The sequence below is a fragment of the Cibotium barometz genome, chromosome 11 (assembly GCF_041138505.1).
Source record: "Cibotium barometz isolate CiBa-2024 chromosome 11, ASM4113850v1, whole genome shotgun sequence".
NCBI lineage: Eukaryota > Viridiplantae > Streptophyta > Polypodiopsida > Cyatheales > Cibotiaceae > Cibotium > Cibotium barometz.
The window spans coordinates 47460118-47532206 of NC_141056.1; the positions used below are offsets into that span (position 1 = coordinate 47460118).

A 72089-nucleotide genomic window follows, 5' to 3' on the forward strand; every position below is an offset into this window, starting at 1 on the left:
CTCGGTAGCTCATGCATATCTTGGTTGAGCAAGAAGCAACCTACTGTGGCCACTTCTAGTTGTGAAGCTAAGTACAGGGCAGCTTTCACAGCTACGGTTGAGTGTGTGTGGCTCAGACGGCTTATGGCTGACTTGGGTGTTGGATAGGAGTCTGCCACCTCTATCTTCACTGACAGTCAGAGCGCATTGGCAGTTGCGAGAAACCCAGTTTTTCATGCTCGCACAAAGCACATTGAGGTGCATTATCACTATGTCAGGGAGAGACTCTCAGCAGGAGAGATCAGCTTGGCCTATGTGCTAACACAGGACAACCTCGCCGATCTTTTCACAAAGGCGCTTCCTCGTGAGAAGTTCGAAGCCTTCCGCAAAGCTTTGGGCTTGCTCCCCTTTGTGGACTGATCTACTTCGGGCATGGCACTCCCCTATACATGAGTGCCAGCTCTCGTTCACACCATCACTCCCAGGGGGGATTTGTTGCCATATATCTATATAGGCAGTGATGTGTATGAACACACTTAGGACCGCCGGGGCACTTTTTCCCTCTTTAGGAGTTTTTCTCCCCCGGCTTATATATACGCCCATCCTTCTAGGGATAACTTATCTTTTGTACATTGACACAATCTAATACACTTTGTGTTGTGTGTATTCTTGCTCCTTCTTCTCCAAGCTTTGTGTGCTTTCCTGCAACCCTAATTCCAAAAACAATGTGATGGTGTTGTCTACCCTTGCACTCTCAAGTAGAGTTTAGATGGTGATCTAGATAGACTCTGGATGGAGGAGGTACTAAGTGTAGAGGGTCTGGATACTTACAAGCATTGGATGCCTTAGCTTGTAATAACTATGTCCATATATAGTGTTGCACACGTATACAACATGGTCAGTTACATTGTATGGATGCCGTCATTGCCTGCATATCAAGAACATGGCCAATAGTCCACCATCCACTAATAATGAACTTAGGTATCCTAGGGAATATTCCAATAATATTTTCCATACTGTTAGGCCAGGGCTTGCACCCCTAAACTCCCATGCCCCAGCTAATAACGCTTGCACCCCTGACCATCTCCTAACCATTAATGATCGCAAAACAACAGCCCCATTGGCATTTAAGATGAGGTTCCCACCAAAGACGTGCATTGATGGCTTCTCCTTATAATGAGGGCCTTTATTTATTTACGAATGTGTGCCAAACATAGATGTCAAATACATGCTAAGAGGTGGGTATATCTTTCTTTTTAAAAATTTTCCCAATGAGCTAGAGTTTAAAAAAAGCTCATAAAATTTTAAAAAATCTTGCACACAGAAGCTCGCAAAAAAATATTATCCATATGGGAACACATTAGCATACTCACTAATCCATTCTAATTTGTATCCCTCTGAGTGAATTTTGGATTTGTTAATTGATTCAATACTCAATCTTTCTTATAAACCCTTGATTATCCTAGAAACATGGAAATCTTTACTACTTATAAAGGTGAATGACACTATCTTCTTCGAAGTAGAACTTTGCTGGGTGAATTATTCGCTACTTGTAAATCTTCACTACTTGTAAAGGTGAATGACCCTATCTTCTTTAAAGTAGAACCTTGTTAGATGAATTATTCGTAAAAGGTATAATTACCTGACTATAGATGATATTAGCTTGCTTTGCTCTACTAAAAGCTAGTACATCCCCAATTTTCCATCCTACCCTAAACTTCTTTAGAAGTCTCACTTCTAGTAGCAAAAGGGTAGGCAGTTCAGAAGATAGAGGAAGAAGTTTAGAGAATGAAACAATTTAGAGGAGAGGATAAAGGAAGCAGTTAGAGAAGCGGACACATAAGGGAGTTATGATGAGGAGATGAAAGAGGATGCAGTTCACACGATAGAGGAAGAGGGAAGTTAGTTGAGAAGAGAGGACAGAGGGAAGGAGAGGAAGAAGCTCAAAGGAAAGGATAGAGGAGAGGAGAAAAATGTTTATAGGAGAGGATAGAGGAGTGTAGGAGAATTCATGTGTGATAAATGTTTATAGGAGAGGATAGAGGAGTGTAGGAGAATTCATGTGTGATAAATGTTTATAGGAAAGGATAGAGGAGAGGAGAAAAATGTTTATAGGAGAGGATAGAGGAGTGTAGGAGAATTCATGTGTGATAAATTCTTAGGCTCAAGGAAAGGGGAATCCAGTCACACTTTACATCAAAATGGTGTCATAGAGCATAAGAATCACGCTATTATAAGCAATATCCTTAATAGAGACAAGTTCTCTAAATCCTTTTGGGTTGAGGTAGTTAACAAGGCTTCGTACATTCTTAATAAGAGTGCAATAGATACCATCAAAAGGATGACTCCGTTACAATCCATGTGTTTCATGTTCGAATATTCGAATATGCGACAACATATTATTGAGATTTAGTATCACTTTGTGCGCACAAGGTTTAGAGGATTCGACATGATGTGGTGTGGTGTAGAAGCAACCTACATGTAATGTTGCAAAGTGATAATTATTGTTGCATGGCTATCTCAATAATATGCGACAACATATTATTGAGATTTAGTATCACTTTGTGCGCACAAGGTTTAGAGGATTCGACATGATGTGGTGTGGTGTAGAAGCAACCTACATGTAATGTTGCAAAGTGATAATTATTGTTGCATGGCTATCTCAAAATCACGGGTTTCATGTTCGCATGTGAACACATTATTGAGATTTAGTATCATTTTGTGCACAAGCTCATCATGTTCAAGGAGGTTGAGATGGCTAAATCATAGAAAATTGTGCAAATATTTTCAAAAATATTCTTAGTAGGAGGCGGTGTCTTCATTAACTTGGCATTAATCACAAAGGTAGTTCACCTTTAGGAGGAAATTAAAGGGGGGGGGTGTTAGATATCAATGCTCCACCTCACCTCATATTGTATTATCTAGGCACCAATAGATAAGAATATAGCACAACGGAAAGATAGAAAAACAAAGTGCAGTAGACAATGCAATAGATAGAGAATGGAGAGAATTTAAAATTTTGAAATAGGTACGATGTGATGGTACTATTCACATGTGCGCACTTAATAGAGCTTTGATGGAAATAGGTATAATGTGATGGTACTATTCACCTGTGTGCTCTTAAGTAGAGCTCTGATGGAAATCTAGATAGACTTTGGATGGAGGAAGTACTAAGTGTAGAGGGCGTGGATATACTCACAAGCATTGGATACCTTAGTTTATGATAACTATTCCAATATATAGTGATGTAGGTGGTGTGGTAGGTGTGTATACACAACGTGGTTGGTTACATGGCATAGACACGGTCACTACCCTGCAAATACATCTAATTGACCACCACCCACTAATAATGAACCCATAAAATGGTCACAATAACCCCATCGGCATCCAAGTCGGGATTCCCACCAAAGACATGTGCACCAATGGCTTCTCCTCATGATGGGGGCCTTTACAAATGTGCAGCATACATAGACGTGAGATACATACTAAGAGGCTGGCATTGAGTGTATACTAACACCACCCCCTCAATGTCTACCCTCGAAGATAGATTATGTTCTTGGCCCAATGTCAAGTCGATGAAGATGCCAAGTGAGATGATCCTTCCCAAGAGCCTTGCTGAAGATTTCAATGCAATTCTAGTCTATACAATAGTACTCGAACTCCACTATCTCATCCTCAATCAACTCTCACACATAATGATACTGAATCTCAATGTGCTTCATTTGAGCATAAAAAATAGGGCTCTAGACAATAGCCATGCAACTTTGGTTGTTCCATTTTTGCAAGGTTGTATCCCCACTAATATGAACTCCCATGTCCACTAAAATCCTCCTTGGCCATACTACTTCACAAGAAGAAAAACAAGCTGCCTTACACTCACAGCTTCTGTAGAAGAAAGTGCCACTATAGGCTACTTCTTTGCTGGTCTAAGAGAAAGCACCAGAACCAAGTGAAAAATAATATCCAAAAACTGATTTCCTAGAATCACAATCTCCTGCCCAATATGAATCACAGTAACCCATAAGAGTATCACCTACACTGTCAGTGATGCTCTTGGATTAAGAGTACCTCTGATGTATCTTGATAAAAGACTGATAATGAGAGAGAGCACACACACACAAGAGCAAACGCTAATAGATTGATGTAACCCTGACCATAGAGGGAAGCCATATCCACTCTCATACAATGCATAATAGACTCAGAAGACTACACACCACTCACTACATGTGTTGTGTTTACACACCAAATAACCCTATCTAATGTCCACACACTGTGGCCAGCTGGACGCGGCCATTTATTATCACACACATGCTATTGTCTACCATGCCAGCACATATCGTGCCTGACTCAAGCTGTCATCGAGCTTGTAATCTCAAATGCCCCTCTCAAGCTCATGATGTACAACCATAGATGAAGATGAGCTTGGGCTATCAACACTCCCCCTCAAGCTCATCGCATGTACTCCCAACATGGTACGGAAGTACTCAAACTTATCTCTCCCAAGCGGCTTCGTAACTATGTCAGAAACCTTCTCTTCAAATACATAGACTTCACGTCACCATTATGCATCACCAATGGCACACTCCCAACATGAGTGATAACATGCTGAGTGTCATCACCTATCTCCACATATCCTTTTTCATCCATTGGTTGCATGTGCTCAAACCACTCACCATGGCAAGTCATGTGATTTGATGCTCCTGAATCCATATACCATGTATCATCATTGTCTCCATGTGTCATCATAGAACCCACTACATGCTTCATTGTTGCAAACAAATGATTTACACTACCATCATGACTGTTGGATGCAAAATTACCACCATGTGCAAAATTACCACCATGTACTCTACCCCCTCTCAAATCATGCAGTTTGTAGCCATGTGACCAAATTTTCCACAATTGTGATAATCCACATGCTGCATAGATGATTGTTGGCCTTGCCAAAGACCTCTTCCACGAGCATTACCTCGACCTCTTTGAGGTGCATAACCATGACCACCTCTAGCACCGAATGATGGCTGAAAATTTTGTTGTTGAGACTGTGGTGACCTATCCTTCCAACCATGTCCACCTGTACATCCTCTTGGACTGAATCTCCCCTTGCCTCTAGCACCTCGATAAGAATAAAATGCTTGATTCCTTGCATTTTCATTTGTGCTATATGAGGCACCTAAACCAAGTTTTATCTCTTCCAATAAGCAATGAAATCAGCTCATCAAAATCTGGGGAGTCTCCGCCTCTAACCCTAATAGAGGTTTCAAACAAATGCCTTGTATTCCTTACCCAAGCCATTCAATGTAATGGCTACCAAATCATCATAGCTACCGTTCTCTTTTTCTACATCTCCTTCAGCACTATAAATTTGATATGACTAAATTTCTTGTACCAAATCCTACTTATAATCTTATCTGGTGCAGTCTCGTTTGAAGGGGACTCAGCTTTTGTATAGATTGTTGCGCCTTCTTACTCCTCTGCCAACTAACTTCTCAATAGCATTTAGATTTTTTGCTTTAGTTTTCTTGAAGTGTACTTCAAGCCCATGATCTATCATTTAACATCAGATTTCTCTCGATTTGAGGTACATAGAGCAAACATCTTCTTCTCACTTGTAGAGCTATCATAAAAGAGATGGTTCTAGACCCTTCGATGATTAGACATTTAGTATTATTCCCAAACAACAAGACTGATGAGTTTGTGTAGAGGCTTCCAAGAACTATACTAGCCCTTTTTACTGGTCATGTGTCGAGATGCTCCACTATCCAAAATCCATGAATCATCATTAACCATAGCCTTCAACTACAGCCTGAGTAGATGAGCATACCTCTTCAATGGCAGCCCAAAGTGCACTGTTAAACTGACTCCTTTCCCTTGCATGAAGACTTTAGGGTGTCGTTCTTCTCATCATCAGCCTACTTCTTTCTACAGTCTTTAATAGTATGACCCTTCTTATCTCATAGTAATAACAACTCCCTTGAAACTGGGTAGTTTGATCTACATGACCATTACAAGGCCAAACTTGAGCTATGTTGTTGGACTTGTGAGTCAGTTTATGCAGGCCCCTAGGAAGCCACACTTGGATGCGGCTAGATGGATGCTCAGGTACATAAAGTCCACAGTTGATTATGGGCTTTTCTGTGAGGTTAGTATAGAGATACAGTTGCATGGGTACACATATGCTGATTGGGTTGGTAGTATTGCAGACATGAGATCTACTAGTGGTTTTATGTTCTCATTTGGGAGTGCTATTGTGAGTTGTAGTAAGAAGCAGCCAATAGTTGCCTTGTCGAGTACAAAGGCAAAGTACAGGGGTGCTGCTATGGCAGGTTGTGAGGTAACTTGGTTTCAGAAGCTACTTGGTAACATGGGAGAGCCCGTGGTGGATAGGACAGTTGTCATATATTGTGACAACATGAGCAGCATACAATTGGCTAGTAACCCAATATATCATGCTAGAATGAAGCACATTGAGGTGCATTATCGCTTTGTGAGGGAGAAGGTTCTAGTAGCATGAGATGTAGATCTGGTATATGTTAGCAGAGAGGATTAGGTAGCTAACATCTTCACAAAGGCATTGGGCACAAAGAAGCTCCATAGGTTTAGGAGCTTACTTCTTGGAGTGCAATGTGTGGAGTTGAGCTCGAGGGAGAGTGCTCCTTTTTCTTCTTGCCATCAGAAGATGCCGCACCTTTGCCTTTAGCATTAGCTAAAAATTTAGCATGACCAGCATCGCAAGTCTTCAGCCAACAAATAGCAACATAGCACTAAATTCTTCAAATGATAGAGGTAGTACTCTAACCTAAGTGTTTAGTATCGTAACCAAGCCATCGTATTTTTGTGGAAGAATTCGAATACACCTCCAGGCTAGTTTCTCACTTGTCTTTATAATCCCCACCAGAACCATTTTATCTCGCAGATTTTTGATCCATGTTATAAATGTTTCAACAGCTTCTCCTTCAACAAACTTCTCAACAGTAAGCTAATTCTCTAGATTCCAAATCTTGGTGTTATTTTGGGCCTCATACTGTTAAAACCCTAAGAATTCTCTAGATAATTGCTATGCATAAACATGCATAAATCAGGCAAAAACTCATCCACCCGACCACCCCCGAGCCCAAGGGATGCACACATTAAATATAATGAAATACATCATACCTTTACCTTGATGTCCCATACCATCAAGAGGTATAACTCCAATCCAATAGCATGTAGCTATAGTGTGAAATGGTAGGTGAGTAGATATGATCCTGTACACAAGAGACCATAGCCTAAGCCTCCAAGCCTCCAAGCCTCCAAGCCCCCCTTGAGTGTGCCCCATGCCCCTATTATATAGGAGGGCCCTCAAGTGACTCTTGACTCTCCATTTCCCATGTGTGACCCTTGAATGCATGACCCTAACCTTAACCCTTAAGGTTAGTCCTAACCCATGCTCCACTAGAGCTTGTTCCCATGCTCCCATGCTCACAAGCCTAATGTGGGTTAGCCTCCTAGCATATGCACACATAATGTGCATATAACATACTTCCCCTCTCTCAAAACATTGCACTCTTGCAATGAAAAGAAGGAGAACTGCGTTGAACAATGTCAACTGACTCCCAAGTCGAATCCTCTATTTCCCTATCTTTCCACCTAATTTTAACCTCAGGGATTAGTCAACTACAAAGTTTCCTTTCCCTGAATTCAAGTACCTTATCAGATTCATGTGGAACATAGGATAATTCTTTGACTTCAATGAGTTCTTGAGGAGTAACTATGTTATCCTCACCTCCCAGTTTCCCTTTCAATCTATTGATATGAAAGACTGGATGAACTCTAACAATTGGAGGTAGTTTTAGTTCATACACAACTGTGCCAATCCGATGAAATTCCATTTAAGGAGACTAACATTTTCGAAATAAAAATCAATCTTTTATGCATCTTCCTATGCATAAATTCATTTTAAATGAAACTTTTAAATAAACCAATGCTCCTGGTTCAAAAGACCAATTGAGCATCTTCTGTCAGTAGCATAGAACCATGCCCTATCTTGAGCACTCCTGATAGAATCCCAAGCTTTGGTCAACATTTCCTGCATCACACAAGAAATCCCTCGATGCATCAAGCTCAATGTCCTTAAAACCAACATCAATAGGTGCCCTGGTTTAATATCCATACATAAGCATGAACGGACTAAAACCAATAGCCATATGTTTAAAACTGTTATAGGCAAATTCCATCATTGGAAGATATTTTTTTCAATTTGATGCTTTTCTAGAGAGACATATGCACGAAGCATATCCTCTACAATCTCATTCATATGCCCTGTTTGCCCATTAGACTGCGGATGATCATAAGAATTCATATTCAAAGTAATTTTCTCGTTGTTGTAAACCATTCGGAATAAAGTAGGAAAACATGGCACTATAACGGCAAAAAACCAGGGATTCATCGGTGCCCCGACATACCCACATCTGCACATGGAAGAATTGACATCCTGAGTTACCTATATCAACATCATAGAGAGTCATCATCGTCTCGATGAGTCACGTATGTCCATCCGTAAACCATCAGGTTGACTGTATAAATCACCTAAAGTACGGAACAAGAGAAAGAAATGCCAACAAGGGAAGAATCCAAATTTCTTTAATCCGAACACAATAAGATAAACTCATTGAACTCTAAAGAAAGAGATTTCAACAAGTGAAAATGCCAAGGAGATTACACTCATCAATACATGCAGGCTATAGATAAAAGAAGTTTATCTAGAGAGAATGCTTACACTATAACTTCTAGTGAATTCAAAAAATGAGATTGTCTTTGAATGTTGAGGTCAACATGCCAAGTGATGTAAGCAAAGTAACAATCCTGAGCCCAAATTATCCCATAAGATAATTTATGTGAGGGATCGCTGGCGCTCCCCCATACCACCATGATACCACCCATACATACTTTAACAATTTGAAACTCCCTAGTATGCCATCTAGGAAATATGAATAAAATCCTGTATAAAAGGAATAAAATGGTCTTATCCTAGACTTTCACATACTAAAACCTGTCTCTATATACCTGAGACTACATCAAGGAATAACTCTTTTCGAGTACATCATTAGAAAAGAATTTAAATTATTGGCGCCTTTCTAATGATAACTACCCAATAAACACAATAAAGCTAGGGTAGAAAAATAACTCACCTAGATACATAAGCAACTAGGTATCCGAGTTGGAATATATACAAAAGTACAAGTAATATACTCCAAAATTATGTGTAAAAAACGAAGGCAAATGCTACCCTCAAAGCATAAGAAATTATCCAAAAGATCAAAAGATCCTTATAAAACCATGGATAAAAGCATAGAAGCTCCTCGAATCCATGAAAACCATAGTTGATCATAAAAATCAATGCATACCATCTAATGGACATTAATCATGCCAAAAGAAGCATTAAAATTGGTGGCCAACTCATCAATCCAGAGTATATGAACATGGTGTCGTTCAAGCAAAACTCCAAAGTAAGCAAGTGAAACACATGTGTGTAGCACTCAATAAAAATCCCCTAGACACAAGTGATCTAGGCAGGACCTGATGAGTCCATATAAAACTTGGAAAATATCCAATAAAATTCACCAAAACAAACCGATTAACTAACCCATGATAGAATTTATCTTAGGCTTAAGAAATTAAGCACAAACCACACTTAAATAAGTGCAAAATAAATTATCATGAAAAAGTGTCAAAGGTGAAACACACTTTGAACTTAATTCTAGCCATCATTGAAGAAAGTAAGGAACATGTTCAAAAAGAATGGCTAAACAATGGTAAAAAATCATGAAAACGTCATTTAGAATTAATCCAAACAGAAATAACTATTAATACGAGGTATAATCGTATTAATAATATGCAAATAACCTGCATCTATCTAATGTCAGCACGAGAAAACGTACTTTAACATTAAATAACCCTCGAAAATATTAAATTCTCGAGAAAAAGAATTATCATGGTTTTTTTTTCTAATTTTTTCTAATTTTATAGGGCCTTAAAATACGATAATTTTGAATTCCTCCGAACCTATCTTATGGCATTCCAAACCTATATTTTTTCAAAAAAAATTTAGCAAATAGATTTGCCAAAATACCATTGATATTCAAAAAAATACCAATTTCTAGGATTTCTAAAAATAATTTTTAGAATATTCCTAATTTCTCTTGAGAATCCTATCGTTCACGAAATTTCCAATTCCGCCTGACAATTCTCAAATCTAATGAAAATTTTTGATTTTAATGGATTTTTTAATTTTCTGGGTCAAAAAATATATTTTAAAAGGAATTTGAATGGTCACAGGCGCCCGAATGGACACACCACATGCCAAACACTAACCCCACATTTTCTCAAAATTTAAAATAACCTTTGTCAAATTTTCCACTAATTTCTTGGAATTTTTAAAAAATTTTAATTTACCCTGAATGCATTTAGAATACGAACGGTCAAAAAATTTCGAAATCCCAACGGTTTTCCCGAAATACAGAAAGCCAACAGTTTCGGGAAAATGAAAAAACAAAAAAAAAATCAGAATGGGAATTCCTCTTTCATCATAAATTAAATCTATCTAAAATTCCTCTTTAAATTAAATAAAAATATTCAATATTCCAATACAAAAATAAAAACTTAAAGAAAATAAATTATTTATTCTTATAAATACATTTTTGTTTTCATCTTGAACAAGTCATTAGAGGGCCCTTATGCCACGGGAAAAGTGCAATGAATGAACAAATGTCCTGGAGCTTTGCCTAATCGCACTTGGGAGCAAAAACATCTAAACCAAGAAGCCAATTTACCATGCCTAATGCACAAAATGCAAACCAGGGTGTGTCACTCACCTCGTTGAATGTTGGTTGCTTGGATTCTCGTGGTATCATCTTTGTAGGAGCACCTGAGAGCTCTAGTCCACTGCTGCCCGCATTTTGGAATCCGAAAGGTCAAAAGATTTTTCGGAATTCGGAATGCCAAAAGGTTTTGGGAAAGCAGAAAGCCAAAAGGTTTCCCAGAAGATGAAAAGCCAAAAGGTTTTAAGAGAAAAAAAATTCAGAAATTTCCAGAGATTTTTTTCTCAAATGTCAAATTTCCTCTTTTAAGGCTTTTTTCTAAGCTTTTTTTTGGGAAAAAATTTCAAAAGTTTTTTTTAAAATAAAAAAACTCATTAAAAAAAACAAAGCTTAATAAGCTTTAATAGAAGCTTATAATTTAAAAAAAGGGGGGGGGGGGATCTTGGCCCAGCGGGCTGCCTCCCCCCCCCCCCCCCGCCCCCCCCCCCCCCCGCGGCGCGCAGCGTGCACGCATCAATGTGGGAGAGAGAGAGAGAGAGAGAGGAGGGTCTCCCTCTCCACACTCCTCGCTCCAATCTAACCTTCACTCTTCACCCCATCTCTTCTCTCTTTGTTAATCAGAGAGGTTAATTTTTAATTAATCTTGTTAATCATAATTAAATCATAATTATGATTAACATTAATAAAAGATATGTTTTTTTAAGAGGTGTTTATACACGTAAGAGAAAAATAGAAGGAAAATTCAGAATTGAGAGACTAAGAGGGTCCCACGCACATGAGAGAGCATTCAATGCATCAACATGCTGCCCCCTACTGCATTTTAGTAGAAAATCGGCAGAAATTTGATCGCATACCCACGGAAAAAACCGCAAAAATGTATAAAAAATACATTTTTAACAATAAAAATGTTCAAAAAATTTCTAAAAAATTAGGAAAAATTTCCTAAAAATTCTCAAAATTTAGGGAATCTATTCTACCAAAATTATCCACAATAAAATATGCGGTTATTCATAAAAATTTTCGTTAATGCTTATTTTAAACAATAAAAAATAGAAAAAAATAGCATTAAACTCACGAAATTTCCCCGCAACGTCGATTCATCCATTGAATAATAGTAACATGCATTCCAATCATGATATCGATGATCCACGTGTAAATCATCAACACAAATCAACAAGATAATATTTTTATTAGTAAATATTAAAATTTACTTCAAAAAATATCAAAAATTATAATAAAAAAGAAAAATAACAATAATTAACTAGAGATTGCTCTGATACCACTGTTAAAACCCATAGATCTCTATAGATAATTGTTATGCATAAATATGCATAAATCAGGCAAAAACTTATCCACCTGCCCCGAGCCCAAGGGGGGATGCACACATGAAATATAATGAAATACATCATACCTTTACCTTGATGTCCCATACCATCAAGAGGTATAACTCCAATCTAATAGCATGTAGCTATAGTGTGAAATGGTAGGTAAGTAGATATGATCCTCTACACAAGAGACCATAGCCCAAGCCTCCAAGCCTCCAAGCCCCCCTTGAGTGTGCCCCATGCCCCTATTATATAGGAGGGCCCGCAAGTGACTCTTGACTCTCCATTTCCCATGTGTGACCCTTGAATGCCTGACCCTCACCTTAACCCTTAAGGTTAGTCCTAACCCATGCTCCACTAGAGCTTGTTCCCATGCTCCCATGCTCACAAGCCTAATGTGGGTTAACCTCCTAGTATATGCACACATAATGTGCATATAACACATACTGATTCCTCAGTATGGTAGAAGACTTCAATGCCTTAGTTGTGTGTTGAATCAGAGTAAAAAAAGAATCACTTACATTTATGAGATGGCATAAAGTGCATCAGCATTGTACCTCTTCCATGCCCAAAGAAGTTTAGCATTTGGTAGAAGTGTGTTCGTGCTGTTGTTGGGGTCGAGGGTTCCCATTGGTTCTACATCTATTCCCAAAATAATTTATAGAAGCTCATAATGTTGAGATGTCAAGCTCAACACGAGCTAACACTCATGATGCACTTGGGTGAGACCATTTCATATCTACAATACTAGCATGTTTGGTAGTTGACACGCTGAATCTTTGTCAGTGATTGTATAGCTGGACTACACCTACCTAGTCCAACCGAGTTATGCTGGTATACTTTTGTTGCTAACATTATGGACCGCTTGTACATATTACTCTAGTACTTATTTGGGTTTTCACTTATCTTTTGTAGTCTTCTTTTGAGAGTGAAGAAGAAGATTTCAACCTTCCCTCCTTGTCTATGTGTTATCCATTGTTGTGTGAGTGTGTGTGTTCTTGCAAGAGCTTACTCCCTCTCTCCTCCCCCAAGCTTTTCATGGTATCAAAGCCTAGTTCAAGCTAAGGAGCTAAGCAACAAGCAAAGGAAGCAAGCTTCACATCTCCGATTGAGGAGCTGCAAGGTGCAGGATGCCAACACTTCAGTAGTTGCATGGCAAAACATGGTGCAGATGTTCTAGACCAACACAAAGGTAATGAAACTACAGCCAAAACAAGATCTACATACTATGGAGGAGAAGAAAAGGATGTTTATCAATGAGTATGCTTTAAAGATCAAAGGCATTGTTGAATCCCTTGGGTCTATCAATATATTTATGGAAGATGATGATTTGGTGATGAGCATCTATCTAATTGGGCTTGACAAAGAGTATGCCATTCAAGACCTCCATTGCAGTCAACGAGAATGTTCCCAACTTTTGGGACTTAGTGTTTAATTTGATTATAGAACAAAAGTCTCAAGGTGTGTACTCTTCTTCACAAAGAAAGAACACATCACAACATGCCTTCTACTCCAATTCAGGTAGAGGTAGATGTAGAGGTCATGGTCGAGGGCAAGGTGGTGTGGCTAACATGGAAAATAGAATTAAGGACAGCAACAGTCCAATGATTCACACAACAGTAATCATACAAGAGGGTATTGGAAGGGGAGTTCAAAGAAGTCAAGAGGGTATTGGAAGGTGATCAGCCTCCTCTGGAGAAAAAATGAAGGATGAGGCTTAGGCTATCGATGGGGATCTTGGATAGAGCATAAGTATAGTGTTGGCGGGAGAGTGTTGGTGGGAGAGGGACTCCTCTATATAAATATCGTGATGGATAAGGTTGAGGCGGATGGCTCGGAACTGTAGGTCAAGGAGCTGAAAAGGGGTTTGAGGGGGGAATGCCAAAATGCAAAGCTCTATTGTAGTCTCCATGAGTGCATACACCTTGTGATCGACCAAGCTAGACAAAGTACACCTTGTGATCGACCAAGCTAGACAAAGGAGCTGATGGAGTGGTTCACGGTTAGGCGGCCCGGGGGCCTCAGCCTCTCCGAGCTGCTCATGTAAGCAATGGATGGTGGCCTCTGTTAAGTTGTGGTGCCTTGCAAAATCTGCGCAGTGGTGCCAGTTAGAGCTTCCTCTGCTGTTTGGGCCCGGCTCATGGCCTCCTGATGCAGTCCTTCTATGACGATGAGCTCTTTGTAGGCTATCAGCCGCTACATGGGCTTGGTTGACCTGTTGTTGGAGCTTAGTAATTCTAGAGATAGCCATGTCTAGCTCTGTTTGTTGATCAAACTTTTCTGCAACTCCATGAACTAGACATTTGTTGTCTAGTATAACTCCTCAGACACTACTCTCTCTTGGGCTTTGGCTAGTAAAATTTACCTCTGTGAAAGTTGTGCCACTTCTTGTTGTCGGGAGATGCAATCTGTCATTTGTTGGATGAGCTCCCGTGCCATATTAGCAAAGCCTTGGGAAAAATTGGGCACATCTCCTTGGGCTACATGGATGCTCTCTGTGTAATTTTGGCTAAAACTGAAACTGCCAACGTGAGCCCAACAACGGAGAGTGTTGATTGTATTGTGGGTGTCACTGGGTGAATAATAGACGGAGGTATTGTTGACATTGAAGGTATATATGTGATGAAGTTTGTTAGCTTTAGCTTGGGGGTGACTGTGTCACATAGGACTTTCTGCTTCCCTTTGTCTTGAGTAATCTTGATTTGTAGATGTTTCCTTGGGTACCCATTGAAGGGTAGGAGTCTGTGGTGTGACACGAGGTAGGAGCTTAGGTTGGAGAGGTTTGGGGATCCATAGGGTATGATTGCCTTCATAGTAATGTTGAGTAAGGAGAAGAGATTTTGGGATCCACTGAAGGGTTGAGTGCATGGGATTAGGGTTCGGTCGAGGGTCAGAACGCTTAGGAGGGTGTGTAGGTTTGTGTCGATCCTCTACCTTGTAGGCTTGATATTGGCGAATGGGGAGCCTACACTGGGGATGAGAAACTTTGGATCCCTGTTGGCGAGGGGGATGGTGGGACCTTTTGGGGATGCACAATGGAGATGCTCCCTCATAGTAGCCTTGTCCTGCACAAGAAGTTTCTTGGGCACCCAGTGGTTAGATATCAAACCTAGTGAAGATTTGTTAGTATGGTTAGTAGTGTTAGCTTGGTTAGTGTGATGCGATAGGGTAGCTGCTTTTTGTGATTTAACCATGTGAGAGGGCGTTGCCCCTGTGCGTGGTGGTGGTGTGGGTGCAAGAGGCGTTAATGTGTGGCATGTTGAGCGGCATCTTTTTTGGGGGGGGGCGGAGTAATAAGGGTGAGGTGTTGGGGTACTTGTGGGTGGTGGAAGTGGGGGTTCCTGGCATGGGTAAACGATGGGAACTGGATCTTCATCTATCAATAGAATGGTAACATTGCCACCAGAAGCCAATTGTAGGGTGGTCGTCTGTGCATCCTAGTCGATGCTGCATCTATTATGGCCCATCCATCCCCTGCCGAGGAGAATCTCTTCATGCATAGTTTCTACAAGCATCACATAAAACTTCCCTTCCAAGGGGTTATTTTCAATGTGGAACAAAAGTGTGACTGTGCCAATGTAATGATTATGCCATGAGGCAACCGTGGGTGAGTGACAAAGGCAAGTGTTTCTTTCAATGTGCTAGGTTCCCCAAGGGAACACCATGTTTCATAAGACAATAAATTGTAACTAGCCTCTGTATCAACAAGAGCTAATTTTTGGACAAAGCTGGTTGGTGTGGTCATCCTTAACTATAACCGAGCTGGCTTTACCTCTGAGTCTTCTTCTTCTAAGTCAACTACTTGGGCCATGCTGACCATGATATGCTTTTGCTTTAGCTTGGCTTGCCTCACTTTGGCCTCTTCTTGTGTAGTTTGTTTCATATCCTCGTGGTCTTGTTTTCGTTGTTTTTTTAAATCATGGATGGCTTTCAAGGTGGCCTCGGTGAGAGGGCGCATTTAAGTTTGCTACCATTGAAGTAGCCAGCCATCTCGACACCATCAAGTTTTTCAATGCGCACCACGCCTTGTGGTGTGATCTCAGAGACTAGGAAAGGTCCTAAGCCCTTGAGCTTGAGCTTTTTCTTGTGTGTTTTGGTGTTGAATATTAGGACCATGTCACCCTCATTCATCTATTTGTCCTTGAGCTGATCATCAAACCATTGTTTGTGCCTAAGCTTCTCTATAATCATGTTGTAGACTGCAAAGAGGCTAGTTTCATCAAGCTTTTCAAGTTCGAACAGGTGACAACTTAAAGCATTTTCAGTGAGTTTTTCATGCACTATGACACGTTGGCTTGGGACTAAGAACTCCATGGGCATGATTGCTTCAGTGCCATAGGTTAAACTGAAGGGGGTAGCATTAGTTGCTGCCTTATATGAACTTTTATAAGCCCAAAGTGCAGCCGGCAATTTCTGTTCCCAGTCGTGCAGCTGACTTCCACTGTTTTGGTCAGAATGGCACACAAGATTTTGTTTGTACTTTCAGCTTGGCCATTCGCTTGAGGATAGTAAGGGGAGGACTTCCTGTGGTGGGTGACAAGGAACTCTTGCAAGAGTAATTTGATTACCTCATTGATGAAATGTGTTCCATTGTCTCGCTAACAAGCTCGAGAGCGTGTGATTACAGACTCATAGAGAAATTTGACGGCGGTTGATCGAGCATTAGCCTTACGGATTGCACGAGCTTCTACCCACTTGGTGCAGTAGTTCGTGGTAGAGCAATTATATATCTGGCTTGAGTGTGTTTGACTACCAGACTGATGGGTCCTATGAAGTCTATGCCCCATTTTTCAAATGGTTGTAAGGCCACAATGGGGTTCAGGGGTATATGATCCTTGAAACGAGGGATTACTACGTGCTTGCATTCATGAAATCGTTTAACATACTCAACAGCGTCAACCCCCACAGCAAGATCAAGCTTTCCCTACCCAACAATAATATTCTACATCAGCCTAGTTAACTAGAATTCACATATCGAACACATCTCTGATGCAATGTGTAAATTTAATATAATTGACAATGTAAGAAGGCATTGACCTTTGTATTAACTTCTCTCGACATGTATAAAATTTTGCCATGCCGGATGTTAACAAGTCATTTTTGTATCTCCATGTTGTAAAGATGGTCTCTATGATATAGGTAGCACCAAGAAAACTTGCTTTGTGTGGTAATGTTTTTACATCAAATGGTCCTTTCGTTCTCCATAGTATTTATATACATAATTCAAAGTAATGTACATAAGTAATAGCCTATTATGGCTTAATGTTGAAATCTAGACATTTTCAAGGTAGATGAGCAAGGATGCCTAGGACATCAATGGCAAATAGAAAGAAAAAGATGCTAAAAGAAGAAACAAGTAACATTTACACAACATATACACCAAAGATAACTCTTTAAATTTTATTATAGATGGAAAGGTTATAATATCAAGGTGATTCCACAACCTCTAGGATATGTGGTTCGATACAAACAGTAGGTTTTGGAAGCTTCACTCTTACTTCCGATTTTCCTACCATATAACTTAAAATAGAAATCCCTTGGTGCATCACAGCACATCAATTGGACAGTAGGTTTGGAAGCTTCACTCCTACTTCTGATTTTCCTACCATATAACTTAAAATAGAAATCCCTTGGTGCATCACAGCACATCAATTGGATTTCTTGTCTAAGAAAGGCCAATGGCCAATGGCTTTCTAGATTAACCACTATAATGGGTCTCAAACTTGTGATTGGATTACAACATCTATTATGGAAGATTGAGTTTCATCACGCATGTCTTGATCCAAGCTTTGCCATATGCCTCTCCACATTCACCATCTTCTCTAACGAACTCGCATGCATAATGTTTGCCTCCCAATGAAATACCTAGTCATAGAAACAACCAATGCTAAAATTTAATGGTCACTCTAACAGAATTTTCTAGACGCCTCTCCATAGTTGTCATCTTCTGTAACAAAATTGCATGCATAATTTTTGCCTCCTAATGAAATACATGGTCATAGAAACAACCAATGCTAAAAATTAACGGTTGTCACTATAACAGAATTTGCTACAAACACAAACAAACTTCATATTCTAATTTCACTTGAATGTAACATCTAGCATTCTTACTTTGCATTCAATGGCATCTTCTACGGAGGTCCTCTTTACATCCCATCTCTCCCCTAAAAACTAGTTCATCCAATCATTATCAAGGAACCTCACTTGATATGTTAACTTTGTTTTCTTGACACCCTCTCTCACATGATGCAAACATCTATGCAAAGGCGATAAATGGTATAAACTAACTCAGATGGACATCCTTAGAACCTGTTTTGATGGTTTCATTGCTACATGCATATTTGTTCTTATATCTTATTCTTGTATGCTCCAATGATGTCTATGCAAGAACAAACCCATTCTTGGCTAAACAATGTGGTAGTGGGATAGACTCTAGTCTACCAATATTATCATTTGCATTAGCCAAAACATACATGGAATCATAAAAAAAGATTCCATGTGCTGCTAAATGGCTGGTCAAGTTGTCATATAGCAATGTGCCTCTATGGAAGACATTAATTCTTCCACTGATGCACTCTACATTCTGCCACTCCTCCATATCTGATGGATATATAGTTGCAAGAAAATTTTAATGTTTAGCTATAGAGCACAAAACAATTAGGTATTGAACACAAAAAACAGACTACTTTTTGAATCTTACTGTTTGTCTTAGATCTTGTACTTTCATCGTGGTGGTGATGTAGCATCATGTCCGTGTGCATATAAACATGCTTCACAATGACCTCTGGACCATTTGGCCACCTGCAGAACTCTAGGATCATACCTTTCCAATGCTTGTTAAGATCACCAATGTCTTTTCATTTTACCTTGAGTGTTGGGTCTCATCATGATCTAATCTAACTTTTTGAACTGGTGAGGAATCCAGCTGCCATCAACATCCTTCCTATTGAAAATCTCCACATTTTCAATGCTACAGACGTGTTTTCTCCTAGAGCTTGTCTACAAAGGGAGAACAAAAAATTATTACCATGTCGATGGACTCAACAATCTAAATAACGAAAATAAAACTTTGTAGTCGAGTTGACAAATAACCTTGTAAGTTTTCACGATGACATCATGGTTTAGTAAGGTTAATGAACATAACAAACAAAATAAAATCACAAAAAAATCATGATTAGAAAACATAGCTTAACAAATTTTACCACACTATTAAGATGGAAGAAAAAAGAAGCTGAGAGAAGAAGAAGAAGAAGAGATGAAGCAAGTATGGAAAAAATATGTGACACTATAAGAGAGGCAGGAAACAAAGAGAACTAAGTTCAAATTGTGGAGAAAGTTTTCAATCAGACTAGCTTTCAATCAGTCTGGACTCTTTTCTTGATATTCCTTCTGATATACATTTTGGTAGGTGGTATTCAAGCTTGACATTCTTCTATTTTTTTAAGTTTTATGCCAATATATTTTATTCCTCTTTTTTGAGCTTGAAATTTCCAAGTGCTCTCATTTTGGACTGGCCTTATATTTTTTTAATGGGCTCCAAAAGGACCCATTTGGAGTCCGAATTTCCCCTAATGTCTGATGGTGACCTAAATTTGCAAGTGTGTATATGTGGACCCCACTCTCACTCTTGCAAATTTGGTCACAATTGGAACACATTTCAATGCAATGTGCAGGCCAAAGACAAATTTCGAGGGGGCTCTCTAAGGCCACAACACATTGCGAACCAGAAAAATGGCAAGGATATTGTAACCAAATGTGGTCCGATGGTGGTGACCAAACTTTACAAGTGTCTATATGTGGATGTCATCCTTACTCTTGTAAAATTTGGTCACCATCGGAGCTTATTTAGCTATAAAGTGCCAATTTTGAGGGGGCTCTCTAAGGTCACGACACATTGGAAACCCGACAAATGGAATTCTCATTGCAATCAAATGTGTTCCGATGGTGACCAAACTTTGTATATGTGGAAACCCCACTCTCATTGTTACAAAGTTTGGCCATCACCATTGGAGCACTCTTAAATGCAATGTGTGGTTGAAAGCCCAATTTTGAGGGGGCTTTCTAAAGCCATGGCACATTGAAAACCAGATAAATGGATAACCAAATGTGCTTTGATTGGATGAAACTTTGTAAGTGTGTATATGTGGATCCCATCATCATTCTTGCAAAATTTAGTCACCATTGGAGTACATTTGGTGGCAATGTGCAGGCCAAAGGCCCAATTTTGAGGGGACTCTCTAAGGCCATGACACATTAAGAACTAAGAGTCTTTGCACGCACATTGCAACCAAATGTACTCCGATGGTAGAGCAAACTTTACAAGTGTGTATATGTGGACCCACCCTCACTCTTGCAAAGTTTGTCCACCATTGGAGAACATTTGGTTGTAATGTGCGAGCCAAAGGTCTAATTTTGAGGGGCCTCTCTAAGGCCATGACACATTGAAAACTAGGTGTCTGGCATGCACATTGTAACCAAATGTGCGCCGATGGTCATAAAACTTTTCAAGTGTGTATATGTGGACCCCACCCTCACTCTTACAAATTTGATTCATAATTAGAGCACATTTGATTGCAATGTGTAGGCCAAAGGGCCACCAAACCAAATAGAGACCAAAAGAGACAAAACATTAGTGAAAGAAAAAGACATGTTTGGATAAGCTTGTGCATGTGTCTGCATATGAATGTTTATGTGTACTATGTAGGTGCATGTGAGTGAGTGAGTGTGTGAGTGTGTGTGAATGCATGTGTATTATAGAGGTACATGTGAGTGTGTGTGTCAATGTTTGTGTGCATGTGTGCAGAGAGGGAGAAATGATACACTTCTATGGAACTAAAATGTGATGATGTATAAATATAATAGAATAATACATAGAACTTAATTAAAAAAATTTACGAAACCAATTGAGTTACATATTTAAAAAAAATTAGAAAAAAATATTTTTTAAAACAGTTTTATTATTATTATTATTATTTCTTTTTGCAATGCTGTCAATGCATGCTTGATGTACATGAATGCCATAGGTTATGTAAGTAATTTGGGTGAGTTACATATGTGGCATCCACGTAGGCAGATGATATATGTGGCATCCACGTAGGCAGATGATATATCGATCGAGCTATATGCATAAGACTCTTATGCTTTTTTTGTATTTGTATTTGTGGAGTAGGATGTCGACCTCAAGATGATTCTTTTAAGTTCATCGACCACCTTGTGAGGTTATGGTCTATCCCTTATTCATATTACTATGTATAGCAACCCTCACTATCCATTGGTTTTTTATTCATATTTGACCACCTTGTGAGGTTATGGTCTATCCCTTATTCATATTACTATGTATAGCAACCCTCACTATCCATTGGTTTTTTATTCATATTTTTAATTATTTTATGTAGCTATATGCATAAGAGTCTTATATGCATGGCTTTTATGTATATATTTTTAATTATTTTACATAGCTCTATGTATGCATGGTTCTTATGCATACATCTATGCACAAGGATCTTATATAGCTTTATGCATAAGAATATTATGCATATCTTGCTTTATGCTAAGAGCTATGGATAAGAATCTGGATAAGAGGATTGTTTTTCATGTGATTTTGCTACTAATAGGCTTGTCTCTTATAGTGGGAAAAGTCCTTGATTTGTGGATGTGGAAATCATTATGCCTACCTACATGAAACACACATCAAAAGCATGAAAATAAAAAATAGCCAAATTTTATTGATTCAACCCAAAATCATTCATTTTGAGTAAATGTAGAAAAACATTAACAAACTCACATCGATGTCTTTGACTCTAATTGACCTTTTAACGATTTATCCAAGGTTTGAAGTTTACATATAACTATTCCAATCTATTTATATCTAAGCCATAAGACTTGCCTCTTATTTGTTAACCTTTAAAGATGGCTTTTATGTGAAATCACACAAATGGTTCTACCTAGTCCACGTTTTACCATTTCGACCATTAGCTTTCTTTCCCTTTGTTTACAAGACATACCTACACCTTGTTGAGGATGTTAGTAGCTCAGAAGCAAGTACATAGTGGTGCACAAAAGGGTACATATATGATCCTTTGTGAACAAGTAAAGAAACCATGTCATGTGCACTTAGGTGCTAATTGAGTCGATCATGAAAAGATGTTAGTAGTTCAAAAGCAAGTACGTAGTGGAGCACAAAAGAGTGCATATGTGATCCTTGTAAAGAATATTAACAAGTCTTTGAAAAACAATGGGTGGACTCATTCATGAAACTTTTTGGTCTTTTGAAAGTTTTGTTTGGAAGGGCATGACAATTGTGCGTTGATGTGGATTGCCACTAGCTTATTGAGTGAGGAGGATGTAGGATGTCATAGTTGATGATTGAGACAACGTAAGGTTAAACACGACAAGTAATAGAGTGCCTTATTTCTAAGTACAACAAGACACACGACATGATGATGCTAGGGGATCATACCCAAAGACTTTGATCATGCAATGGTTATAGATGGTAAGCATTTTTTTTGTCATGATGACGTGCATGGTATCTTGATGCATGATCCTTGCACTGTGTACATGTCTTTTGAAGACTGTGGTGATGGATGTATGTGATGTGGAAGACTTTGATGTTGTGATGAGCTGAATGGAAGTTTATGGGTAAGACTCAAGAGGGAAGTATTAAAAGGATTCCGATGATACTTAGGAGATAAAATCTATTAAAAGGCTTCGATGTGAGTTTACGTGTAAGCACGTGCCCGGAGCATATTTTCTAAAGCCTTCGAAGCTCTTGTATCGCGGGCGGCGGGCCCTCTTTAGAAGAAAGCGAAGGCAGCGCGGCACGCCGCTTTGCGATTTTCTCCTTCGGACCACAATCATGACTCATGAGTCGGGCGATGACGTCAGCACACGCGCCCGTACGTGCATGCTGCTCGCCGTATTTCACGGAGGTAAAAGCTTGGGTGAATCACTGGATTTTATCCTCTTGCTAATCCAAGGTGCCACGTGGCCGGCGCACCCAGTTGAAGAGCCATCACTTACCTCTTCCAGCGTGGCCGCGACTTTTTGTCAACGCGCCACACGTCACGTCGCCCCTCACGTAGACTTGGTGCCTTTGGGCTAAGTATTTGCGCGGACGACGAAGCCTCCCTACCCGCCCCTTGTCACTTACTTTTTCCTCCTCTCTCTCCAACAAGAAGCTTTGGCTTCAACAAACTTTGAAACTTGCTTCTCCCTTTTTTTTTGTTTTTTCTTGGTCTATCGCCCCCACACCGCCCTCGGTCCCTCCCCTCCCTGCAAAGCATTGCTTGCACAAGGTCTCACTTGGATAATTTAAATCAACTCCATCATTTTGAAGGAAAAAACTCAATTTCGGTAGAGTTGAGCGAGTTGAGCTTCATCAAATGAGTGCATTGAATGCAAGGAGGCGTCGAGAAACGAAGCCCTTTGTGGGAACTCCCTAGCGTAAAGCCACATGACACATTCACACCTCCACTTCTACATGTTGCATGTGGGTGGCCACCCCCCAACTGCCATTGTGTGGTTGTTGGTGGTGTCTATTTGAAAAACTATGCACTCCATTAGCACATGCCATCTCATAACTATAATGCCCCTAAGAACAAGAGTAGAAAATCAACATATCATGCTAGTGTCATGGTAGCATGACAATTGTGGGCCAATCCCTAATGACACAATAGTGTTAGAATCAATGTGTAATCTAAGAGAAACTTGTACAAGCCAACTTGCACTATATATGGACTTTTTACTTGTATAAAGGCTTCTTAAGTTTGTCTCCTTCAATTTTGCTAGCAATCTTTGGAAGGATAGTACTATACCAACAGGTGAGATTTCATGCTCTCAAATACACAATCATCACTAGCTTTGATGGAATGGATGTTCAACCATTTAGCCTTCTTGTGAAAGAAAACATTTAATATGTCACTACAAAAACATAACTTAAGGGCTTACACAATGCCTAATGTGAGAGAAGAAGGCTAAAGACGAATTGGCTTGTATTGCCCTTACGATTATAGAAAAATTAACACTTACAAAAAAAACAAGTGTGCCCTTTCTAGTCCTCCAAGAAAAGCTCAATCCAAAAAGGGTGAAACCATATAAGGAAAACCTATTTCAAATCAAGATTTATCACCACTCATTACTCACATGATTGTATAACTTGCTTACTCATAGAATTTTTCTTTTAGCAAATTACATATAAGAATAGGAACTTGTTGCTTCATTCATGATGGCTAGATTTGCACAAAAGTGCATGGTGTGTAGAAGATGTTAACAAATCATGACTTAGGTAGGTGTTTCTATATGATACCATAAAGCTAGCATACGTGGTGTTTATTTTTCAGATAAGTTTTGAAATTAAAGTTAGAATATTAATTACATTATTTCAACCTTAGATTTATGGTTTAAGTAACATGGAGTTTGAAAATTAAACGTCTCCTTGAAAATGTGCCTTTGAAGAAATAATCAATAATGGTTAGCTTGTACATTTACTCTTTGATTTAAGTACAATACCTCCTCCCACCTCATCAAGAAAAGATTGCAAGCACTCTCATCTATTGAAGATAAAGGTAAGGATTTCTCAATCATCTAGAGAGGATTTCATTCCATTAGGGATCTATAGGTAGAAATCGAATGAAAATTTGAAGGTGATTCCACATATCTCCATGCTCATGATGTATAATTCTATCATAAGTTGGTCACATTACTATTCAAAATTAACACATTGTTAAATCATCTATAGCATTATTCTCTTATGCAAGCATTACAATAATCATGTTTAAATCACACACACTTTATGCATAAGAAGGGAGATACATTTGCACATGGCTTGGAATGCATAATCTTACTTATTTCATGGAGCATGATAGTTGACTTCCTCTTCATTCATTTATGGAGATATAAGAATGGAAATCCATATAGTGCTTAGTACATTCACAAGGTCACAAATGAGGAGTTTACATGAGCAGTTCATGGATGCGTGCACCGGCGCACACACACACACACTTGGTCACATGCAGGCAATTTGGATGCATGAGTAGGTATGTACGGTTTGAATGGTGTATGGCAGAAAGAAGAAGGAAGAGTAGAAAGAAAAAGCATGCAAGTGGGGATCATGACTATGTGCACGTATACAAGCGTGCAAGTGTGGGTGAAGAGAGAGAGAGAGAGAGAGAGAGAGGGGGGGTCCTTGAGTGACAAGGGGTTTTGTGTGTGTATGAGAGAGAGAGAGAGAGAGAGAGAGAGAGAGAGAGAGGATAAGGGCTTTTGTGTGTGCATAGACGTGTACACGAGAGAGAGAGAGAGAGAGAGAGATGTATATGCCGATCTCGTGCTAGTAGAATTCGAGAATCCCTAAGTTGTGGGGTTCTAATCTTCCCTCTCCTAGTGATGGTGTGTTAGAGTGTACTTTCCACTTTCAAGCCAAGATAATTAAAAAAAAAGAAAAGAAAAGTGTATTTGGACCTTTAATTTTTTTAAAAAAAAACCTTCAAAATTTGAGGTTGAGGCTTTAAATTTTAAAAATTGCTAATTTTCAAGGAAACGTTTTATCAGTTTAAACAGGGCGAAGGGCCGGGTCACGTAAAACCGCGTAAAGACGTGGCCCCTGGCGGCTTAATAGAAAATCGTATTTATTAAATCGCCTTCGTCACAGCTGGGGGAAGATCGCCCAAAAGCAACGCACTGAAGACTTGTGGTCTTTCCCTCGCTCTTTTGCACCCTTTCAAGCCTCGTCCATTTTGTTAACGCTATCCAATTAGGTAGCAGATCAGCTCTGCCTTGCTGTTGCTCACCAGAAATTTGCCCTTATATACTGTTTTTTCCATCAAAGTGATGGAGCTAGAAGGGCAGCAATTAGAGAATAGTTTAGAGCAATTAGGGCATAGCTTGGAACAGGATCTGTGCTCTCAACCGAGCTCAGAGGATGAAGGCAGAAGCAGAAGCAGAGGCAGTAAGAAGACTGTCATGAAGAGCAATCTGTCGAAGATCAGTAGAGAGTCTCACAAGATTACGAGGCGAGCTTCGGCTCCACTGCCGTCTGTGCAGCACAGGCGCCCCATCATCATTCACACGTACTCCCCCAAGGTCATTCACATAGAGCCCTCCAAATTCATGTGGCTGGTGCAGTCTCTTACTGGCTCTAGTGAAACGCGGTCGAGGTGCTTGAAGACCCGCCCACCTGAGCTCAACACAGATGCAGCTGTTGCAACAGCAACAATGGATGCTGATAATCATGGCTATACCCATGCCCATGCATCACCATCACCTCATGACTCTCGCGAGACTCATTTGCACCATCACCAATCATCTGCTCACAATCATACTCCAGAGCTGCAGGCGCAGCCTAATCATATAGGCAGCCCCAACCTAGCCAATAATTATCACCATGATCACCTAATTAACTCTGGCTTTAGCCCTAATCTCGCCAATGAAATGAATTATAGCCACAATATAGAGCATACTCACCAATTATCTTCAGCATGCTGCTCAAAAGATGTCTCTCCAAGGGGCCCTTTCTCTGCAACAGAATTTGAAGATGCCGCAGCCTTCTCCGCTACACGTCCACCTCCTGCACCAGTTTTTGATAATTGGTCTCTTGATCAAAACTATCAGCTAGACAACAATATTACTACAGGCTTGCTACAAGGCCCTTGCAGCCTTAATTATTTCTCCAACCTTAGTGTCCCTCCTACTAACTTATCTGGAAATAATGATTTTCTTTTTAATTATTCTAGTAATGCCACCCCTTGGGCAGCGTATAGCCTGCTCCTTCCTAACAACGGCGTCCCGTCTCCTTGTATTTTCCGCCATATCCCCATATGGAATAATCCCCTAGATCCCATTCCATACTCTATACAGGAGCTGCTGTGATGAGCATAATTAATTAGTTTTGTGAAATATATCATACTCGCAAGAAAATAATATATATAGTTGTGCATGCGAATTCGCCCCTAATCATTTACTTCATTCGGTTCTCAATTTTAATGTATGCACTACGGATTGTAGTATGCCGAGTTAATTTTTGTCTCTCCTCATGATTCTTCCTCTTGGTATATACATCCGCTTTGTTCGTTACCATTAAGCTTGTGTACAATTTATATAAGATGGGGGTTTTTAGACCTTGATCTTGCCTAAAAACATTTATTATAATACATGCTTACAGTCGATAATTAAACTCGATGCGAGAGAAAACATGTGTGTGTGTATGTATATGTGTACACAGTACTACACACAATTTAGATTTATTGAACCCGTCAAATCTGGAAAGAAATTAGGATCTAAGCTAACTTACACGGTCTTTAATTTTGGGTTTTTTAAAAACTCGTTGCTAAGATTTATATATACAGGAATGGGGTCTTCTTTCTTGCTTATCTATTTTGCATTCATGTGTGTGTAGTGTTTCAAGAGCCTTATATTATTTGTTTGACCGTGCAGTAAATTAATCACTAGTGCAATTAATAATAATCAGCCTGTTCTTAGCCTGCTACCTCTCAGCAGTAGGTATTTTAAAGTATCTAAAAAATGCAGCTGTCTAGACAAGTAATGTATACACAATGAGATAAACATAATATTGAGAATCTGCAACAAATAGCCTAGGCATGAGAACTGTGTGTCTTGTTTGCGCCATTCGGACAATTGAGGGTGCTTTCTGTCACAAAATGTGTGCAATCTGCAGCAATTATGGGAGGTAAGGTTGCACTTCTGTTTGCTTGAAATCACGTCCTGAGCTTATTAGTCCTGGCTATGCTAATACTGTGCAGCAGCAGCGTACGGGTCTCTGTGTTTTCTGTGTTTATCCTGGGCAATGGGCATGGAGAAGGAAAGACATGGCGGGAGTACTTAATGTTTTCCTACATGAATGCATCATCTAGTCTTCTGTTTAAAGAGTACTGAATTACAGTCTCTCTTTTGTATGCTTTTCTAATAATTAGGGCTTCTTGCGCAGCTGGTAACCCTTATGAACTACTTACTGGTCGCCCTCGTCTCTAAATCACACGGTGCATTTAAGAGGGGGTTCAAGTGGGATCGACGGCTGAGGGAGCCCGATTTTGGGCGGGGCCGATCCGGGCCGTCGGATCCCCGAAAGTAAACTAGGGCCGAAAAAAAACTCGGCCTGCGAAGTAAACTAGGGATCGAAGTAAACTTCGCAGGCCGAGTTTTTTTTTGTAGGATCCCTAGTTTACTTTGCAGGCCGAGTTTTTTTTGTCGAGGGCTTGCCAAATTGCCTAGTTTACTCCAGTTCCCGAGTTTGGACTTATAATTTTTTTGCCTAAGTCTCAAATTGCAAAAGAATGGTTTGAACCCACGACGTGCCGCTAGAGAGGCCATAGTCTTACCATTAGGCTATAATTTCTGCTAGCTAGTGTGTTCGGCCTTTATTAATATATGTGCGCGGCAGTCCTAGTTTACTTTCGGACCCTAGTTTACTTTCGGGGATCCGACGGCCCGGATCGACCCCGCCCAAAATCGGGCCCCCACAGCCATTGATCCCACTTGAACCCCCTCTTAAATGCACCGTGCCTTTTAGACACGAGGTCGCCCCTTGTCTTGAAGTACTAAAACAATATAAAAATAAAACGTGTGTGCGCGCCTCGGCATATATTATTATCCTTGAAAAATTTCCCCTTTGTATATATACTGCCTAATAACATTATGGCAAAGGGAGAGGCCCCTACATTAGGGGGACATTTGAACATATTTTGGGCTTTTTGTTAATGGGAGTAATTAGTAACTAACCCATAAGAATAGAGGATTGTGCATATTTAGTCTCCTTTGAATATAGGGAGAGAGACTAGGCACTAGGGAGGGGAGCACTAATAATTACACTTGTCCTTTTCAAAAAGTAGGGAGGTTAGGTAGGTGTGGTCCCACCATTTTCATGGCTCAAAAAATCCTTAAAATTTTGAAATTTTTGAGATTCCCAAAAACAATCACTTTTTTTCTCAGAAATCCATCTCAAATTTCATTATAGTTAAAAATTTCATTTTCAAGTCCGCTTTCCTCTTGAACGTCCAAATTAAACTCTCGTTAACCTTCCTCCCTTCTTCCATCTCTTCAATATCCATCAAGCTCTCGAAACCCTAATGTGCATAGCATCTTTGCTTTCTCTTTCTCTATCTCATTCACCCAACCCTAATCTCACTACTATAGCTTCACAGTTGATATGGCCACACCACGAAGAAGACCAAAAGATGAGATTGAGGAGATCTTGTTGTACAACAAGAGGGACGATGATGGTGCTTAGATGAGAGGAATTTCGCAAGGGTGCTTGGGCTTTCCTACAGCCTACTGCTATTGGTCCGCACCACCAAGTTCGACGACGAGATGTGATGGAGCTTCATTGGAAGGGTCATTTACAGGGATTCAAAAAATCGAGCAATGAAGACCTGGTGGGCCATTGTACAACATGTGTACACGGCATGAGACATCCATCTTCACCAACAAACTCGATTACCATGCAACTGTAAGTATCATAGGGAAGGAAGGAGGCATGTGATATTACGATAGCTACATCATTCATGTTTAATGATCTTATTTTTGGGTTGTAGATATTTTTCCTTCTAACTGAGCAGAAGAGCAACCATTACGAAGCCTTATACCGGAATATTTCAAGCACTCCATACAGACATTGGTGAGGCACTATTTTCTTGTAAAACTAGTGCAGACCTTATTAAGGAAAAGATCTTCTTTTACCTACACTCCTATGTGGTGCCAATGCATGATAGTGGGTTTGGTAAGCTAGAGATCATCGCATCCCCTTCCCTCTCTTCCGTTGAATGGCCAACCCTTGATGCTTGGACGGTTATGGTCATGAAATTGAAGATGCTTTGTGACATACAAGGATCTTTGAAGTTTGCAAAGCCATATCGATCTGTGGGATCTCAGCTAGGTATGCCCAATTCATCTTTTTGCTAAGATGTTCGATCGATTTACTTTCTCACAAACACCTACCATGTTTATATGCAAGAAAGCACTAGGCGATGACATGGTTGCCTTACTTGGAGAGCAGTGGAACATTGTAGAGGAGCAGCATAAGGATGATACATTTAAGTGCAATATAGTAGAGTCCAATGTTACATTTCAATATCTTAAAGCTCGTTCTACCTTATACATCCACTTTTATTACGAATGGTGGATGAAGAAAAATAGTAGTTGGGTTCCATTGCAAGCGGATGAACAACTTGTTTTACCTCTTGACATATGCGTTAGGTTGCCCAATAAGTCAATATTAGATAATTTGAGAAAAATACCATATTTTGGGAATCAAATTTTCTATATAGTTTTGGATGTATCTTAAATATGATAGCTCAAAATTTATTGGAGATTGTAGATTTAGATTCTACTCTTCAAGACCTTTCTGATGACGATATGTCACATGAGGGGGTTTTGACAAAATTTTGGACAAGTTCACCATGATCCCATTTTTCAAGTGGGAATGGAAATTTTACCAAATTATCTAATATGGTGTTCAATGGTGTGGTGAAAATTGTAAGGCTTGAAATAGGATGCAAGCTCAAAGGTCTTCTTCTTCATATCTATCAGTGCTAGCGAAACTAAGGGATCACAAATGAATACCTTGTTGGCTTGATTTGAAAGCAATTCCTTCATAAGTGCCCTGAAAGAGTTTATAAACAAAAGGAAAAATAAACAAAATAGAAACATGAGAACACTGTATTCATACCTTAAACACATGAGAACAACATTGTCATTGATCTCCCTATAGGTCGATCATACACGGATGACATTAGCCCTAATAATGTCTATATATGCTCGTGCCCTGTTTAAATTTTAACTTTTTTCTATTCACGGCATGATAACGTCTTTTGGTTTCTTTCGGTCCCCCTTCCCTCGTGCCATGGGAAGTCAGTTCACCACGCGATAACCAATTTTAGTTCCTTTAGGTCCTTCTTCCCTTGCATCATGGAAGGCAATTCAAGCATGGAGAAGCAAGTGGTTCACTATTATGATCTTGTGGAAGATTTAGATACACTTGAAGAGGTAACAGATGAGCCTAGTGCCAATGAAAACCTATTCGATTTGTTAAGGAGAGCTGGGCACGATGAACGTCTTCCAGATGTTGAGCCAATATTCAATGTGCCCTTCAGTTTGGAACATATTATTAAGGACATGGCACGCTCTATTTTTGTTAGATCTCCGTAGCGCCGCTATGGGTGGCCGCTGCTACGGGTGCTACTACAGGAGGGGATGGCCTCTGGCTCACCACCCAACCGCAGAGGAAGAATGAGGATTGCCCCTCATCCCCCAAGCTATATAGTGTGTGGCCTACCGTCCACACTAGCCTGGCCGCCCATGACTCTGCATGGGCATCCTCTCCCACTGAACCCCGGATGGTCACGTCCTCGGCGCTCCGGTCGAGGCGTTGACGCTAAAGCCCCGTCTAGCCATCCGATCTGCCGTCAGTCATCACAGGCTACATGACATTACTCCCCCTTAAGAAGAGTTTTCGTCTTCGAAAAAACAAACTGGGAAAACCTCTTGGAAATTGCACTACGACGTTCCCACAAGTAGCTGCCTCCTCATCCCTGTCTGTCCATTTAAATATCTCCTGGTACACTTTATGTCGGGTTTGTCTGTCTCACGACATAAAGTGTACCTCTCCTGGTACACTTTATGTCAGGTTTGTCTGTCGGCAGTCACGATACCCTAGAATCTTTTCAGGTTCATGTGGTATCTTTGGTGGCTCTATCAAGTCCACCAAAATCTCTGGAGAAACTACGTTCTCTAACGTGTGAACTGATTTCTTCAGTTTACTGACATGGAAGAGAGGATGGACTTGAGAATTCTCTGGTAACTCAAGTTTATATGCTACGTCCCCAATCTTCTTAAGGATTTTAAAAGGGCCACAATATCTCGGAGAAAGTTTATCACACTTTCCCGTTTTCATGGTTTCTGACCTCGCAGGAACCTTGAGGAATACAAAGTCACCTTCTGCAAAGGTCACCTTTCTACGTCCTTTATTCACATAAGTTTTAGTGCGATCCTGAGCGCTACGAATGCTCTCACATGTGCGGCTCTGAGCATATCATTCATATCTTCAAGGAAATCCTTGACAGATTGAATCTTCTCCTTTTCTAGGCCTACAACCATCGGAGATCTCGGCTGGAATCCATACATTAGCATGAATGGTGTAAATCCAGTCTCGTCTCGCTGAGTGTTTGGAGCTGTTATAGGCAAACTCCAATAAGGGAAAGTACTCTTCCCAATTAGATTGCTTCTTACTAACATAAGAACGCAACGTATCCTCTAGAATTTGGTTAACTCTTTCAGTTTGACCATCAGACTCCGGATGATCTGTCGTACTCATACTCAGAGTAGTATCCAACTTTTTGAAGACTTCCCTCCAAAAATGACTGTTAAACTTTCTATCTCTATCCGACACTATATCTGCGGGCAAGCCATATAGCTTGTAGAGATGTTCAATAAAGAGTTTTGCCAACTCTGGCGTTTTAACAGTTTTCTTCGTGGCGATAAACTTTGCCATTTTAGTTAACATGTCCACTACCACCCACACCGAGTCATGTTCCCTCAACTCATCTTGGGTAAACTGGTAATGAAATCCATGGAAATGCTTTCCCATTTCCCCTAAGGAATCTCCAACGGATGGAGTAGTCCTCCAACCTTAAGACGTTCGTGTTTATTGACCTGGCACTTATTGCATTTCAGCACATAAGTCTGGACGTCCTTAAACAATCTAGGCCAATAAAACTATCTTTTTACTAGTGCATAGGTCTTCTGAATCCCGGGATCATGACTTTCTTTAAGAATTTGGGCCCGAAAGTCACCAATAGTTGGTACACATACTCTACCCTTGTAGAGTAAGTACCCGTCGTCAATGGAGTAATCAGCATATTTCTCCCCCTGACGAAGTATATCAACCCCCTTTGAAGCCGTGGCTGTCAAAGGTGATGAAGGACCTACGTCAGAGCTCTCCGGCTCCAAAATATACCCGGAAGACACGGCTAGTCTCTCCAGACTAACTCTCGCTTCCCTTCCCGTTGCACCCTTCAGCCAGTTTCTCCAGACTAGCAATCCGTGCCAACAAGGGAGGTGGTCGCGTCTGTGAAGAAGTGCGAACGCGTACAGTGCACCAAACCTCTGTAAAAGATGGATCGTGCTCACATAAACCACGTAGTGACTCCAAGAAATCATTCTTGAAGACTGTGAAACTAAGTTCATTAATCTGTGGCATGCGACTAAGTGCATCTGCCACCACGTTATACTTACCTTTTTCTGGTAACGTATCTGAAGGTTAAACTCCTCTGAAATCTCCGCCCACCGAGCTTTTCTACCCTTCAGTTCACTTTGACTTGAAAGCCATTTCAGACTTTCATGGTCCATCCGGACCTCAAAAGAAGCACCATATAAATAGTGTCTCCACTTTTTCAGTGCATGAACTATCGATAGTAACTCTCGCTCGTAAGCCGAGTAGTTACGCTGCGCACGATCTAACTTTTTACTCTCAAATGCAATTGGGCGTCCCCTTTGCATAAGTACGGCCCCAATGGCCTCATTACTAGCATCTATTTCCAAGACAAACGGCTCATTTGGATTGACAATAGTCAAAACAGGTGCAGCTGCTCTACGGTGACCTTGAGCTTATCAAAGCTCTTCCGTTGGGCTTCCCCCTAACTAATGTTTTTAGTTTTTGACCGTAGTCAATGGGACTGCGATCTTTGCGTAGTCCTTCACATACTGTCGGTAGAACCCCGACATGCCAAGAAAAATCTGCAGTTCCTCGAGATTCTTCGGCGCTGGCCATTTAAGAATAGTCTCTACTTTTTCTGGCTCCATCCGCGTACCATCGGCGGATATAATATGGCCAAGGTAGTGAATTTCTGTTTCAAAAAATTCACATTTGCTCTTCTTTGCAAATAGTTTATGCTCTCGCAACAACAACTCGAACACTAGACGCAAATGCTCTATGTGTTCTTTCTGTGTCTTACTGTACACAAGAATATCATCTAGGAAAACTACTACGAATTTTCCCAAATATGGACGTAAAATGCTGTCCATCAGCGTCATAAACGTTGCTGGAGCATTGTTTTGCCCAAATGGCATAACCAAAAATTCAAAATGCCCGAAACGGGTCCTAAATGTTGTCTTCGCAACATCTTCTGCTTTATTTCTAATCTGATGATACCCTGATCTCAGGTCTACTTTTGTAAAGTATCTCGATCAATAGAGTTGATCAAACAACTCATCCATGTGTGGCATCGGATACTTGTTCTTAATCGTTATCTGATTAAGAGCCCTATAGTCTATGCACATCCACATAGATCCATCTTTCTTCTTTACCAGAAGAATAGGCGATGCCCACAGACTTGAACTAGGCCGAATAAAGCCTTTGTTCAAATATTCCGTCGATTGTTTTTCCACCTCCTGTGCCTCGGAGTGGCTTAATCTATAAGCAGGTTTGCCTATAGGTTTTGATCCTGGCATAACTTCGATGCCATGGTCTACTTCTCTAGATGGTGGTAAGCCATCTGGAAAATCATCAGGAAAGACATCTTGAAATTCCTCTAATAAAGTGGGTCTCGTTCAAGGCTATAATAAGTGGTGTGGCGGGGACAGTATGGTTGCCCTACAGGGTAATGACTCTACCTCCATGCTCAAAACGCAGCGTATTATGTAGGTAACTCCGAGCTAAACTAGGTCCCAAGCCATATAGCCACTCCTTGCCTAGATATACATCTGCTCTGGCTAAGTGCATGATCTAAAAGTCAAGCGGAGCCTCGTAGTCCTGCATAGATAATGGGACCCCCAATACTACGGTATTCCATACCGTTTTGTCATACCCGTTGGCTAGGCCAACAGTATACTCATGATCGCTCTGGGTCTCAGTCAACCCCAACTTCTTGACTATAACCCCTAACGAGTAGTTCAAGAAGTTGTGGCTAGCTCCATCATCGATAAAAATTGTGACTCTACGGCCACCTATGGTGCCATACATGCGCACCATGTCATGCGGACCTACAGTAGGCTGCCACATCGTCGCTGGTGTCACCGAACAAGCGTGATGCTCATCACAACGACACACTGTCACCTCTCTGAACTCTGTGGAACTGAGAGGGAGTCTCTGCACTGTATGCAACTGCCTAGAGAATTTACCATCTCTTTTGGGCTCGTTGTTGCCGCTCGTGCTGGCTTTAAGCTTTGGACACTCAGCCTTCGTGTGCCCTAAATCATTGCAATTAAAGCAGTGATTTTTCTTTCGCGCTTTAATATACTCCTCTTTTTTTTGGACTTCGCTGTCTCTTTTCTTCCTGGATGGTCGCAGTTTTTTAGACCAATGCGATCAGGGTCAAACCCGCGACCGAGGACAAGAGACCTGAAAACCCTAGAGAAGTAGAAGGCGATGGGGACACACTACGCCTAGCAGACATATTTTAATTCTTGCACAAATAAAAATGCGAGAACTTGGAAATTATTAAAAAAAATGCTAATAAAATGAGCAGTGGAGAGAGAATAGTCACCCCCCTTATGGTCGCATGTTGCGACTGTCGATTTGTGTTGCGCTGCGAGCCTCTACAAGCATCGCTACTCCGGGATGCTCCGATCTGAGAGAAAGGTGCCTGCAACTCATAAAAAAAAAATTTTCCCCGCGGGAACCTGTGCCTCCCTGGATTATCCCTCCACTGCCGGGAGAGAGGTGTTCGTTGGATTTAAAAAAAACAAAAAAATTAAAAATTCCTGGCTGGCCGCCCCGGTTGCGCTGGCCTGGCTGACCGCCTGTGGGCTGGCCCCCGCTGTGCCAGGCGCTGGGCTGGCTGGCCGCCTATGGGCTGGCCGCTGGCAGCACCAGGCAGGCCACCCGCTGGGTAGGCCACCGGTTCCCTCCACGCAGTCGACAGTACCAGACAGCCGCCATTACAAGGTTCCCTCCACATACGACCTCTTCTCCCGCAGATAAGATCCAAAGCAAAAAAAAACAAAAAATTGCTTACCTGCAATGGAGAGCTTGGGTGTGTGCAACGGAGAGAGAGAGAGAGAGAGAGAGAGAGAGAGAGAGAGAGAGAGAGAGAGAGAGAGAGAGAGAGAGAGAGAGAGAGAGAGAGAGAGAGAGAGAGAGAGAACCCTTCCTTCCAGCTATGGCCAACCTCTTCTTCTCCACGACTTCTTGCTGTAGGACCTTTGGGATAAGATTATCCCCCCAATTTTGATTGAGAGCCAATCATTAAACGGCTGGGCCCACTTCGCACGCCACTCGCGATCCTGACGCCAAGCTCTGATACCAATGTTAGATCTCCGTAGCACCGCTACGGGTGCTACTACTACAAGAGGGGACGGCCTTTGGCTCACCACCCACTCGCAGAGGAAGAATGAGGATTGCCCCTCATTCCCCATGCTATATAGTGTGTGGCCTGGCGTCCACACTAGCCTGGCCGCCCATGACTCCAAATGGGCGTCCTCTCCCACTGAACCCCGGATGGCCACGTCCTCGGCGCTTCAGCCGAGGCGTTGACGCTAAAGCCCCGTCTGGCCATCCAGTTGCCGTCGGTCACAGGCGTTACAACCTACGTGACAATTTTAGTAAATTGGTAAGTACAAAAATTATTAATGAGGGATCATCACATTATGTTCACATGTCCAGCTTTTTCCTCTCCTCATGTGAAAAGAAAACCATGTCAGTAGGTGGGATGCCTATTCAGAAGATAAGAGGATAAAGACTTGTCTTGACAACTGCCCTCTGCACAAGAAAAAGTGCAAGGTTCTTGAGGACTATTTTGGGTTCGTTGCTTATCTATTTCTTCATGCAAACAAAGAGGACTACACAAAGGATGAACTGGAAGTTCAGAAGGGTCAAAAGGTTTCACAAGAATCATTTGTCACAAAGATTGAATCTGAAGATGAGGTTATGGAGCTAGTTTATGGTGATGAGGATTACCTTCTAAGCACACGATTTGATGTGGAAGAGTTTAAGGCATCCACTGTTATTGATGAGGGATCATTTGTGCATCCACTGTTATTGATGAGGGATCATTTGTGCATGGAGAGCTCTTAAAATCAAGCTTTGTCATCCCTGGGCTACCCTCCTTTCTTATAAATGGCAAGAATTATATCCTTCTCTCCCACATACAAAAGCTTTATAATTTAAGGGAGGATTATTACCTCACAATTATAGCAAATGGTTGTGAAGCTACTAGAGGTATACTTGATATGAAGAATGAACATAAAGAGGAGTTTCTAAAGTTGGACACCGAGGTGACAGAGACCTTCATTGAAGCCCCTAGAGCCATGTCATTGTGCTTTAACAAAGCTAAGGAGACTGAATCTTCTCTTCCCACAGAGCTAGAATTTCAAAGTCCTCAAGAGGAGTTGGGAATTACTAAAATGGGAAGAGAGCCCTCGCCCGAGCTTGATCAAAGAAATGAAGAAGGCTCCATCAACCTTTGGGATGCATCCAAGTTGGAAGAGGATGAGAACCAAAAGGTAATTTATTTGTTCTTGAGTGAGTTTATGTTATTAACTGAATTTATGTGAAAGCCAAGTTCTTTGTCAATGCAGGTAGAGCTTGATGATGCCGATGGTTTTCTTAGACGCAGAGGTGCTATCCGTGCAAGAGTTGGGCAAGATACTGCTCTTGCACACTACGTCCCATCTATTGACAAAGAAATATTTATTGTCTACTGTTGTCTACTTGTTATGGCATGTTCTTATTTGTTTGGTATACAAAATTTTGTTACACTAAATCCGAATTCTTCCTTCTTGAAGATCTCCATGCTGCATGACGTGTTGGTCCTTTGCCAGCTTTCAACTTAAGTGATCTCCTCATTTTGGCTTGATTTTGTGCTACATTTGCTACTCTTGCTTCTCTATGGACTGGTGTTGGCACTTCTCTTATCGATAATCTTTTTGATATTGATTCATGACAATCTCTAACCCTTAACAAATTTTAAGGTAAGTTCTCAAATCTTGATAGTCTCTTAGAATGTTCTTTTCCATAATTAAAAAATGATTATGAGCATCATTCCTTTACCTAAATCGCAATTCAATACAACACGATATAAGGCTTCATTGTCGCCAACATCCACCCTAAATGGCGCTGTGTTGACGTGTAATATAAAAGGTATACATGTATAGTGTGAATATAGAACCTTACTGATCGCCAGCCCATAATTGCGTTCTAATGAAAAAATGTATCGTGAATTTTTATAGCCGATTGTTAGTGGTTGCTACATATTTGTGCAACATAGACCTTGTATATTGTAATTCAGTAGAACGTGATGTAAGGCTTTACTTGCCAACATCCACCCTAAAGCGCACTGTACTGGCTTGCAATATAGAAGGTCAGTATTTAAAAGTTGGTTTTTAGTGTTGTTACATATTTGTGCAACATTGACCTTGTATATTGTAATTCAATAGACTAGATTTCGCGAGCTTTTAAAGCTGATTTTTAGTGTTTGTTGCATATTTGTGTAACATAGACCTTATATATTATAATTCAGTTCAGTATAGTGCAAATATGGAACCCTACATCCGATCACCAACCCATAAACGCGTTCTAATGAAAAACTATAGTTTCGCGAGTCTTTAAAGCTGGTTGCTAGTGGTTGTTGCATATTTGTACGACATTATATAAGTCTTCACTCGCTAACATCCACCCTAAATTGCACTGTATTGGCTTGCAATATACAAGGTCACTATAGCGTAAATATGGAACCCTACTCCCAATCTCGTTGGGCCGGTTGCTAGTGGTTGTTGCATATTTGTGCAACATAGACCTTGTATTTTACAATTCAGTACAATGCGTTATATGGCTTCAATCGCCAACATCCGCCCTAAATCGCACTGTATTGGCTTGCAATATACAAGGTCAGTATAGTGCAAAATGGAACCCTACGGCCAAACGCCAACCCATAGTCGAGTTGTAATAAAAAATAATAGTATCACGAGCTTTTGAAGCCGGTTCGTTGCATATTAGTGTAACATAGACCTTGTATATTGCAACTCAGTACAACGCGATATAAGGCTTCCCATGCTGACATCCACCCTAAATCGCGTTGTACTAACTTGCAATATACAATGTCTATATTGCAACTCAGTACAACGCGATATAAGGCTTCCCATGCTGACATCCACTCTGAATCGCGTTGTACTAACTTGCAATATACAATGTCTTTTTAGCTCAAATATGGATCCCATTTGCTTAATTTTTAACAACATAAATCAATATAACATGAATATGAAACCCTACGATCAATAACCGGGCCGGCCCATAGTTGCGGCCCATAGTTGCGTTGTAATGAAAAGTTATAGTAGTATCGCTAGCTTCTGAAGCTGGTTATAAGTGGTGGTTACATATTTGTGCAACGTAGACCATATATATTTTGATTCAATAAAACACGATATCAAGCCTCACTCGCCAAGATCCACTGGAAATTGCGTTGTATTGACTTTTGCATTGTAAATGGCAAATCTCCATTATTCTTTCTTTGTTGTGTAGTTAGCATCGTTTTGGCTTTTTTTTTTCTTGTAGATGCATCCTTTTGAGATCGAGCCTGATACTGGGTTTCAAGAAACTCCTAAGGAGAAATTGTTTGACTTCCTTCACAAAGTTAGCCAGCACCATTCCCAACCTCAGATAACAAGTATGTTTTCTTGCAATGTATATATCGAGGATATGATCTTGTATGGATGCTCGTATCTGGACCAAGAGAAAGAGCAACAATACCAGGAGATAACTTTGAATGATGGAGTCATCTTGGATAATGATCAACACTTACATGTGGATGATCTTGTTTCTTCAATATCCTTAAGAGATAAGGTAAAAATGGATATTTCAAAGGTGTTGTAGGATAAGAAGAAAACACACAATAAGTGCCCAATACACAAGCATAAATGTCATCTTGTTGATTACCACTACAAGTTTATTTGCTATTTGTATCTAGTGCTTGAGGATGAGCAAGTTTTAATATAAGGAGGTGAGAAGAGGTCTGAGGAACCTTCAAGGAATTTCATGGTTTTTGTTGATATTCTCAAATGATTTCACTCCTCAACCCCTCTCAAGCTTGAGAAGTTTCTAATTAGTTGTTTTTAATGCAAATCAAGATTTCTCTAAGAACTTTAATGATTAATCACAAAAAAGTTAATCTTTATGCTTATTTTGAATGCTTTTTATGTATCTCTCTCTCTCCCAAAAGAATAGTCATTCCTATGGCTAATTCTTTAGAAAAAGAATGCTTCTCATAGATAAATTCTTAATTCAAAACCAAACTCTAAGCTTGTTAATCTAGAGGTTAAGAAAATAGTATTTTTATGCTTTTATGTTAATAAAATTATGGTAAATTTATGATTTAATTCCATAATTTAGACTTAAGTTTAAGGATAATTCTTCTATCATAATTGTATTACAAAGTCTTATTCTTTTCTAGAAAAATTAAAAATTATCTGTAATAGCAGCGAAGCTATGGCAAAAATTTTAGAAATTAACACATATCTTATTTTTATGCATAATGCTAAAAGAGGACTTCCTACCATATTCTAGGATTGGACATCCTATGCAAAAAGAATGACTTTCATCATATTCATGAGAAATAATTTTTTTATAATTATGCTTAATTAATTGATTAAGAGAAAAGAGTAATTTTTGGTAAATTTATTTTTTATGCAAAAAGAGGAATTTCCATGATATTTGTGAATCAAGTAATTAAATAGAAAAAGAGAATTTTTTGGTAAATTTATTTTTATGCAAAAAGAGGAATTTCCATGATATTTGAGAATGAAGTAATTAAATGGAAAAAGAGAAATTTTTGGTAAATTTATTTTTATGCAAAAAGAGGAATTCCCATGATATTTGAGAATGAAGTAATTAAATGGAAAAAGAGAAATTTTTGGTAAATTTATTTTTATGCAAAAAAAGAGGAATTCTCGTGATATTTGAGAATCAAGTAATCAAATGGAAAAAGATGAAATTTTGATAAATTTATTTTTATATAAAAAGAGGAATTTTCATGATAATTGAGATCCAAGAAATTAAATGGTAAAAAAGGAATTTTTAGCATAATTCAAATTATGAGTATTTATCAAAAGTGAAATTTTGAGCATTATTAATTTTATTGGAAAATATGGGTAGAATTGATTTTTGTAAATCCCATGAATCTTTTACTCAAAAGAAGAATATTGAAGATATTTCACTTGAGAAATTTGAGAAAGAATATGAAAATATCCATCGAGAAAAAGTACCTTTAACTAGGCCAAGCAATTGGTAAAAATTTAGAAAAGTCCCATCATCGGTATCGAAAGTAGAAAATGTTACTAAATATGAATAGATGTGAATACGATGTGATAAGATGTGAATGTGTTGTGATAAGATGTGAGTGGATGTAAATGTGATGTGATAGGATGTACTGAGATGTGGGTGTGGGATGTGATGTGATGTGATGTAAATTGATGTGGATGTGGATGGGATGGGATGTGATGTGATGTGATGTAAATGGATGTGGATGTGAATGTGATGAGATGAGATTGAGATGTGATGATATGTGAAAGGATGTGATGTGATGTAAATGGATGTGGATGTGGATGTGGATGTGGATGTGAAGAGATGTGGATGGGATGTGATGTGATGTAAATGGATGTGGATGTGAATGTGATGAGATGAGATTGAGATGTGATGATATGTGAAAGGATGTGATGTGATGTAAATGGATGAGAATGAGATGTGGATGTGATGTAATGTGGGTGGAATGAATGTGATGTGATGTGGATGCAATGAATGTGATGGATGTGAATGGATGTGATGGATGTGAATGGATGAGATGTGATGTGAATGGATGTGAATGTGATGTGATGATATCTAAATGGATGTGAATATGATACAATGAGATGTAAATGGATGTGAGTATGATGTGATGTGACGTGAATGGATGAGATGTGATGTGGATGGATGTTATGTGATGAGATGTGGATCTGTGAATGAATATAAATGAATGTGATGTAATGTGAATGGATGGATGAGATGTAAGGTGGATGAATGGGATGTAATGTGAATGGATGGATGAGATGTAAGGTGGATGAATGGGATGTGATGTGAATGGATGTGATGTGGATATGGGTAGATGTGAATGGATGAGATGTGATGAGGATAGATGTGATGAGATGTAATATGATGTGATTGGATGAGAATGGATGAAGATGATGGGAATACATATGACTGTATGTGGAATAAGCAATGTGAATTGATGTAGAAGAATGTGAAATAACGAGAAATGATGTGGAACAATGTGGAAAGATGAGAGTTTGTTAGAAACTGTATTTATGACCTGTTTTTAAATGACTATTTTATGCCAAGAATGCTGGGAAAGCATTTTGACCATCTTGTGAATGAGGTCGTAGAGACCTAATTGATAAAGTTGCAACAGCTGATGAAGAGTCAATGGAGGATGTCTCGCGTAGCAAGGTCGACCGAGGTCTTGACCAGCCTCGATTTAAATGGTGAGCTTCTGGTACGTGGATGAGGAACCAAGAAAGCGGCCTATGAGTGAAGCGCTAGGTGACCTGCGAAGGAGCCTAGAGGGTGCTGACCATACGGTGCTCGAGCTCTGGGTCGCCGAAGATACCCACGCGTGCGTTGAGGAGGAAAATGGAACAAGGTGTTAGAGTTATTTTTTGAACTCGGGCCTGGATCTGGTTGATTGTCCTTGCTGGTCCTCAACGGATGAGTCCATGGCTCTTTTTTATGGATCTGTTGGTTGACCTTGCTAATCTTCAAGGAAGAGTCCATCTGGATTTTCTTATGTGATTATATTGCCGGGTACTATGAGCTAAGAACTATTGAAAAGGTCCCTAAGTGAACAGGTTGTGAGCGTTCTGGTTGCCACTGATGCTGTAGGTACACCGATGAAGGAATGATTAGAAATTAGAATTCAAGCTATATATTTTAGAGGATTATGATCAGTGATACTATGGTTTCATTAAAAGATTGTTTTAAAGACAGCTGAATCTATGAAAAAGTCAATTTCATATTGGGTGTTTTCACAGCTGAATCTGTGAAAAAGTCAATTTCATATTGGGTGTGTAAGTGGTGTGACTATCTTGAACTTTGCTTTGAAGCACCAGCTAGGGGGCTTGGGAACTCTTTTGCGTGGTACCTGAGGCAAAACATAACCAAATTTCTAAATGGATCCTGTCACTACATTGGTTGGGCGGTAACCCATGGGATTGGATGGTGTTAGGCTGGACTGATGGATCCCTAAAATGAGACTCAATTCTGTTAAGTCACGACATTTGAAGTAAATCCTGGATAACCCTTATTCTATGGAAAAGAATCAATGGCTGTGCCTCTTGATGAGGAAAAAAGCGTTGGACTCTATGATCCAAGTGCAAGTTTTTTCCTTGATCTGATCATGTGACTTATGGGTTCGGTCGGATCAGTTTGGTTAGTTAAGGCTCTTGACTACGTTAGAATAAAAATATCCTAGAGGAATCGCCTATGTCTACTGGGACGAGGGAAGTTTTTTCGGGTTCGGTTTTGGAAGAACCGATGGATTAGTCTCTTGTTCAGATATCCGTGGGGGCGAGGCCCCGAGTGAGAGGTTCTGCCCTACGCAAGAAGTGCTACTTCCACTGCTAGCACCCCCTGAATTCGTTGCATGGAGGGGGCAGGGATCTTTTAGTATCCATAGCGGTCCTCCAACCTCCTTCCCTACACGAAGAAAAGGAAACATCGGTGTCCATAACCTCCAGGTGCACAAAAGCTAGAGTCTTCACGGTTGCTGTTGAGGATTTTACACCCTTCTCGATGCTATACAGACAGGAGATTACTCACAAAGAAGCCACCTAGTGATTCTACCTATCATACAAGGCTTATTGACTAGGTACAAGAGGGCTTGATGGTGTACGAAGAAGACAAACTTGGTCGCCCAAAAGATAATGACGGAATTTCTTAACCATGTAAACCATCGCTAATCGTTCTCTCTCATTTGTGGTGTAATTTCTCTTAGGTTCATTGAGTTGGCGCGACTGGCAAAACTGATGGGGAAGTCCATCTTGTATTCACCAGGCTCGGCTAGCACGCATCCTATAGAGCAAATGCTGAGGCGTCAATATGGACACGGAAGATGAGATCCCAATTGGGGGATCTAAGGATTAGAGCACTTGACAAGGCTTTCTTTAGTGTGGCTTAGGTCCTTTGGAATTCTTCTATCCACTCAAAAACTATAAGGAGTTTGTAAAGGGGTCTAGCAATATCAGCATACATAAAAATGAATCGTCGATAATAGTCGACGTGTCCCGCTAGACACCCTTGAAGTTGGTAGGTGAGGGCATCTTGAGAATGAGGCGCACTTTGCTGTCGTCGTTAGTAGTTGATAGTCCTTGTTTGGAGACAATGTGTCCCAAGATCACTCCGTGTTAACCTTCTCACCATTGGTTGGCAATCAACCAACAAAGAAGTGGTGCCAGCTTTGTAAATGGAACTACACACATGTGACTTCGGACTGCAATCACATTGCAAGGATACAAAGGGAACAAGCAAACAACTCTGCACCTAGACAGCAAGTTGTGAACCATGAGAGAACCTTAGTTGCTCATGGGATTTTAAAAAATCAATTCTACCCATATTTCCTAATAAAATTAATAATGCTCAAAATTTCACTTTTGATAAATACTCATAATTTGAATTATGCTAAAAATTCCTCTTTTACCATTTAATTTCTTGGATCTCAATTATCCTGGGAGTTCCTCTTTTTATATAAAAATAAATTTATCACAATTTTCCCTTTTTTCATTTAATTACTTGATCCTCAAATATCATGGAAATTCTTCTTTTTGCATAAAAATAAATTTACCAAAAATTCCTCTTTTTCCATTTAATTACTTAATTCTCAAATATCATGAGAATTTGTCTTTTTGCATAAAAATAATTTTATAAAAAATTTCTCTTTTTCCATTTAATTACTTGATTCTCAAATATCATGGAAATTCCTCTTTTTGCATAAAAAATAAATTTATCAAAAATACTCTTTTCTCTTAATCAATTAATTAAGCATAATTATAAAAAATTTATTTCTCATGAATATGATGAAAATCATTCTTTTTGCATAGGATGTCCAATCCTAGAATATGGTAGGAAGTCCTCTTTTAGCAATATGCATAAAAATAAGATATGTGTCAATTTCTAAAATTTTTACCATAGCTTCGCTGCTATTACAGATAATTTTCAAATTTTCTAGAAAAGAATAAGACTTTGTAATACAATTATGATAGAAGAACTATCCTTAAACTTAAATCCAAATTATGGAGTTAAATCATAAATTTACCATAAATTTATTAAGATAAAAGCATAAAAATACTATTTTCTTAACCTCTAGATTAACAAGCTTAGAGTTTGGTTTTGAATTAAGAATTTATCAATGAGAAGCATTCTTTTTCTAAAGAATTAGCCATAGGAATGACTATTCTTTTGGGAGAGAGAGATATACATAAAAAGCATTCAAAATAAGCATAAAGATTAACTTTTTTGTGATTAATCATTAAAGATCTCAGAGAAATCTTGATTTGCATTAAAAACAACTAATTAGAAACTTCTCAAGCTTGAGAGGGGTTGAGAAGTGAAATCATTTGAGAATATTAACAAAAACCATGAAATTCCTTCTTACCTCTAGGTTTGGCTTGCTTCTTTATCTAGAAGTGAAGCCCCGAACCAATCAATTGGTTTAGTGAGTTGAGAAGAAAGCTCCAAGAGTTGTTGAAGAGAGAGAGAGAAGCTCCAATCTCTCCAAAAGTAGAGGATTTTTAAGGGATAATAGAAAATATCATTATTTTAATGTAATATTGGCATGGTATAGTTCACAGATTTTTTTACAAAAGACTAAGGATCTATGTATAGGTGAGGGAGGCCACTAACCAAGTCCAACTGGGTTCTAGATATTTCTAGGTTCAGTTTAACTCAATTTGCACCAGTTTGGCTCCCTTTTTTATTTGGTTTGATCCAAGAGAGAGGAGAGACAAAAATATCACAATTTTTTTGAATTAAAAACCTTTCCACATTTGTGAAATAGACGCCTACCTCAAGAATCCCGCTCTCCTTACCAAGGTGTCAAAAATGCTTCATTATTCCAAAATATCTTATTTTTTTAGTAATATCTCTTAATTTTTAACTAATAAACCTTGTACTTAGTCAACTCTTTATCTTATGTGAGCATTTACTCATTTTTGGATATTTTCTTTAATCGTTGGATTTATCTCATCCCAACACTTGGATTAATCCTATTGGCCCCCATAGGAACCTTAATTGGACCATGATCCAAAAATTTCTGAAAATGTAGACTCTTAGGCTAAGGTCCTTTATACACATTTTCAATTAGTTCCAAATGCACCTTGGAAGTTCATTTTGAATTTCTGTTTCAAGGGAATCCATTTTAGACACTAGGAGGATTTTTATATCCAAAGATATCTTAATTTTGGATTATCTCTCTCTAGACATTTTCTCTCTCTAGGCCAAAACAGGGTAAAACAAGATCTTTCTTTTATTTCAGAGAGAGGAATAATTACAAGAACAGAAGGTTAGGTTCTTACATTTTTACACCTCAAAAGCTGGAGGGAGGAATCTTACAGATACTCGGGAGTGGATTCTAGACAGTGGCGCTTCGGTAGTTCTTGTGCTCGTCAGTCAGAGGAAACTTTACAGGTAACCTATGCTCTGATGTCTTGTAGCATTCGGTACAAAGAAACTCCTATAGTTGAGGAAGCTCTTTCCACGGGGACCTATTGGAAGGCCAGGCAGGTGGCAGTTGATTACTTATAGGAGGAGGTGGGTGTTGCACATTCTCCAGCATTTGTGGTTTCGAATTCAGAGGGGGTTTACAAGTTTCCGAAGGCCTTGAGTGGTCTTTAGTAGGTTTCCATGACTTGGAATCCCACCGTAATAGTTGTTGATCCTTGTGAGCATTATGATGCCTCCTTGACTCGGAAGCAGAATGGTTCATTGATCTGGTTGTTGAATACCATATTGGACGGGAGCTTCCTGATGAGGCTGTTGAGCTCATGTTTGCAGAGGACTCTTTGGGAGGCAGGATTGCATATCTTGTGGTTTTTGCAGCATGCGAATGATCTTGGACTCTTTTACATAGGAGGGGGATTGATGGATGGAGTCAGACTCCAAGGATGGAGTGACTCGGTTTGGAGAGGAGAGCCAAACACGAGGACCTTGACATCAGGCTATAGTTTTTCCCTTGGCTCAGGAGAGGTTTCATGGAGACGTAAGAGGCAGCCAACTATTGCCTTGTCGTCGATAGAGGCAAACTATTAGGCTGCTTGTGGTGCTGCTTGAGGTGGTGAGGCTAAAGAGGTTACTTGGCGAGATTGGGTTTGCAACACTGGTGGAACCTGCAGTCATCAAGAGGCATTTTATTCGTGAAAAGATCGTTTGTTGTTGCTAATGACATCTTGCTAGAGTTCTGTTCGACGGAGGACAATGTGGCAGACCTCTTCTTCACGGAGTCTTTACCTCAGGCTATGCTCCGGCAGCACTTTAGCTGTAAGATTCCTCCCTCCAGCTTTTGAGGTGTGCAGGTATAAGAACCTCCCTTTCTGATCTTATAATTATTCCCCTCTCTGAAATAAAAGAAAGATCCTATTTTTCCCTGTTTTGGCCTGGAGAGAGAAAATGTCTAGAGGGAGGTAATTCAAAATTGAGATTTTTTTTGGATATAAAAATCCTCCTAGTGTCGAAAATGGTTTCCCCTAAAACAGAAATTCAAAAAGAACCTTCCAATGTGCAATTGGAATTAATTGAAAATAGGTATAAAGGACCTTAGCCTAAGGGTCAAGATTTTCAAAAATTTTGGATTATGGTCCAATTAAGGTTCCTATGGACCAATAAGATTAATCCAAATGTAGGGAGGAGATCAATTGAAGAATAAAAGAAAAACCCCCAAAAATGAGTAAATGCTCACATAAGATGAAGAGTTGACTGAGTACAAGGTTTACTAGTTAAAAATTAAGTGATATTTAGAGGAAATGATGCATTTTTGACACCTCAGTGTGGGGATCTCCCCTCATGAAGGAGGCGCCTATTTCACATGTGTGGAGGAGTTTTAAACTCAAAAATAATGAGATATTTTTATCTCTCCTCTCTCCTGTTTCAACTAGATTCAAAAAGTAAGCTAAACTGACCCAAAAATGGTCAAAAATTGACCAAACTCATATAGAAAATTCTAGAATCATTTTGCTTGGTTAGAGGCTCACTTTTTCGTATAAATAGAAGCCTTCTCCTTTTGTAAAAGCTTAATGGTGTTTATGCACTGTTACTCTACTCCTACCCAGAGCCATTTACATTGAATTTTCTTGATAATTCAATTGTTTTTGGCTTAATCCTCTCCGAAGTAATTGGTGGCCACTCTTGCTTCAAACAAGAGTAGAACCCTCAATCCCTCAAGCCAAAGGAAAGCTTACAACTCCATGTAAGCTAAATTTTTCTTACTTTTTAATTTTAAATCTATGATTTTCTTTATTTTCTGGTTTTATAGTTGATTGAAGTAAATTCTAATGCTATGCCTTGATGAAAAGGCCACCCCCTTCTCTTCTTTACAATTCAGCCCTTCTTTATCCTAGAATGATTAACAAAAAGATTAATTAAACTTTTCTTATTGTTTACTCTCTTAGAAATTGAAAATTGTGTAGATTACAGTCCTTTACATCTAATTGGGGTTAATTTAAGTTGAAAATAGAATGATAAAAATGAGAAATGGTCAGCCATACAAAGGAGGTTATAGAAAACTTTTCTAGAATTTTGTGGAAAAGAAAGTTTATTTTTATGTTATTCCAAAAGAGTAATTTCCACCGTCTGTGCATTCTAAAAGAAATATTCTAATTTACTCCATGTACATATTCACCTATGAATATGCATGGATATCACTGATATTAATTATTAAAATTAATTTCTATGCATAGAAAGATGCATCATGAAAATTTTTATTATAAAAGTGTTGTTTTCATTGAATTTAATTTCTATGCATAGAAAGATGCATAATGGAATTTTTTTATATTATGAAAGTGTTACTCTCATTAAAATTGATTTTATACATAGAAATATGCATAAAGAATTTATTTTTATTTCAAAAGTGTTATTCTCATTAAAATCGATTTTATGCATAGAAAGATGCATAAAGGATTTATTTTTATTTCAAAAGTCTTATTCTCATTAAAATCGATTTTTTGCATAGAAAGATGCATAAAGGATTTATTTTATTTCAAAAGTGTTATTCTCATTAAAGTTGATTTTTATGCATAAATAGATGCATAAAAGGATTTTTATAAAAGTGTTATTCCCACTGAAGTTGATTTTTATGCATAAATAGATGTGTAAAGAATCTTTATATCAAAATTAGAATTCTCTTAAATTCTATGTTTAAATTCCATAAATAGATGTAATGAGTTGTGATGTGAATCAGATTAGATGTGAATGAATGGATGGATGGATGTGATGTGAATAGATGGATGGATGTGATGTGAATAGAGGTGATGAGATGTGAGGTGAATAGATGTGTGAGATGTGATGTGAATCAGATAGGTGTGAATGAATGGATGGATGGATGTGATGTGAATAGAGGTGATGAGATGTGAGGTGAATAGATGTAATGAGATGTGATGAGAATCAGATAGGTGTGAATGAATGGATGGATGGATGTGATGTGAATAGAGGTGATGAGATGTGAGGTGAATAGATGTGATGAGATGTGATGTGAATCAGATTAGATGTGAATGAATGAATAGATGGATGTGATGTGAATAGAGGTGATGAGATGTGAGGTGAATAGATGTGATGTGAATCAGATAGGTGTGAATGAATGGATGGATGGATGTGACGTGAATAGAGGTGATGAGATGTGAGGTGAATAGATGTGATGAGATGTGATGTGAATCAGATTAGATGTGAATGAATGGATGGATGGATGTGATGTGAATAGAGGTGATGAGATGTGAGGTGAATAGATGTGATGTGAATTAGATAGGTGTGAATGAATGGATGGATGGATGTGATGTGAATAGAGGTGATGAGATGTGAGGTGAATAGATGTGATGAGAATCAGATAGGTGTGAATGAATGGATGGATGGATGTGATGTGAATAGAGGTGATGAGATATGAGGTGAATAGATGTGATGAGATGTGATGTGAATGATCCTCTACACTTAGTACTTCCTCTATCCAGATTCTCTGTCTAGATTACCATCTAAGCTCTACTTGAGAGTGCACGGGTGGACATCACCATCACATTATACCTATCTCAAAATTTTAAATTCTCTTCATTCTCCATCTATTGCAATTTGTTTTGCTATCTATCTTTCCATTGTGCTATATTCTTATATGGTATCAAATCTTAGATGCTTTTTTAGCAGAAATAGTGCATAACGTTTAGTCTCTCTTTGTATAGAATACTAGGAGTGATGGCTTTTACCTCGAGTATTTCTACTACACCAGTCCTGTGCATTCGTCCACTAGCCTTCACAGAAGGCAAGCTTGATGGGAAAAACTACAATTGAAAATCAACGCCACTCTAGGCTCTTATGTGAAAAGTTTGGGGTATGAGAGAGAGATTGAGCTCTTACAAAGCACACTCAGACACACAAGGATGTCCAGAAGGCTGAAATCTTCTTCTTCTTACTCTCAAAATAAGGCTACAAAAGATAAGTGAAAACCCAGCATAAGTAGAGTACTATGTACAAGCGGTCCATAATGTGAACACGCTAAATAGGTGAGCTAGAAAGATAAGTATGCCATAACTCATTTGGACACTAGGTAGATGTAGTCCATCTACAGAATCACTAGCAAAGATCTATCGTGCAGCTACCAAATACACTAGTGGTGTAAACGTGAAACGGTCACCCACGCGCATCATGACTGTCAGTTCATGTTGATCTTGATATCTCAACACTCCCCCTCAATCTCAACTCCATCTCTAAGACCCAAAGCATAGTGTGTAATATGCGAAGCTTCTCTACTCCTAAGGTGGCCTTGGTGAAAATGTTAGCCACCTTCTCCTCTATGCTGACATACACGCGATCAACATCTCTTGCCAATACCTTCTCTCTGATGAAGTGATAATGGATGTCTCTCTGATGAAGTGATAATGGATGTCTATGTTTTTGGTCCGAGTATGAAACAATGGGATCTTGGCCAACTATATGCTACTAAGTTTGTCACAATAGATGATAACCTGCATGTCCACATGCAGCCCCAAATCTCCAAGTAGCTTGCGTAACCAAGCTACCTCACATGCTACCATCGCAGAGCACCCCTGTACTCTACCTTTGTACTCAACAAGGCAACCATTAGCTGATTCTTGCTACTCCATGTAACAACACCACTCCCAAAGGAGAACATAAACCCACTAGTAGATCTTCAATCCAAGGTGCTACCAGCCTAATCTACATCAGTGTACCCATACACCTGTAAACTGTATACCAGCCTCATAGAAGGGACCATAATCCATTGTGGACCTCACGTGTAGTAGCATAGTGTGCACCTCACACTATCCAAATGTGGCTTCCAAGGAACGTGCATAAACTGACTCTCCAACCTAACTATGTAGTCCAAGTCTTGCCTAGTCATTGACATGTACATCAAGCCACCCACTATTTTCTTGTACATAGTGGTATTCTCCAAAATCTTACCTACATTTGCACTTAGCTTTCCATTCTTATCCAATGGTACCAAAATGGTCTTACAACCAACCCTACCATATTTGGACAACATGTCTAATGCATATTGTCTCTACTTAATTTTCAAGACTGACATTCTGACGCAGCCTACCACTCCATGGTCTATCAATAGACCCACTGGTAGAGGACTCTCTCTCATTCCACTTGATGACGACTATGATTGTTGTCAATGACTTGCATTTTGTGCAACCACCTGTTCTTGTGCATTAATCCCAATTACATCAGCATACCAGCTGTTCATCTCATCAAATACTCACCCTCATTTCATGTGTGATAGGGTTTAACATCAGTACCCCTTTTGCTCAAGGGAGTAACCAATGAAAAACACATTTTTTAGCCTTTGCATCTAGCTTACTATGTTTCTCATTAGGAATATATACAAATACAATGCATCCAAAAACTTTCAAGTGTGATAAATCTGATTTTCTACCACTGTACTTCTCTGGAGTCATACCACGCATTGCTATTACGGGGTTCTTGTTCATAATGTAAACTACAGTCATAACTGCTTCAACCCAATAATGATGAGGCATGCTCTTCTCAACATTATTACACGAGAAACTTCTCAGTAACACCATTTTCCTGCGGAGTGTACGTGCATGCAAATTGCCTTTGAATTCCATGTTTTTTCAAATATGCATTGAACTCATTGGAGAAATATTCTCCTCTTCCATCTGACCTCAGGCACTTAATCTACAAACCTATTTGTTTTTCAACCAGCATTCTAAAATTCTAAAAGTGAGTAAACACTTCACTTTTCTCTTTCATAAAGTACGCCCACACTTTCCTTGTGTGGTCATGAATGAAAGATACATAATAGCGACATCCTTCCATTGATATTGTCTTTGTCAGCTCCCATACACATTTGAGTGCGCCACATCAAGCTCCCTCTTGCTTACATTTATGTCATATGGAAATACATTCTTTGTTTGCTTCTAAAATTGACATGCTTTGCAAACCTTATGCATTCCCTCCACCTTAAACTTTGGTAAACCTATAATAATTTGAGAATTCTTCATGGACTTCAATCACTAGCTCAATCATCTGGCCAACATAAACTAGGTTCTTTGTGATGTTGGTCACATGAACTACATCAGACAAGTACTTCATCTTGCCATCCTGCATAGCCAATGGCATATTCTCATATATGAGCAATAGGATGAGTTGTGTCATCCCCCGTCTCCACATAACAAAATTCTTTGCATCTCTAAACCACTCAACACACCACCATGACAGATCCCGAGTCCACATACCATACATCATCGACATTTGTGGATACATCTACAGTCACTGTATTTAATATCATGTGCTACATAGAAAATAAATGCTCATATCTATCTTCAGCTTGCTTGCTTGTTGAAGACACATAATTATTTTGCTACTACAATTTTCCATTCTTCATGTCACTCTTCTTCTTGCAACATTTTGTGGAAAAATGGTGTGGCTTTCCACAATAATGGAAATCTCTGAAACCTATTCATGATTGTTTTCTTTTCCAATTTGGCCACTTTTTGGCTCCCCCTTGCCTTGAGACTACTGGCCTCTTCAAACTACTTCTTTGAACTCCCCTTCCATCCCCTTCAAGCCACCCTAACATCCCGAAGCCTACTGCTTCATTATGGTTTCCCTGCAACGATGGCCCCATCTGATCTCATTGATTTATCCTTACCAGATGGATTCTACCCCTACCCCTATCTCCCCCTCCACTCAAGCTAGGCGTTGTAGTACCTTCGCACCGCTGGCTAGCATGTAGTCCACGACTCCTACCTCTCCCTCCTCAAAGATCCTCTACCACCCTACTCGGCACCCAGCCTCCTCATTCTCTACCATCGTTGCTTCACCCAGATCGAGGTCATGGAGGCCATTGGCATATGCCAGTTCAATGACACCCACATCGCCTTTCCATGGGTGTTCAGCGAAGCCGAGCCATTGTAGTCAGTTTATTTTATGCCCATGGTCCTTAGGCTGTTGTTGTCGCTGGTGGCCCTGCCCCAGACGACAACGATGATGGCATAGATGGGCAAGTAAGCTTGCCACCTCCAAACCCACAAGCTTCTTCACCACCACCCCCTCCTCCACCATCAGGCCCCTTGTTTGCATCTCCTCACACACAACCCCCACCCCCACTACCCCCTCAAGCACTTCCACTCTTCCACTTTTTGGTGCCCCAACTTCTCCCCCCCCTTCACTTTCCCACTCCATGCCCATCACCCACACCCCCCTCGCCACCTTCACTATTCCTCAACTTAGGAATGCACACAGCATTCAGGGATATCCCCTCCACCTCTGCCAGACCCCCACCTTTTCTCGACGCGACCCTCACCACCCAACCTTCATCCTCGACACCCCCTCCACCCTCGTTGCCGACTCCGCCACCCACCAATCCACCACTTGAAGAAGGAGAGATCCCACCACCACCACCACTTGGGGGATACCCCATCAGGTGAAATGCAAAAAATCATGCTTCTGGAGAAGCAATTAGTGGTGCGAATCTTTGGGCAGGGCTCCATAGTCTATGCTATAAGAAGAAAATATTACTTATCCTATACTGCATATGGATTACCATGTGGGATCAAGGATCCCAAGATGCTAAGTGAATATGGAAAAAGGGGGCTTCTTAGATTCAAAAGACAGAGTTTTGCCAATTCTACCATTGTAAGATGATGCTGAGCCATCTTCAAAGAGAGCAAGGCTTCATGCACCAAAGGATGCTAGTCAGCAGGATCAGGAGTAGTAGTAGACTCCCATCTCTTATAAAAAATAAGTTTTTTAATTACTAAAATGACATTTCTGAAGTAAAACTGTTGATCATGGATCATGGAGTATGAGCAGGTGATTTTTTATTTGGCTCTATTGTTATATCCTTAACTCTTGAATCTTGTCCATGTTTTAAATGTTTGAAAGTTTGGGGGATAGCCATTTCACGAGCGAGTGAGAACAAGCGAGACACTAAAACTGAGCAATTGTAAAAAAATTGACCATCAATATAACACTATTCATCTTGCAATATAAGTATACTATTAAAAAGAGAAGCACAAGTTATCTGAGGATAACTATAAACACCACATTATCCGAAGTAGCTACATTGATCCACCATAATATCAAAAACCTACCAAAATATTAGAACTACCTACGTGAAAATATCAAAAGTTATTTGCCACAGGCAGAATTGAGAGGACCAAAGTTATCATCTGTAGATGCTCCCACCAAAAAGTTTGGCATGTAGCATTGAACCTCGTGTCACCCTCTTCTTCCAAAAACAAATTTCTTTCGACAACCCCACCATCCTCCTCACCCTCCCCATTCACCCTCCATCTACCAACCTCATCAACTCGGCCACCCTCCTAGTATGGACAAGCTACCAACACCGACACCTCCATCGAACTTACAGTGCCAACTGGCCTCTATCCATACTAAAAAGATGCAAGGGAGAAGAGAGCTTAAGCTCTTGCAAGCACACACACACTCACACAAACCCTAGAAGAGAACACATAAGGTGAGAGGCTAAAAATTCTTCTTCTTCTTCGCACAACAAAAGAGGTCTACAAAGAAGATAAAGTGACTAACACACATAATAGAGTATATACAAGAAGCGGTCCATAATATGAACACGCTAAGAGAAGTGGTGGGTAGATGTGGACTAGTCAGTGTAGTCCAACTGTAGAATCTACGATGAATATACGTCGGTGCCAGCTCCCAAACCTGCCAATGATATAAATGTTGAACAACGGTCATATAGGTGCCGAGTATCAGCTCATGTTGAGCTTGACATCTCAACACTCCCCCTCAAGCTCAACTCCTCATGAACTCTAAGCATATCTCGAAATCTACGGAGCTTCTCAGCTCCCAAGGCCTTTGTGAAGATGTCTAGCAACCTAATCTTGTGTGCTGACGTAGGCCAAGTCAATCCCGCGCCTATGCCAAGACTCTCTCCCTGATGAAGTGGTAATGTACTTCAATGTGTTTCGTCCGCGCATGGAAAACTGGATTCCTGGACAACTGTATATTGCTAAGATTGTCACGATATATGACAACCTTTCTCTCCGCATGTAACCCCCCCAAATCAGAAAAGTAGCTTGCGTAACTAAGCTACCTCCTGACATGTTGCCACCACATCTCCTCTGTACTCTTCCTCTGTACTCGACAAGACAATTGTGGGCTGCTTCTTGCTGCCCCATGTCACAGAAGAACTCCCCAATGAAAACATAAATCCACTAGTAGATCTTCTCTCTGAGATGCTACCTACACAATCTGCATCTGTGTACCCATATAGCTCCAATGGTACTGTACGATTCCTCCCTCCTAGCTTTTGAGGTGTACAGGTGTAAGAACCTTCCCATTCTGATCTTATAATTATTCCCCTCTCTCAAATAAAAGAAAGATCATGTTTTACCTTGTTTTGGCCTGGAGAGAGAAAATGTCTAGAGGGAGGTAATCCAAAATTGAGATATTTTTGGATATAAAAATCCTCCTAGTGTCTAAAATGGTTTCCCCTAAAACAGAGATTCAAAAAGAACTTTCCAATGTGCAATTGGAATTAATTAAAAATAGGTATAAAGGACCTTAGCCTAAGGGTCTAGATTTTCAAAAAAAATTAGATTATGGTCCAAATAAGGTTCCTATGGGGGGGGGGGGGGGGGCCAATAGGATCAATCCAAGTGTGGGGAGGAAAAAAATTTAATTTATAAAAGAAAAATACCCAAAAATGAGTAAATGCCCACATAAGATGAAGAGTTGACTGAGTACAAGGTTTATTAGTTAAAAACTATGAATATTACTAAAAAAAGAGATATTTTGGATATAATGATACATTTTTGACACCTTGGTAAGGAGAAGGGGGCCCTACAAGGAGGTGCCTATTTCACATGTGTGGAGGAGTTTTAAACTCAAAAATAATAAGATATTTTTATCTCTCCTCTCTCGTGGATCAAACCAAATCAAAAAGGGAGCCAAACTGGTCCAAATCTTGTCCAAACTGAACCTGGAAAATTCTAAAAAATAGTTGGACTTGGTTAGAGGCCTCCCTCATCTATAAATAGACCCTTAGCCCTTTGTAAAAAATATGAGTACTATACCATGCCAGTATTATACTGAAATAATGATATTTTCTATTATCCTCTAAAAATCCTCTACAATTTGGAGAGAATGGAGTTTCTCTCTCTCTTCAACCTTCTTTGGAGCCTTCCTCAACATACTAACCAATTGATTGGTTGGGGGCCTCTCCAATGACTAAAGAATCAAGCAAAACAAGAGGTAAAGTGTGAGTTTATGGTCTTTTTCTTAATCTCTAAATGTTTCTCACTTCTCAACCCCTCTCAAGCTTGAGAAGTATTCAATTGAATGGCTCTTTAATGCAATTGAAGCTCTCTAATGAATTTTAGTGATAAATTTTATAAAGTTTTCATTTTTATGCTTAAATTAAATATTTTTTTAAGCATATCTCTCTCTCCCCCAAAGAATGGTCATTCCTATGACCTATTCTATATTCAAATGATGCTTCTCATGAAGCAATTCTCAAATCTAAAAGTAAATTCTATGCTTGTCAAATTTGAGGCCAAAGAAGTGGCTTTTTAATGCTTTTATGCTATTTAATTTATGGAAAACTTGGGAATCAAGTCCATGATTGGATATTGATCCAAAAAATAGTTATTCTATCATATGGTATTACTAAACTTTATGCTTTCAAAATTATTAAAAATTATCAGTAAAAATAGCAGCACAACGGAGCTATGGCAAAATTTTTAAAAAATTAACACATAAATCATTTTCATTCATAATATGCAAAGAAGACTTCCTACCATATTCTAGGATTAATCATCCTAGGTTAATTGAAAAATTCTCATCATAACCATGCAAAAATTGATTTTAATATTTATACATAAATAGTTAATTAGCAAAAAGAGAAATTTCTAGTAATTCATTTTTATGATGAAAGAGGAATTTCCACCATATTTGGAATCCAATCATTTGAATGAGAAAAGTGGAATTCCTAGCATATTGGAATTATTAGATATTTTATTTAAATTCAAAGATGAATTTTAGATAAATTTATTTTATCTATGAGAAATAATTAAATGGTAAAAGAGAAATTCCTATGACATTTGGAATTCCATCATTTAGATGGAAAAAGAGAAATTCCTAGCATATTGAAATTATTGGATATTTTATTTAAATTCGAAGATAAATTTTAGATAAATTTATTTTATCTATAAGAAATAATTAAATGGTAAAAGGAGAATTCCTATGACATTAGGAATTTTATCATTTAGATGGAAAAAGAGAAATTCCTAGCATATTGGAATTATTGGATATTTTATTTAAATTCAAAGATGAATTTTAGATAAATTTATTTTATCTATGAGAAATAATTAAATGGTAAAAGGAGAATTCCTATGACATTTGGAATTCCATCATTTAGATGGAAAAAGAGAAATTCCTAGCATATTGGAATTATTGGATATTTTATTTAAATTCAAAGATGAATTTTAGATAAATTTATTTTATCTATGATAAATATTTAAATGGTAAAAGAGGAATTCCTATGACATTTGGAATTCCATCATTTAGATGGAAAAAGACAAATTCCTATCATATTGAATTAATGGGTATTTTAGTTTAGATGAAATTATTTTATGAGAAATATTTGATGATAAAAGAGGAATTCCAATGAAATTGGAATGCAAATAATTAAATGCAAAAAGAGGAATTCCCATGGGCAGAATGTTTACATTGAATGTAAACATGCCTCAAGTGAGTGCTGCGATGTTTGCAAATGGTTCAGGAATTGTTGCAGACACAAACATTTGGCATTAAAGAATTGGACATGTGAATGTGCAGAGAATGAAGTCTATGCAGACTAAAGGAATTGTGACAGGGCTGTCAAAGTTTAAAGTTGAAGATATGCAGAAAATATGTGAAGCATGCCAATTTGGAAAGCAAACAATGCATGTATTTTTACATAACAGAAATGTGAGCAGAAATGCACTAGATGTTGTGCATTCCGATGCAAACACCTTTATTACATCTACCTCGCATATTTGGGGCTTGATGTAGAGAAACATATGTTTATTCACCAAGCAGCTTTAACGAAGCATGAGAAACATATGTTTGTTCACCAAGAAGCTTTAACCAAGCATGAGCTATACCAAGCATTGCATACCCTTGGATAACATTGACAGTAGAGCCATGCCTTGACCTGGTTTGCATTTCTAATTATCCATGCTTTTTGGGAAACATTTTTGGATGTATTTATTAGAAATCCCAACATTCATTTTGCTTGATATACATATACCATTTGGATATGTAGCATCATTTATTTTGTTTTTATGTTTGCATATTGAAATTATAAGTATTTAATTCCAACAATGTTTTAATCAAGGTAATATTCTAATATTCAAATACGTATCTTTGATTTAATGAATTTCAGTGATTCAATGTGCATGATTTGGATAATGTCAAAGAATGGTTTTATATACATGATTTTCATGATTTATATGAAGAATACTATTTTGTGAAGTTTGAAACTTATCTATGCCTTCACTTTTCCCTCGGATTGCTCGTATGTTTTTGCTCAAAAAAATGCTCATCCCCCCATCAATACCCTCAATTGGAGAATACCCCTTTTTAACCAATCTGGCTTTGTGTTTGTCCAAAGAACCATCGGCATGAAACTTGGTCTTAAAGACCCACTTGACTCCAATGACCTGCCTATGCAAAGCGGGTCCACAAGCTCTCATGTACCAGTCCTTTCAATGGAATCAAACTTACCCTCCATGTCTATGCCTGCCACTCAGGAAGAGCAAGGGCCTCTTTAGCTGTTAGGCTCATATGGCTGCACCACTTTACTCATCAAGGTGAGGTTACATGAATGACAAAACTACTATAATCTCTGTGCCCATGTCGAAGGTTTTGCTGAGGAGTCGACAAACTAATGTGAAGATGAGCATCTCAGAGAAGATGAGAGATAACTACACCACTTTACTCATTAAGGTGAGGTTACCTGTGCCCATGTCAAAGGTGTTGCAGAGAAGTTGGCAAGCTAATCAAGATCAACATCTAAGAGATAAGAGTCACAAATAGTGTCAAGTCTAGACATTGGGAAATCTTGGGGGTAATCCTTCGCGGTCACACAAAAACAAGAGGAGTAGGAGAAGACGAGGGCAGAGAAACCTGGAGTGGAGAAGCTAGGGATGGAAAAGGTGAGGGGGTGGAGGTGCCCAGGGAAGAAGAGGAAATAAGCTTGAGGTGAGACTAGGAATCATCAGATGAGGGTTCAAAAAAAGTGAACATCGGGGAAAATCACTAAATAATTCTTCTCTAGATCACGTAATGTAAAAGCTTTTTGGATTGACATCTATAACCAAGGAATTTGCACTTCCTAGATTTGGAATCAAATTTGGACTTGGTAGAATCATGGATATGAGCATAGGCATCACAACCAAAAACCTTGAGATGTGAAACTAAAGGTTTTTGTTATGTAAAAGCCTCCTCCAGTGTCATATTAGCAATTGTCTTTGTGGTATTACGGTTGATGTGATTTGACAAAAATGGTCACAACATCTCCCCAGAAAGAGGGAGAGGTAGATTGAAAGAAGAAAACATGGTACAGGCCATCTCCTGAATAGTCTTGTTTTTGCATTCAACCACACCATTATATTGTGGAGTGCCAAGTGTGGACAAGTAATGGTGGCCAATACCTTTCTTGGAACAAAAGTTATGGAAGGCTTTGGAGATGAATTCTCCTCCATTAGCCAAACAAACTTATCAAACCTTCTGTATGGTCGCATTCTTGACCAGATCCACCCACTCTTAAAATTGGGAGAAAGCTTGAGATTTTTTCGCCAAGAGATACACCCAAAATTTATGTGAGAAATCATCAATAATAAGCATGAAGTACCTGGCACCACCTTGGGTAATAGTTTGCATGGGATCACACGTCCATATGTATAAGCTCCAAGATGTGAGAAGCTCGATGAGAGTAGCCTTGTTAGAGAAAGGCTCTCTATGTTACTTGCCATGCAAAAAGTCACACAAGTGGGGATTGGGAGGGTTTTAGTTGATGCAAGGAAGAACCTTAACCATTTGCTAAGAACAACCACCCAATACATAAGACGTGAGGTGGCAAGAACATGTGAGTCCATGGGAAGCTCCTCAATGCCAATGAAGACAGTCTTCTTAGTGGAAGAGGATCTTTGGGATTGGTTGGTAGATGGAGAGGTTTGACTAGTGGGCTTCTCTCTTCTTCTTGTGTGACACTAGACATGATGAATGTGACCTTTGTAACCATAATAATGGTGGCAAGAAATATCCTTATGATTAGGATTGTTAGCAAGTTTAGAGTTAACTTTGATGCTGATGGAACCCTTACACTACCATTTGCTTTTCCCCTTGACCTGAAGAAGGGTCTCAGAAGCACCCTAGCTCTAGTAGAGCTCCTTCTATCTCATGCAGCTTCAAATCTGGCACATTCTTTAAGGTTGCCACAATGTTCTCCTAATCTCCCTTGTCCACACTCTTTAGAAGCACTACTAGCGCCTCATCATTATCTACTTTCTTCCCAATGGCTTGAATAGGGTTGATCATTATAAGGATTTCTTTGAAGTACAATACCAAGGATGTGATTTTGATTATGGTTGTGCTTTGAGAGTTGAGTACCATACATGTGCATTGTGAGTACAAATTTTGATAATACATGTATGTGTGTGAAGCACAATGTGACCATGATGTGACTGATTTTTCTCTTCCTTTTCTTTCCCTCCCTTCTCATGGGATGTGAGATCCCTGTCTCCACCACGCAACAGATTCGAGGTACTAGCAGCGGAAGTAGCACATCGTGCACGGGTAGGGGTCTCACACTCGGGGCCTCGCCCACGGATATCCGGACAAGAGACTAATCCGTCGGTTTGTCCAAAATCGAAACCGGAAAAACTCCCTTTACCCGGAAAGCACGGGCGATTCCACCAAATAACTTTGTACTCTAACGTAGTCAAGATCATTACCGATCACGCTGATCCGACTGCACCTATAAAGATACTCGGTCGGATCAAGGAAGAAACTTGCACTTGGATCATTGGGATCAACGCTTTTTTCCCCATCAAGAGGCACAGCCGTTGATTCCTATCCATAGAACAATTACTATCCGGGATTTACTTTATCTATCGTAATAACAGAAATTAAAATCTCGATTTACGGATCCATCAGTCCAGCCTAACCCCATCCGATTCCATGGGTTAGCCAACCGCCCAACCACTGTAGTGATGGGATCCAATTTGGAATTTGGTTAGGTTTTGTCCCGGGTACCAAGGAAAAGAGTTCCAAGGCCCCCTAGCCGGAAGTTCATGCAAACATAAAACTAGTCATACCACTTAGACACCCAATATGAAATTGCCTTTTTCTTAGCATCAACTAGCTTTAAAACAATCCTTTAATAAAACCATTATGTCACTGATGACAATCCTCAAAGTCTCTGGTTGAATCCTTATTTCCAGTCATTCTTTCATCGGTGTACTTATGGCATCATTGGCAACCAGAACGCTCACCACCTGTTCTCTCAGGGGCCTTTTCCATAGTTCCTAGCTCATAGTAACCGACAATATATTCATATAATAGAATGGAATCTCCGTGGAAGATCAGCAAGATCAACCCACAAATCCATATAAAAGAGCCATGGACTCATCTGTTGAGGACCAGAAAGGTCAATCAACCAGATCCATGCCCGGTTTCAGAAAACAACTCTTACTCCTTGTTCCGATATCTTCCACGATGCACGTGTGGGTATCTTCGGCGACCCAGAGCCCGAGCACCGTATGGTCAGCACCCTCTAGGATCCTTCGCAGGTGACCTAGCGCTTCACTCATAGGCCGCTTCCTTGGTCCCTCATCCACCGTACCGGAAGCTCACCATTTAAATCGAGCCGAGGCTGGTCAAGACCTCGATCGACCTTGCTACGCGAGACGTCCTCCACTGACTCTCCGTCAGCAGTTGCAACTTTATCAGTTCAGTCTTCATGACCTTAATCCTCAAGACAGTCAAAATGCTTCTCCAGCATTCTTGACATAAAACAGTCATTTACAAACAGTCACAAATACAGTTTCTATAACGAACTCTTGTCTTTCCATATTATCCACTCTCGGACCACATTACTTATTCCACATTCCATTCAGTGTGTACTCGTTCTCATCCATTCACTCATATAGACTACATTATCTCACATACATCTTCATATTCATTATTCTACATACATATCCATGTTCGTACGTCCACATCATACATCCAATTTCACATTCATACATACGCATCTACATGCATACATCCACATCTACATTCATACATCCATACCTCCATTTCCACATCCACACATCCACATTCATATTCATACATCCACATTCACATGCATACATCCATTTTCACATCCTCATTCATACATCCACATTCACATACATACATCCACATCCGTATCTACATCCATACATCCACATCCACCTCTTCATTCACAATCGCATCCATACATCCACATCTACATACATACATCCACATCTACATACATACATCCATACATCCACATCTACATACATACATCCATTTTCACATCCTCATTCATACATACACATCCACATACATACATACACATCCGTATCTACATCCATACATCCACATCCACATCAACATTCACATTCATACATATACATCTACATGTATACATCCACATCACATTCATACAACCATATTACATCCATTCTCGTCCTAACACATCCCATATACATCTTAACACATCCTAACTCATCTTAACACATTCTATCACATCTCATACACATCTTATCACATCTTTTTACATCTCATACACCTCTTATCACATCCTATCACTTTCCATATGCATCTTATCACATCTCATACACATCTTATCACATCTTTTTACATCTCATACACCTCTTATCACATCCTATCACTTTCCATACGCATCTTATCAATTCTTATCACATCTCATACACCTCTTATCACATCCTATCACTTTCCATACGCATCTTATCAATTCTTATCACATCTCATACACCTCTTATCACATCCTATCACTTTCCATACGCATCTTATCAATTCTTATCACATCTCATACACCTCTTATCACATCTTATCACATTTCATATCTTTTTTCTTCAAAGAGAATTCTTATATTTGATATAAGATTTCTCTACACATTTATTTATACATAAATTCCATTTAAGGAGACTAACACTTTCGAAATTAAAATCAATCTTTTATGCATCTTCTTATGCATAAATTCAATTTGGTAGGAAATTACACTTTTAGAATAAAAGAATTTCTCTTATGCATCTAAGTTAAGCATAAAATCCATTTATGAGAAAAATCACACTTTTAGTATAAAAAGAATATCTTTTATGCATACCTATATGCATGAAATCCAATATGATAAAAGTAACACTCTTACAATAAAATAATCAACTTTTATGCATACCTCTATGCATGAAATTCAATTATGATAAAAGTCACACTTTTATAATAAAATAATCAACTTTTATGCATACCTCTATGCATGAAATCCAATATAATAAAAGTAACACTTTTGATATAAAAATTTTTCCTTTATGCATACTTCTATGCATGAAAATTAAAAATGATAAAAGTAACACTTTTGATATAAAAATTTTTCCTTTATGCATACTTCTATGCATGAAAATTAAAAATGATAAAAGTAACACTTTTGATATAAAAAATTTTCCTTTATGCATACTTCTATGCATGAAAATTAAAAATGATAAAAGTAACACTTTTGATATAAAAAATTTTCCTTTATGCATAGTTCTATGCATGAAAATTAAAAATGATAAAAGTAACACTTTTGATATAAAAAATTTTCCTTTATGCATACTTCTATGCATGAAAATTAAAAATGATAAAAGTAACACTTTTAATATAAAAATTTATCCTTTATGCATACTTCTATGCATGAAAATAAAAATGATAAAAATAACACTTTTGATATAAAAATTTATCCTTTATGCATACTTCTATGCATGAAAATAAAAATGATAAAAATAACACTTTTGATATAAAAATTTATCCATTATGCATACTTCTATGCATGAAATAAAAATGGTAAAAATAACACTTTTGATACTTTATGCATGATATTAAAATTCAATTTCTCCATGATTATAATGAAATTCTTTTAATTAATCTAGGATGATAATTCCTAGAATATGGTAGGAAGTCCTCTTTTTATGCTTTGAATGAAATTATTTTATGCATAATTTTTATAAAAATTTTGCCATAGCTCCGCTGCTATGACTGATAAATCTCAATTTTTCTAAGGGATAATGCTTATCATTAAGGAAATAATTAAAATGATCTCTAATTGGATTATTAATCCATAATGGATTGAATCATCAATATACATAAACTAAAAGCATAGAAAAAAGCCATTAATTTGGCCTCAACAAGCATAGCTTAATCTTGGGTTAAGGAAAAGCTTTATGAAAAGCTTGATTTGGATTGAGAACAGGTCATGAGTATGACCATTTCTTGAGTGAGAGAGAGAAATTACATAAAAACCATTAGAATTTAAACATAAATGGAAATTAACTTCAATAGTATTTATTAAATTATGTAACTCTTCACTACTATTCACCAATTAACTTCAATAGCATTTAAAAAACCATACCAATTAAGCTTCTCAAGCTTGAGAGGGGTTGAGAAGAGAGAAACATTGAGAAATTATAGAAAAGATCAATATTCACTAATTACCTTACAAATAGCTTGATTCTTTGTTCACGGTAGAGGCCCCCAACCAATCAATTGGTTAAGTATATTAATGGAGCCACCAATGGGGATTGAAGAAAGAGGGAAGCTCCAAAAACTAGTGAATTATTAATGAATTCACAGTTCTTCGCTTAGGTGGAGTAGAGTAACGATGCATAAACACAATATCTTTTTCAACAAGGAGGAGGCTTCTATTTATAGGAAAAATTGAGCTCCTAACCAAACAAACTGATTCTAGAATTTTCTAAATCAGTTTGGTCAATATTTGACCATTTTTAGGTCAATTAAGCTAACTTTTTGGAACTAGACTTAAATGAGGAGAGAGGAGAGATGAAATATCTCAATTTTTATGAGTTTAAAACTCATTCAAGCATGTGAAATATGCACCTCCTTTAAAGAACTCCCTTTCCTTACATATGTGTCATAATGGAATCATTTTAATATTGCTCATAGTTTTTTACTAATAAACCTTGTACATTTTCAACTCTTCATCTTATGTGAAATATGCACCTGCTTTAAAGAACTCCCCTTCCTTACATATGTGTCATAATGGAATCATTTTAATATTGCTCATAGTTTTTTTTACTAATAAACCTTGTACATTTTCAACTCTTCATCTTATGTGAAATATGCACCTCCTTTAAAGAACTCCCCTTCCTTACATATGTGTCATAATGGAATCATTTTAATATTGCTCATAGTTTTTTACTAATAAACCTTGTACATTTTCAACTCTTCATCTTATGTGAGCATTTACTCATTTTTGGGTACCCAAAATATCTCATATTTTTAATATTGCTCATAGTTTTTTACTAATAAACCTTGTACATTTTCAACTCTTCATCTTATGTGAGCATTTACTCATTTTTGGGTATCTTCTTTTACAAATTGGATTTATCTCCTCCCTACACATGGATTGATGCTATTGGCCCATAGGAACCTTAATTGGACCATAATCCAAAAATTTCTGAAAATCTAGACCCTTAGGCTAAGGTCCTTTATACCCATTTCCAATTAATTCCAATTGCACATTGGAAAGTTCTTTTTGAATTTCTGTTTCAGGGGAACTTATTTTAATAAGATGAGGTAATTTTTTATCCAAAAATATTAAAAATTTGAATATTCTCTCTCTAGAATATTTTCTCTCTCTAGGTTAAAACAATTAGAAACAAGTCTTTTTTATTTCTGAAGAGGAATTGATTACAGGGGAAGATGCTGGACATTTTGAGAGGCTGGGGAGGAATCTTACATTCTCTCCCACTTGAAAAACGCGAGATGCCCTCATCTCGCAAACTGGGGGTAATTTCGCAAGATGCACAAGTATGAGACTGAGAGAAATTTTTTTAATTAAGATTAACCACCAATTAAAAAAAGTCTCAAGAGAGCAAGATTCAAGATAAGAACAAGATTTAAACTTTATTCATTCTCGGAACTTATACAGTAAAGATAGAAGAACTCTTTACACTTCCATAAGCCCGTCCATCATATGATCACAAAAGCAGCACTCACAAGCTGCACAAGTATAAGGTAACTCATCTATGGGAATAATTCTGTTGGTTATTGCCGCACCTATCTCAGTGGTATGAGGTGATCTAACAAAAGGACCTCTGAGAGGCAAGCCAAAAACGGGGTAAAGGCATATCTTCTCATGAGGAAGAAAACACGCCAGTAAGAAGACCCGCTCAGAAAACCCAAGATGCCTTGATCTCATGACGCAGTAGTATCGGGGACCCAAACCCAAAGCTTCAATAACCATGGCCAAGTGGACATTGTTACGAAAGTGCTGCTGACCCCAGGGTGTTACCCTAGTTATGTCTTGATAGGTCCGCCATTTTGTCTGCGCTACAGAAGTTCCCAAGTGAGGGAAAAGTGAGCGCTCATACTGTTCTATAAAATCTTTCTTCACAGACTCCCTTGCGTCTTGAAGGTGAGAAATCATCATGGATAAAACTAATTCTTGTTGCCAAGCCATGAAGGAGATTAAGAAAGAAAGAAGATCGATGGAAGTAAGATTACTGTGAACGACAAGTAAAAGTTACGACTTATATAAAGGAAGGAGCTAGCGTAACTTAGAAGCCAACGGTAACTTGCCACTAAAGTTTTACCGTCTTTCCATGATTTGGGTTTGGCACATTTTTCTATAGAAAGCATTCAGAACTTTGAGATGAGGAGATAAAAGAAGTTCGTAAGCTAAATCACCTACTTTCTTTGGTCCACAATATCTGGGAGATAACTTCTTATACTTTCCAAGAGATAAAGAACTTCTTTTGGGCCGTACTCGAGACCAAAACCTTGATATCCAAAACATCGATTCTCACTTCTGAACTCATTGTTATGAATCCTTAAAACAGGTGGGACTCTTGAGAAGTATTCAGGAAAAAGGTTTTTCCTTTTTTAAACAAAATCTTTCTTTTATTTTAGAGAGAGAATAATTATAAGATCAGAAAGGGAGATTCTTACTCCTGTATACCTCTAAGGCTAGGGGAGGAATCTTACATTCTACCCCACTTAAAAGGTGCAAGATGTCCTCATCTCGCAAGTAGAGGACAACTCTTTTGCTTAAGATCCAATTTATTCTGGGGTTCCTTATATTCCGGTTAACCCAACAGAATATGGGGATAAATATCCCTTATATAGAATTCATCTCTTTTGCTTAAGATCCAATTTATTCTGGGGTTCCTTATATTCCGGTTAACCCAACAGAATATGGGGATAAATATCCCTTATATAGAATTCATCATTAAATAACAATTCATTCAGATCATATCATTCATATCTTTAACACGATAATGATCCATTAGACCGAAAAATTTCCTTCTGAACATTCCTCCACGGAATTTAAGTTAAGAAAGTTCTCAATTTGTCATCCCTTAACTTGATCTACCGTCTCAAGTATTAACAGTAGCAATTTGACAGCACAATCCACTAATCTCATAGTGATTTGCTGAATCATTTTCATCATTTATCATTACAGGGACTCGTCCCAATCATCCACATTGTGGTTTCGCTCAGCTTATTACATTTCAACCCATTTTCAGGGATCATCATTTTTCAATCAGAATCCAAATCAATTCATCAGTTTCCAAACAGAATTAAAAATCATATCAACCACATTCAAAATCATCATCTGGATAGCATTAACGCTTATAATTTCAAGTCTTAGATTTACTCGTATATACTGTCGGTAAAGAGCTGCAGTTATACCCTCGATATATACAGATAGTCATGATACTCGAAACTATAAGGTAAATACTATCATGTCTAGGTCTCAAGCAAGTCAGGGTTCCATACAATTGCGGTACTTCCAATTGAAGACCCAATTACTAATTTACGAATTTCAATTTGAATTAACAATTTGTATGAATTATATCAAACAATTACAACCTTTTTGTGCGTCTTGATAAACTTTTGACATAATTGGCTCCTCAGTTGATCTTATTGGAGATCTATGACTTAAGTCTGATAAATAGATTTTTCTTTATCCGATCGTCCGTGAAAAAAACATTTATATATTTATATACAAGTTGCAATAATTACATAGAGTGGCTCGGCTCCAAAATTCAAAATCTCCTCGAGAGACGCATAAGACGATGGTACTCGGCCATAGTCATGCCCTGTTACATAAGTTCTCTAACTGCAAAGGGAGTTATTATTTTCTCCTTAGGGATAAATCGACTAAGGAGTCTATAAATTCGACATGAAAGTCTGAAATTTCGAGGTGTCGAATGATATAGAATGACAACACGCACCATTTTCAGCTTTAACAGAATCATAGTCAATGAGAGATTCTACCACAGCATTGTACGGCGGTTGCAATGGGCGTGGACATATTGCCCTGCAAACCACTTATGTTGTATTCTCTCCGCTGGGGTAGGAAAATATAAATCCGCGAAATGGCGTGCGAGTCTTGCTCGGCTTGTTTGAGTTGAAGCGGAAGAGATGAGATGCTCGAAGGCAAATGCAATCATATCTTGAGTCTGGGTGAGGTCGGGAATACCAGATAAATGTGGAACTTCCATCTATGAAAACAATTTCTTTGATTAAAATTTCTTCATTAAAGAAGCTTACGGAATGAAAATACATTATGAAAATGCTGTTTCTGAATTCTTATTACTAATTTCAGATAAGAATTTAATTATCTTTATTAGCTTTCAAAAGCTGCTCTGATACCAATTGTGAGATCCTTGTCTCCACCACGCAACAGATTCGAGGTACTAGCAGCGGAAGTAGCACATCGTGCACGGGTAGGGGTCTCACACTCGGGGCCTCGCCCACGGATATCCGGACAAGAGACTAATCCGTCGGTTTGTCCAAAATCGAAACCGGAAAAACTCCCTTTACCCGGAAAGCACGGGCGATTCCACCAGATAACTTTGTACTCTAACGTAGTCAAGATCATTACCGATCACGCTGATCCGACTGCACCTATAAAGATACTCGGTCGGATCAAGGAAGAAACTTGCACTTGGATCATTGGGATCAACGCTTTTTTCCCCATCAAGAGGCACAGCCGTTGATTCCTATCCATAGAACAATTACTATCCGGGATTTACTTTATCTATCGTAATAACAGAAATTAAAATCTTGATTTACGGATCCATCAGTCCAGCCTAACCCCATCCGCCGATCCCATGGGTTAGCCAACCGCCCAACCACTGTAGTGATGGGGTCCAATTTGGAATTTGGTTAGGTTTTGTCCCGGGTACCAAGGAAAAGAGTTCCAAGGCCCCCTAGCCGGAAGTTCATGCAAACATAAAACTAGTCATACCACTTAGACACCCAATATGAAATTGCCTTTTTCTTAGCATCAACTAGCTTTAAAACAATCCTTTAATAAAACCATTATGTCACTGATGACAATCCTCAAAGTCTCTGGTTGAATCCTTATTTCCAGTCATTCTTTCATCGGTGTACTTATGGCATCATTGGCAACCAGAACGCTCACCACCTGTTCTCTCAGGGGCCTTTTCCATAGTTCCTAGCTCATAGTAACCGGCAATATATTCATATAATAGAATGGAATCTCCATGGAAGATCAGCAAGATCAACCCACAAATCCATATAAAAGAGCCATAGACTCATCTGTTGAGGACCAGCAAGGTCAATCAACCAGATCCATGCCCGGTTTCAGAAAACAACTCTTACTCCTTGTTTCGATATCTTCCACGATGCACGTGTGGGTATCTTCGGCGACCCAGAGCCCGAGCACCGTATGGTCAGCACCCTCTAGGATCCTTCGCAGGTGACCTAGCGCTTCACTCATAGGCCGCTTCCTTGGTCCCTCATCCACCGTACCGGAAGCTCACCATTTAAATCGAGCCGAGGCTGGTCAAGACCTCGATCGACCTTGCTATGCGAGACGTCCTCCATTGACTCTCCGTCAGCAGTTGCAACTTTATCAGTTCAGTCTTCATGACCTTAATCCTCAAGACAGTCAAAATGCTTCTCCAGCATTCTTGACATAAAACAGTCATTTACAAACAGTCACAAATACAGTTTCTATAACGAACTCTTGTCTTTCCATATTATCCACTCTCGGACCACATTACTTATTCCACATTCCATTCAGTGTGTACTCATTCTCATCCATTCACTCATATAGACTACATTATCTCACATACATCTTCATATTCATTATTCTACATACATATCCATGTTCGTACGTCCACATCATACATCCAATTTCACATTCATACATACGCATCTACATGCATACATCCACATCTACATTCATACATCCATACCTCCATTTCCACATCCACACATCCACATTCATATTCATACATCCACATTCACATGCATACATCCATTTTCACATCCTCATTCATACATCCACATTCACATACATACATCCACATCCGTATCTACATCCATACATCCACATCCACCTCTTCATTCACAATCGCATCCATACATCCACATCTACATACATACATCCACATCTACATACATACATCCATACATCCACATCTACATACATACATCCATTTTCACATCCTCATTCATACATACACATCCACATACATACATACACATCCGTATCTACATCCATACATCCACATCCACATCAACATTCACATTCATACATATACATCTACATGTATACATCCACATCACATTCATACAACCATATTACATCCATTCTCGTCCTAACACATCCCATATACATCTTAACACATCCTAACTCATCTTAACACATTCTATCACATCTCATACACATCTTATCACATCTTTTTACATCTCATACACCTCTTATCACATCCTATCACTTTCCATACGCATCTTATCAAATCTTATCACATCTCATACACATCTTATCACATCTTTTTACATGTCATACACCTCTTATCACATCCTATCACTTTCCATACGCATCTTATCAATTCTTATCACATCTCATACACCTCTTATCACATCCTATCACTTTCCATACGCATCTTATCAATTCTTATCACATCTCATACACCTCTTATCACATCCTATCACTTTCCATACGCATCTTATCAATTCTTATCACATCTCATACACCTCTTA

The 72089-nt window shown here is 38.9% G+C and overlaps 1 protein-coding gene across 1 annotated transcript; it reads left to right on the top strand.

Moving 5' to 3' along the window:
- Nucleotides 1-25752: 25752 nt before the first annotated feature.
- On the top strand, nucleotides 25753-27041 carry LOC147634255 (uncharacterized). Its single transcript, XM_086804564.1, has one exon. The coding sequence runs from the start codon at nucleotides 25931-25933 to the stop codon at nucleotides 26966-26968; it is 1038 nt and encodes a 345-aa protein (XP_086660690.1). The 5' UTR covers nucleotides 25753-25930; the 3' UTR covers nucleotides 26969-27041.
- The last annotated feature ends 45048 nt before the right edge of the window (nucleotides 27042-72089 follow it).

Excerpts from the sequence above, each read along its gene's own strand:
- LOC147634255 (XM_086804564.1), top strand. The coding sequence starts at position 25,931 with ATGGAGCTAGAAGGGCAGCAATTAGAGAATAGTTTAGAGCAATTAGGG.